The 72089-nt window shown below is 38.5% G+C and overlaps 3 protein-coding genes and 1 long non-coding RNA gene across 4 annotated transcripts; all 4 read right to left on the bottom strand.

Moving 5' to 3' along the window:
- Window positions 1–3091: 3091 nt before the first annotated feature.
- Window positions 3092–9340, bottom strand: LOC128473567 (olfactory receptor 1020-like). The gene is made up of 2 exons (XM_053455825.1): window positions 9313–9340; window positions 3092–4020 (listed from the first exon to the last, which is right to left on the bottom strand). The coding sequence occupies exons 1-2, from the start codon at window positions 9338–9340 to the stop codon at window positions 3092–3094; spliced, it is 957 nt and encodes a 318-aa protein (XP_053311800.1).
- Window positions 9341–15245: 5905 nt separating this feature from the next.
- LOC128473565 (E3 ubiquitin-protein ligase TRIM39-like) lies at window positions 15246–24978 on the bottom strand. The gene is made up of 7 exons (XM_053455823.1): window positions 24923–24978; window positions 20712–21133; window positions 19732–19827; window positions 18138–18368; window positions 17168–17199; window positions 15989–16059; window positions 15246–15894 (listed from the first exon to the last, which is right to left on the bottom strand). Exons 2-7 carry the CDS (start codon window positions 21129–21131, stop codon window positions 15374–15376), a joined length of 1371 nt encoding a protein of 456 aa, XP_053311798.1. The 5' UTR covers window positions 21132–21133; window positions 24923–24978; the 3' UTR covers window positions 15246–15373.
- Window positions 24979–26158: 1180 nt separating this feature from the next.
- GTF2H4 (general transcription factor IIH subunit 4) lies at window positions 26159–33246 on the bottom strand. Its single transcript, XM_053455824.1, has 13 exons — window positions 33114–33246; window positions 32448–32552; window positions 32086–32217; window positions 31397–31493; window positions 31071–31159; window positions 30187–30295; window positions 29789–29857; window positions 29465–29548; window positions 28657–28789; window positions 28264–28394; window positions 28022–28069; window positions 27803–27881; window positions 26159–27237 (listed from the first exon to the last, which is right to left on the bottom strand). The coding sequence occupies exons 1-13, from the start codon at window positions 33230–33232 to the stop codon at window positions 27065–27067; spliced, it is 1368 nt and encodes a 455-aa protein (XP_053311799.1). The 5' UTR covers window positions 33233–33246; the 3' UTR covers window positions 26159–27064.
- A 279-nt stretch (window positions 33247–33525) lies between these two features.
- Window positions 33526–34213, bottom strand: LOC128473569 (uncharacterized). The gene is made up of 2 exons (XR_008346287.1): window positions 34045–34213; window positions 33526–33622 (listed from the first exon to the last, which is right to left on the bottom strand). It is a non-coding gene; the product is annotated as an uncharacterized LOC128473569 (long non-coding RNA).
- Window positions 34214–72089: the final 37876 nt, after the last annotated feature.

Genomic DNA, 72089 nt, shown 5'->3' on the forward strand with positions numbered 1-72089 from the left:
GTAAATTGTCCAGAGGGGGAGAAGAAAAAGGACCCGCCATCCTGCCCAAAGAGACTTCCTTCGCCAACTTGTCCCTCACAACCTCTGGAAACTCCAAAACCGACTTCAAATTCCGATTACAACTTCGAAATTGCCGAACAGAAAAAGGAATGTAAAACCCGTAACGAAAACCGTCAAACAACAACTGCGCCGCATCACGATTACCGTAACGGCTTAGCCAGGGCAGCATCGCGTTTAACCTCACCGGGGTTAGCCCCAGAGGAAGCGGCCCCGGACCCGGAAGACGTAGTTCCCGATACTCCCCCAGATTTTCCCTTCTTGAAACACTTCGTGAAACTATGGGCACCCCCACAACCGGAACATTCATGCTTGAACTTGCAAGCAGACCCCCACTTACAATGGCTGTCGTTGAACAGCCAACAAAAACCTTTCCTATTGACGGCCGACGCGGAACTGTGCCCGCCCGCGCCGGCCCCCGACTGAAAGGGCTGCGCCTTCTGCGCCATCATAAGCTTCATCCATAATGGCAGGTCCATCTGGTCCCACCGCATACCTGGATTAGCCGACAACCGCTGCCTAAACTGCTCGTCGTATTTCCACCACGCCAGACCCCCATACGTCCTATACGCTTCCCAAATACCATCCAAGTAACAAAAAAGGGGAGAGCACAAATTAGGCGACTTCTCCCCAATAACACTAGCCAATATACAAAATGCCCTCAACCAGTTACCAAACGACTTAGGAATCTTCCTATAACGCTTTTTCTTTTCCTCCTCCTCCTTCTTAGCATCCTTCTTATCCTCCTCTTTCAAATCTATAAACTCCTCCAAAGGCAACAAAGAAAATATCTCCACAAAATCCCCCTTCCAAATCTTATCCTTAACCTCCTGCTTCAGATGAACCCCCAGGGGGCCGGCAAAAGAAACATAGGCATTCTGCCTAGCCGAATCAGGAATCCCACCTGTCAATTCTGCCCTCTCGACACTAACCGAAGAAGCCCCCGAGACCAAAGCCTCACCACTATCCACTCCTTCCACTGCTGGCACAACTACCGCACCGCCTGCTCCCACACCAGAGCCAACCGGAGACCACACCTGACCACAACCAGAACCCACCTGAGACCCCTTCTGCAGAGACCCCAACAAACCCTTCAAACCGTCTAACAATTTTCGTGTTTCAACCATAGTACTAGACTCACCACCGGAACCTCTGGCTGTAGCTCCAAGCCCCGAGGCTGCATCCTGGCCGCCGCCATCATGAGAATCTCTTGGCAAGGCCGCACTCCTATCACCCCCAGCCGCCGCAGAAGGACGTCGCTGAGGACCCGAGCCATGACCTCCGTCTGCACCACAAGACCTAGAAGGAGATAAAACACGAGGCACAGAAAAAGATTCCCCACGAACAAACGAACCACGCCGAACAGGAATCCGAGACCGAAAACCACTAACATCCCCAACCTCCCTCCCCGGACTCCTACTGGGAGACCTAGACCTATCACAAGCCCTACTTAAACCCCTACCTAAACCCCCCGACGAAGACAGCGCCTCAATACTATCCCTAAGAAAAGCAACATCCTGCACCTGACTCTCCAACCCCAAAGTGCAGCCACCACGGCCCACCTGCCTAGAACTAGCCTCCCCAACCGACAACCCAACATCCTGCGTCACACGCTGCGCCCGGCCCAACGAAGTGGCCGTAAAACCAGAGACGGCACCACGGGACCGCCCGAAGCCCGCTGCGAAACTCTCATCACCCCCAGTCAGCTGCTCAGCCGCAGAAACGGCACCTTCACCGCACCGAAGGCCCGCCGAAAACGCTCGGGGGCTGCCACTAACCCTCAACGCTGCAGAAGCCGCTCCCTCCTCCTCCGACGAACACGACGGAGAATTCCCGCCACTGCGCACCTCAGGGGCAGACGCACCGCCAACCACGCTGCCGCCTGTCTCACCCCCCGCTGACCTAACAGCACCCCTCGACCTCCCGGGGCCCGCCGCACTCGCTTCCGCATACCTGCCAACGTAGCCGCGACCCACACCAGCCATGTCGACCTCCAACCGCTGCTGTTCCGCCAGGGCCCGTTGAAAACCGCGGGGCGCCCGCGAAGTACCACTCCCACGAACACCAGCTCCGCTCCGGCCTCCAACACCCTCGTCGCGCCTGTCTCCCGAACGGCTCCGGACCCGACGTCCACCAGATGACAGCTCCGGACTCAGGCGCACCGGAGGCCGTGTGCGCCGCACAGGCCGACCCGACGAGGGAACCTCCACGGCGTCCAACACAGGTGCCAACTGCTCCCTCAGCCAACCGGTACCACGCTCCCTCGTAGCCATCCGAAGCCCCTCCAGAATCTCCTCAATTTCCCGCTCCATCTGAAAAATAAAGCAAAAGCCTCTCCGAACCAAATTGCTCAATACAGAACAACCAGGATTTGGATAAGCAGTTAAGTGACAGTTACAAAATGGTTGCCACTTATATACCCTCTTAATAACCCCACCCATAACAACTCTAAGCCAATTAAATTAAAATCCTTCCTTTTTGCACACCACCTAGCTCTGTCAAGGCCCACTCCGCCTAAGCTGCGCTGCTCCATGGGCTTCATGCCCACATATATGTTTCTGTTGCTTTATTGGGGAATGGTGAAGATATTCTACTGATATCTGCAATGATGCTATAGGCCTAAGCAGTCATGTAATGTTCATCACCCTTGCATATGTATGAAATACAGTATAAAATAATGTTTTATCATGCTGGGAATAATTCACAGTGGATATACAGCAAACAAGATTGGATTTCTGTCTTAATTGTAGATCTTCTAGTAGAAACAGTTTTAATGGAGCCTTACAAATTTTCATCTGCTGGCGTGGGATGTATTGCCCTTTATTAATTTTATCCTTTTGAGACATGCTGACATGGTCATGCTGACAAGTCAACAAGGCACAGGACAAAATATTTTTTTTAAAAACTACCACGTTGTGCATAATTTTTTTCTCACGTATCTATAAACAGCTATTTAACTTATCTTCAGTCCATGAACGTACAAATGAGCCTGTAAGTTTTAGCTAATATTTATTTCATATAATATACAATATATTTATTTACAACAATATTTTGCTTTAATTTTTTTCAAGGCTTGCGCTACTTCACTGTTTCTTAAACTATAGATGAGCGGGTTCAACATAGGAATAACGACACTATAGAATACGGATGCAACTCGATCCTGGCTCATGGTATAAGTAGAGGAAGGACGCAGGTACATGAAAAGGATGGCACCGTAGAATATATTGACGGCAACGATGTGAGATGCGCATGTGGAAAAGGCCTTCTTTCTCCCTTCTGATGAGCGTATCTTTAATATGGTGGATATAATGTAACTGTAGGAAACTATAATGGTGGTAAGTGAGCTTGTTTCAGCAAATCCTCCAAATATGAACATCAGAATTTCATTCATAGTTGTTTTAATACAAGACAACTTCAGGAGTGGAGGCACGTCACAGTAGAAATGGTCAATCTTGTTGGTTTTACAGAAAGGTAGACGAAAGGTACAGATTGTATGAAGCGTTGCATTGAGGTAGCCCAGGGTATATGCCCCTGCCAGCAGCTGTACACAGACCCTTTTCCTCATAATAATAGTATACAGCAAAGGGTTACAAATAGCTACGTAGCGATCATAGGCCATTATTCCTAACAAGAAGCATTCCGTGGTGACTGAGGCAGCAAAGAAAAACATTTGTAGTGCACACTCATTGTAACCGATGGTTTTTGATGTCGAGAGAAAATTCACCAATGTTTTTGGTGTTATAATTGTTGCGTAACACAGATCTAAAAAGGATAAATTATTGAGAAAAAAATACATGGGTGTATGCAGTCGCGAATCTGCTCGGACAGCTACTATAATTCCAATATTACCTACAAGAGTGACGATATAAAAAATAAAGAAAAGACAAAAAAGGAAAACCTGTAGTTTTGGGTTATCCGTAAGTCCCAGAAGAATAAATTCCTTGAAATGTGTGTTATTCCACCCTGCCATGTAATGTTCTCCTATGATACAAAGCAAATATTATTTTAACCTTTAACAATAAGCTATGAAATTCACAGAAAATGAATACTGTATATAAGTTTAAGATTGTATTTTATCATAGCTTCTTTGCTTGTGGATATTCATGTGCTTAATATCATTAGACTTATGAATGACCTTGTAAATTGAATTGTCTACCAACAGCTACTACCTACTTTATAGAGGATTTGGATAAAGTTTCTTATATAGTTCTGTTAAATAAGTATATGACATGTCAAATGAGAAACATATATTTTATAGAAATTGAGTTTAGATAACTATCATTGCTATGTGCACCTTTTGAAAATTATTAGACATTGGTGCTAGATGGCTCAAGGCATGGTGCCCCAACTTGACTTGGGCAAGTTAAAGCCTTAAAAGCAAGGCACCCCAAAGTTTAGAGAGAATAGACTGGTATTACAGAGCAAATTAGTCTCTTTATGTCAAAGGCTTACTGGAGCATATTTAAAGCCATGCCATCATTTAAAGAATGCTGAATTTCTTAAATGATTTGGTGAAAAGATTTCTGTGTTACTCTAAATGGTATATTTGAGGTTTCAAAAATATAAGGAAAATGGGAATGGAGAAAATGCAAAAAAACATTTTGTCGGCTTGTGAAAAACAATGAAGACTTGTCTTTAGAATATGTTGAAAGGCAAGGGATCGGAGGTTGAATGCAGCAGAAAATGAACACATAACTTGAAGAAGAGTTAAGTGAAAACATATATAGACTGGAACATATAGTATTTTTTGGTGGTATAACGTCCTTATTAGAAAATAAAGTCTAGAATATATTTGAAAATCTGTATATATATATATATATATATAAATCATATTCCTCCTTTAGTGGTATTTCTGGATGTTTTGGATCTGGATTATAATTTTAACACCTAACCTTGTATAAAAATAAAAAAATGTTGCATTTTACAGTAGTAAGTAGTAGCATAGAGGCCAAACAATCATCATTTAAGATCACTCAGAGTGGGACCTACATTAATCCATACTAAAGGGCAATAAATAAATCAAATGGTAATTTTGCACAATTGTACCCACAAGCACTCAAAGGGTGATTATCATGTACATGACTGGATGTTATGCTTGCAGGATCACTCACATTATTTGTCAGTTCTCTTCCAGAAGTGACAGGCTTCCACGTGGATTACCCAAGCATGTTTTATCTGTAGATATTTTAAAAGCAGCTGTTGCATCAATTAAATAATATTTTAAAATATTCTATGAAATAGAATGATGACTAAAATTAATTTTAATCAGCAAGAGGGCACTGACACTACCCGTCAGACTAAAAGTGTAAAAAGAATCCAGATACATGGGCAGTCATTTGTGTCTAATAAATGGATTCTTTTTGAGATAACAAATACAGACCGTGGCAGCTTTGTGGTACCTTAACTATATAAAAAACTATATAAAAAGATATACTTTCATATTTTAATACTGGTCTAAGGTGCCTCTTGTAGGTTCAAGTATAGACAGACAGTCCTTTGACTGATAACATTTCATAAGAGTTAATGTGAAAAGTGTAGCCTCAATAATGATGTACCTACCTGCAGAGTACTCATATGCAGCATAACAGAAGACCACTTTGATATGGGGTGTAGATATACCATCATCGTGGTCTTCTGGGGCATATTTCCCTAGGTGTCCAATACCTCCCTGTGCTACAAGAACAGCAACATCTATGTCGCTTGAGATTAATTTAATAGACCAATATAATTTCCTTATGTTTACACCATTACGCTGTGAAAAAAGTATTTGTCCCCTTCCCGTTTTCTTTTATTGTTGTTTACTTGTCACATTGAAATGTTTCAGATCATCCAACCAATTTTTGACAAAGACAAGGTGAGTAAACACAAACCATAAAGTGATCTTTTAATTTATTGAAGATTACATCAAAAACCTATTTCTGGTTGTGACACACTTGATGGCAATTACGGTAATCAAACTTCGCGACTGGCTATGAGTCTTTTACATCACCGTGGAGGAATTATGGCCCACCCTTTTTGGTAGAATTGTTCTAATTCAGCCATGTATTTTTGGAGCACAAATCAGATTGAATTAGGACTTTGACTAGGCCATTTGTAGCCATTGAGAGGTGGGCCTGCTTGTGTGCTTTGGATTATTGTCCTGCTGCATAACCCAACTTTGCTTGAGCTTTAGGTCACAGACTGATAGCCAGATGTTCTCCTTCAGTATTTTCTAGTAGAGCATAAATCATGGTTCCATCAATTATAGCATATCACTCAGACCCTCAAGCAGCAAAGCAGCCCCAGACCATCACACTACCACAGTGTTTGACTGTTTATATGATGTTCTTATTGTGGAATAGTGTGTTAGATTAATGCCAGATGCAATAGGACATATATCTTCCAAAAAGTTCCACTTTTAACTTCATTTCACAGAATATTATCCCAAAAGTTTTAGGGGTAATTTAGATGTTTTCTTTGGCAAATGTGAGACAAGCCTTTGTGTTCTTTGTTGGCAGTCATTTTTTCCCATGATTGGTGTTTTAGCATAGTCTCTTAGTAGATAATCTCTCTCAGCATGGATCGCTGAAGTCACAGAGCCTTAGAAATGGCTTTGTAACCCATTCTAGACTGATAGATGTCCATGACATCTTGTTTCTCATCTGTTCTTGAATTTCTTTAGATTGCGGCATCATGCACTGCCTTTCAGCCTACTTCACTTTGCTAAACAGGTTGTACTTAATTGATATTTAGAGTCAACATGGCTGACAGTAATCATGCCTGAGTGAGCCTAGTAAACTAAAAACCTATTATGAATAACATTTGGTTAACTGATTTATTTACTAACTAAGAGGGAATCAATTTTTCACATAGGGCCAGGTAGGAATGGAAAGCTTTTTTCCTTTTATACTTGAAACAATTTAAAAACTACATTTTGTGTTTACTCTGGTCATCTGATGATCTGAAACATTTATGGAAGTAATCGCGAAGGTGGTAAATACTTTTTCACAGCGCTGTACTTTTTACACTTTGTAAACTTTGTATTCCGTACTGTGTTTTTGTACAGTGGTCATGCCAGATATTCAGTCTTACAGAACAAGTTTCTGAAAATAACATTTTAATAAAGTCACTAATTAAGGTGATATTTAGTAACCCAAATTAAAAGTCTATCTAGTAACACAATCCCTAATCATTTAATAAATAATAGCAGAGTAGATTTGGGGTACTAGTGTACCGAATATTCAAATATTTCACCATTTCATTTATTCCTTTGATTTTCTCACCTGGATGTGAATCTGATGATCTATTAAACTGAGATAATATCCATATATATACACCGATCAGCCTTAACATTATGACCACCTGCTTAAGATTGTGTAGGTCCTGCTACAATATTTTTTTCTGCCAAAACAGCTCCGAGGCATGGACTCCACTAGACCTCTAATGGTTTGCTGTGGTATCTGGCACCAAAACGTTATCAACAGATCCTTTAATGTCCCTTAAGTTGCAAGGTGGGGCCCTCCATAGATCAGACCTGTTTGTCCAGTACATTCCACAGATGGTCGATTGGATTTAGATCTGGGAGTTTCGGAGGCCAAGTCAACGCCTTGAACAGGAGTCAGCATGGGCACCCTAAGTTGTCTGAGACTACACAGTTCCATATGCAACAAACTGAGATGCACTGTGTGTTCTGACACCTTTCTATCAGAACCAGCATTCTGAGCCACCCATAACCCTGTCACCAGTTCACCACTTTTCCTTCCTTGGACCACTTTTGATAGGTACTGACCACTGCAGACCGGGAACTCCCCACAAGAGCTACAGTTTTGGAGACAGGGCCGGCCCTACAATGGAGCCGACTGGGGCAATTGCCCCAGGCGGCACTTTTGAAGGGGCGGCACTTTGCCGCCCCAAGCGCTCTTTTTTTTTTTTTTTTTTTTAAAGCGGAGGAGAGAGAGAGAGGGGCGTCGAGTGGTTTTCGCTTACCCGCTCGGCGACCCCCTCTCTCTCTCTCCTCTGCAGCGAGCGTCCCTGTTCGTTGTCGGCTTGTAATGCAGAGCGCCGGAAGTGACGTCAATTTCCGGCGCTCAGCATTACAAGTCGGCACCGTGGCAGAGCAGGGAGACTCGCCGCAGGACTGTTTAAAGGTAAGTACCTTTAAACGGGGGGGGGGGGGTAGATAATGGCGTCGGCGAAGTTTAAAATGCCGCCCCCCCCGTCGTCGGGGGGGGGCATTTTAAACTTCGCCCCAGGCGGCATTAAGTCTTGGGCCGGCCCTGTTTGGAGATGCTCTTGACCGAGTCGTCTAGCCACAAGTTGGCTCTTATCAAAGTCAAGATTATAAGTGTTATTCACTTAGCCTGTCAGTGGTCGTAATGTTATGGCTGATTGGTGCGTCTATATATATATATATATTTGTATATGCCATTGGACTGACAGGTGCCACCACTGTCAATGCTAAACCTATTTACTATAAATGTAAATATATGTGGGTTTGTACCGTATAGATAACTATAGATAAGAAAATGTATAAGTGCCTAGACACTAAGGACCAATTCCTCTACCATACCTCCCAAGTGTCCCATTTTCCACACACTCAACTTAATGAAGAAAGTTGATGGAGCTTCCAAAGTGACTTTCAAATACTTTTATGTGGAACCATTAAGCAAATGGGTTTACGATGTCTTCATCTGTTTTGTAACATTTGTGAGTCACATTTTATCTGCAGATGCTTTTGTAAATATGCCTGCCTTAGATTTAATATAGTCATATGTCTATCCCACGCATGTTCAAATTCCCTTACAGATCTCTCTTTCACTCAAAATCCTGGCACCTCAACACACACCAAACAATACGCAAACACGTATTAATTAGTGGAAACTTTGTTTCAAGCTAAATCCCCATGGATTCTAGATAGTCATCAATCCTCAGGGATTAATTTTCTTAACTTCTTTCCTCATGCAACCTTTATTAAAAATAATCCTCCAAGACCTGTGTGTTAGCGTTGTATAGTTTTGAGATACTGTTCCCTAGAGAGTTCATTTATGTTTATTTAAACTCACATAAATTGGGTGCTAGGAAATTAATTTAAAATGATGATGAAATCAAATGTAAAATGTACACAGCAGTGAAATTGCATGGTTTTTATTTGAAGTAGAAAATGCATATGTAATCATCTCCCAAGGGGATAATTATATGGAGGCTGTGAATAACAATTGTTGATTTCCCGGGATAAACCCCTTTATCTAATAAGAGAAGGTAAGCTTGTCAAATCACTCTTATTGGTCCGGAGTGATCTGATCATCATTAGCACACTCCTGATTGGCTGCAAAGCTAAATGACAGCAACTAACTTGGACACAGCCATGATAAAGGGCATCTCTACCCGTTCTATAACTCCTTTACAGACCCCACCAATCCCACAATGGCAGGTGCAACCACTTACAGCACTCCACTACCTCCCGGGGATGTATATAACTGGTTAAAACTACTCATCTGAGTTCTCCCAGGGTATGTACATGGTTGTCCAGGGGGCGTGACCTTTCACAGTTGTCCAGCACCAACATGGTAACCACTAAACATCCTGCCCTTCCTCTAATTAAAGGTCAATTAATAACCTATATTAACCCACTCCTACACAGAATCAGTGCTTCCTGATTGTGGAGCTGCCAGTTGTTATACCTGTTTTGCTGCTATGCCTATTCTGTTATTGTATTCCTAATCTAGGGTTCCTGATCGCCATACCTGGCAACTTCTTAGCTCCGGCTACCCGGAGGGACGCGGCCAGAACTGCCTATTGACGTCAGCGGGCGCTCCCATTGACATCGGTGGCCAGTCCTGTTGACGCTGGTGGGCAGTCCCATTGACTTTGGGGATCACCGACATCACAGGAAACACCCCCATTTAAAGCAGAAATGGGCGGGGAGGGGGATGACCCGGAGGATTCAGGTGTTGACCTAGAGAACTGGAGCTTCACCCGGAAATCTCTGGGTCAAACCCAGAGAGTTCCCAGGTTTACTGATCGCTGCCTGAATTTTGACCACACTCCTGTTCTGTCAGCCCCGACCTAAGCATTCAACCCACTATGGTCCTGCCTTACCCTTATCTGTACCTGTTTATTTACTATTGGTACAGACCTGCCCCAACAACCTTCCCTAAAGCAAAGTCTCCAGAAATAAAAAATGTTGGAAGGCATGTTAACAGCTATATTCCTTGGTCTTACCCATTGCAATGAACGACTAAAGGAATTTGGCCTATGTGTTACCTAATATTTATACCCCAGTGAAACGGGAAGTCTTGGTTGAACGATTTCCCGTCCCTAGTCACCCAGGTGTACTAAGAAATGTAAAATATCAATGGGAATATACTTCAAATATAACTCATATGAGTTCATAGGGGTCCCAATAATTGTTGCACATATTTACACACATATTTAACAACCTTTTTTGCATAAACCTGTGTGGTGTTTGCAATTATTTGATATAAATAAGAGCAGAGTATTTTTGTGCATTTTTGAACAAAAGTGTGAAACAGTCAATTTTTTGCCTTCTTTGCTCATATTTACCAAGGGTGACAGCATTAGTGGAGGGCAATGCATTAAGTTGAACATCTGAACCCAAGATTTGCATTAGCAGAACTGCTAGATAAAAAAATGCATTTTTGCAAAACTGTTACAAAACAAAAAGGAAAGGTGGGTCCCAAACTATACTATCTAAATCCTTTTTTTTGTCAGTAGCTTCAACAGATGAATGAAATGTAAAAGCACAAAAGCGCAATTTAAACTCTTACTAAATAGCTCCGTCTAGTGACCAAAATGTTGAGAAAAATGAGTTTCATGATAAAAAAAAGTGCAAAAGTTTCCTATAAGGATCCTATAATCTGCAGGTAATGCCGCAGTGTGCCACTGAGTGGTATGTGCCTGATGTCTTTAACCAACCTACTCACTGGCTTCTTCAGGGACAAATAGTGGGAGTCTGGCTTAAAGCTCCAAGTAAAGATGTAATGATTAATTAATGGTCACACATCCACAGAAACTTCACTTTCTGGCGGGATGATGACTTGCTGGATAATATACCAAAAGTAAAAATATACATCTTTGCATGGGAGAGTGGATTTTATTTATATATTAGGACAAACATATTAAACTCGAATCGTCACATGTGAAAAGTGAAGATGCATTCATGCCCCAAGAGACCAAAGTTAAGCACTAGTGGTAAGTTGGCCATATCCCAAATTATATCTGTATCCTTGTTATCCCTCGCATCGTAAGTCAACTGGCTACACATCAGGGCGTCATCGGTAAGGATCTTATGAAGGATTACATAATACATTTAACAGAAGATACTCACTTAGCTTAATAATACTTCATGATGTAATTGTGAAAGATTTTAAGAATTTGCTGCCACTCTGCCCCCCGAGATATGCTGCCACTCTGCCCACCCCAGATATGCTGCCACTCTGCCCACCCCAGATATGCTGCCACTCTGCCCCCTCCAGATATGCTGCCACTCTGCCCACCCCAGATATGCCCCCCCCTTAGACTTACCAATGCAGACTCCCTGGTGTCTAGCGGGGCCGGCTGGGGACATCTGTGCTATACTCGTAGACAACTTCGGGCGGAAGTGCCGGCAGCGGAGATTGTTAAAGCACATCGAGCAGACGTACCGGCAGCGGAGGTAATTTACGCGCATCGCAGCAGCCAGTGAACGTCTGCGTGATGCGCTTAGACAATCTCCCGTGCCGGCACCCTGCCCCCCCCACCAGTGGAAAGTACTGGCAGGGGAAGCTGTCTCAGCGTATCGGAGAGTAGGATGCAGGTCCCCTACAGCGCTGCGGGGGATCTGTATCCTAACCCTGCTGCCTGCCCGGCACCCGGAACTGCATGTCCCGGGCGTTGGGCAAATCAGTGAGCATCATTGTAAAAAAATCTATATATATATAATATATTTGTCTGGCAACATGATTTATATAAAATTTTATAAAATAACAAATGGATACATTGATTAGAATACAAAAATATATTTAAAAAGGATGTTTTACAATATATGAACAGGAACAGCAACAATGATGAGGGCAATTTAATCATCTAGACATTAACCATCATATTGGTAAAATTATGTCACAAAATCAAATAGCAGTAAATATCAACCAAGTTGGCAGTGACTGAATTCTGAGAGTACGAAATAAGCCAGCATGAATTGCGTAAGTTTGATACAAAACCAAATAGCTGCATTACACAAAATATCGGAAAACACATTCCATGATGTTTACAACTGATGAATAGATACAGTTGCAAGAATAAAAGCTATTTAGTATTGAAAAAAATGGGTATAATTATAATTCATTAGTACTAGGGAAAAGCGTATATAATTCACAAATTCCAAAAGATTCCCTTTGGAGTAAAATTTTGGTTTCTGGTACCTTTCTTAGTCCGAAAAACAGGACTTTCATATTTCTGTGATGGTAAGTTTTTGGAAGTGTCAATGAGACCATTTAATGAATATCCTCTGAAAATCTTCTGTGAAAAGGATGGAAAGTTTTCCCCATATGTTGTAAACTGCAAACAGACATGAATAATAGTTTGATAATATACCGTATTTGCTCGATTATAAGACGAGGTTTTTTTCAGAGCAAATGCTCTGAAAAATACCCCTCGTCTTATAATCGAGGTCGTCTTCTAATTAGACCTCAAAAAAATGTCTGCTGGGGCCAGGCTGCTTACCGGTACTTTGGTCCCGAGCAGCGTCTCTTCTATTAGCAGCAGGAAGCTAGCAGAGTGTCACATAATTCTGCCTCCCCCTCCTTCCTCTGAGGGCAGGGCCAGAGAAGTTGCTCGCACAGCGGGCCCCTGCAGAAGTCTGCGAGTGGGAGATCTGCACTTCAGGTAAGGGGGTGGGGGTTTGAGCGTGTGTGTGTGTGTGTGTGATTAATGGAATGAATGAGTATTTAAATGTTTGTGAATGAGTGTGTGTGTGATAGCATGGATGTGTAAGGGGGGGAGGTGGTAGCATGGCATAGGGAAGCTGTACTCAAACTCCTTTCATCACCAGGTTCCAGCATGTACTGGCTGCCTTGGCTTGATAGGGAGTTTGATTGCTGTTAGCAGTTATATATATATATACCTCCAGAAATGCCTTTTAACCCCCTATATGCCACTCTGGCATATAGGGGGTTAAAAGGCATATCATGGGGCAGAGTGGCATATAGGAGGGCATAAGACATTTCTGGAGGCAGAGTGGCATATAGAGGGTTAAAAGGCACATCATGGGGCAGAGTGGCAAATAAAGGGGGATTAAGGCATTTCTGGGGGCAGAGTGGCAACCTTGGGGGCAGATGTGCATAACTGGGGGGGGGGCAGGTTGGCAAATAAAAGGAAATAAAAAAATATATATTTTTCTCAATCATAGCTTTTATTAAATATGCAAAAATTGTTTACATGAATTAATATTTACTAGTAAAACTTTTTTTCCTATAGGGTAGTCTTATATTCAGGCTTTTTGTTTTTTTTCCTAAATTAATATTTAGATTTTGGGGGGTCGTCTTATAATCAGGGTCGTCTTATAATCGAGCAAATATGGTAGTTTTTAGATATCTTTATGTGTCTTGGGGAGGTAAATTGTGACTACTGTGGGTTTTTTCAGTAAAGGAAATTTACCGTATATATTAATTTATAAAGCTTTTGTCTCCCCCCTTTGACCATTCGTGATACCCAAGAGCCAGTGGGAATTGTCAACTGAACACGATTGTCTTGCAAATACTTAAGACACAGGTGATAATCACAATCATTCATGATGGCAATATTCCTGCCCTTGTCAGATGGCTTTATAACTAACAATTTGTTAGATGATAGATCTTCCATAATATTTACTTGACATCAAGATAGATAAGATTTATCAGGTATACGAAAGCTTATATATACTGTATTTGCTCGATTATAAGACGAGGTTTTTTCCAGAGCAAATGCTCTGAAAAATACCCCTCGTCTTATAATCGGGGTCGTCTTCTAATCAGACCCCAAAAAAATGGCTGGGGCCATGCTGCTTACCGGTCGCGAGCAGCGTCTCTTCCGTTAGAAACAGGAGGACAGGAAGCTTGTAGCTTCCTCACAGAACTCTATCTCCCCCTCCCTCCTCTGGGGGCGGGGCCAGAGAAGTTGCTGGTACAGCCGGTCCCCTGCAGAAGTCTTCGAGTGAGAGATCTGCAGTTCAGGTAAGGGGGTGGGGGAGGGTTTTTGGGTAAGTATGTGTGATTAATGTGTGAAGTATGTGTGATTAATGGAATGAATGAGTATTTAAATGTTTGTGAATGTGTGTGTGTGTGATAGCATGGATGTGTAAGGGGGGTGGGGGTTGTAGCATGGCATAGGGAGGCTGTAATCCCACTACTATCATCCCCAGGTTCCAGCATGTACTGGCTGCCTTGGCTTGATAGGAGTGTGATTGCTGTTAGCAGCAATCACACTCCTATCAAGCCAAGGCAGCCAGTACATGCTGGGTTAAAAGGCATATCATGGGGCTGAGTGGCATATAGGGGGTTAAAATGCATTTCTGGACCTCCAGAAATGCATTTTAACCCCCTATATGCCACTCAGCCCCATGATATGCATATATACCTCCAGAAATGCATTTTAACCCCCTATATGCCACTCAGCCCCATGATATGCCTTTTAACCCCCTATATGCCAGAGTGGCATATAGGGGTATAAGGCATATCATGGGGCAGAGTGGCAAATAGGGGGGGTATAAAGCATTTCTGGGGGCAGAGTGGCATAACTGGGGGGGCAGGTTGGCAAATAAAAGGAAATTTAAAAAAATATATTTACATGAATTAATATTTACTGGTAAAACTTTTTTTCCTATAGGGTCGTCTTATATTCAGGCTTTTTGTTTTTTTCCTAAATTAATATTTTGATTTTGGGGGGTCGTCTTATAATCGGGGTCGTCTTATAATCGAGCAAATACGGTATATATATATATATATATATATATATATATATATCTAAGACAATGCATACATTTGATAGGAGCATTTGAAGGCAGCCCACCCAGTGCTTGCGACCATTACATTTAATAAGGCAGTGAATTAATAAAAACGGTGCTACAGCTAAACTAATCTTTACATCTGGAAACTCGTTTCCCACTTAAAAAAAATACATGTAAAACTGCGATGGGATCTTAAAAATCATTTTTGTCAAAAGCCGTTTCTAACCTACTAAGCTTTTCATATTTAGAGAATTGTAGGAAAGTTCGACTTTCAGGAATGTTTTGCATTCTATTACTCTCCTCGATAAATGGCACTAAAATGGTAGAAATATTTATTATTGCTTTCCTCAAAACTAGCTAGTCAAGTCGAACCTCTGTTCCCATAGCACCGACACAGAAAAACGGGAATAATTTGTCTGCTGACTGCACAGATGCAAATGTGTGAAGGAGCTCCATGGTGTCAGCGTTATAAAATGAAATATAATGTTCTTCACAATTCAAAAGTACACCAATCCTAACAGGGTGCTCTCTAGGATATAAGAGAATATCAGGGTTAGTGAACGCATAATAGCAGTCAGCATACATGCCAAGTAACCCAATTGCCCAAATGCCTCCATGAGGATCAATCTTAAAGAATCCTTTCCTGCACACAGACTGCTTTGCCACCCCAACACTCCAGTATATTCCGCCACCCACTTCTACTTCCCAGTAGCGTTTCCCAATTTTGTATCCCGTAATTCCCAGCACACAGGGTTTCGTATCAAATCTTTCAGGATATGGAATAACGTCCCTTGGGTACTCTTCATATCGGACCAATTTTCGATTTCCAGAAACAAAGAGATTTGGGTTCGCTGTTTTTTGGTCCAATGTCACAGAAACTAAAAGAGAATAAGAAAATAAATACAAAATAATTAAAACATTCCCAATATCATTCTGGAACGTTAAATTTCATGATATTCAATTAAAAATTACCTGTGTACATCTTTAAACGTTCCAAAGTAGAACTTACTGAGCAGTTCGTAAACTGGGGCTCATGAGAAGGCCTTGGAGGAAAGAAAAAACAAGATAAGTCATCAACCTTCTTATGTATATGAACAAAATATATCTAGACCAGTCATCTATAGAGAAAGAGTATAGATTGTGAAGTTATCCCTGGTAGAAAGCTTATCAGGGATAAGATAATGAAAGGAATAATAATGCAGATATTGTAAAAGGGAAGTTAAAAAACCTTTCCCCAACACACACACACACACACACACACATGTATATTGTACTTATTTTAATGTGTAAACACTATGACTTGGGTTTATTTAGTGTACAGAGCTGTAGAACCTAGGATTTGAGATAGCGATAGATCTTTCTTAATGAAAGAATGAATGTGCATTTATTTTTTAAAGAAGGTTGCGATACCCTCCTCCATGGGAAATATGTATATATAGTATGTTCTTATGTGCAAGCACAGTTACATTGGTTTATTATAAGGAAATGTAAAAATTAAGATTGGTGAAAAGTGACAGATCTGCTCAGGAGTGGAGAGTTTAAGAAAGGAAACACAAACAAATAAAATGAACGTGCACACCGTGTGTCTGTGTATGCAGGAATAATAAGCACATCATGCAAACAAGTTAACCTATGCAATATGTAACAAGGCGTTCCTAACGCATGTGTAAAGCACAACTCTTGAATGAACTTTGCTTTCTCGCTGAGGAGCATTTTATCACCTCCTCTAAGACTTTTTTGGCATTCTATGCCTTATTTTTTTTTATGTAAAGACTATTTAATATGCAGGAATTCGGGGATTCATTTGCTGTGGTTCCAAAAATCCTTTATTTGTACCCGCTAATCGTCATTTGAAGAATTAAAAGGCTGTAAAAATTATTCAGTCAAGGGTACGTCTTGTTGCTGGGACAACATTATGTGCTGTTGAGTTACAACTAGTATATAACGCCTCAATATGGATGTGAGACCTTAATATCTGGCCTATTTAAGAAATCTACCAAGCCTGGCATTGAGATTCGTATCTACTAATTAAGTAGAAAACGTGTGTGGCGGTATCCTAGCCTATCACAGATCATGGCTGAAAGTAACATTGTGGGAGAGGACCGCAGCTTTAACGAACAGGCATTCATACAAACGGTTTAACAAAATTACCTGCTTACTGTGCTTTTGAGCTCTTGTTTAGGCTGCAGTAGAAAGAAAACTTGTCAGAATGAAAAGCATTTGTATCAAGGGTGAAGCTATAACATATGTTTCCTGAAAAATAAAAATACAAATCCCGTACCTTAACCCTTCGAGTTCTAAGGGCTGATAGATCAGACCAATTTTCAAAGAGTCGCTGTTTGATTTATATGGCAACCCTATAAAAAGCTTTACCTGAGGAAACCTGTATATTATTGGCAGTTTATTGCACCATAACATAATGGAAAAACTCTCATTTACTTTCTTTATATATCAAACCAGTTAGTTAAATCATTTTCTTAAAATCCTCCACCTGCTTAGTAAATGTATCCAATATATGTTGGTGACCATACATGCAGAATGCACCCAAATCCAGTGTAGGCGAGAGAACACAACATACCCCAGGTTAAGCACAGAAAAGGGGTTCAATCCCACAATTATAGTAAAGAAACAAAGTACAGGCAGAGAAATATATATTCCTATAGGTACGCCAACCTCTCTACACTTCTAATGGGTCCTTGAAAAAAACTGAAATGGAAGCTGTTTTGATTTCCCCCATACAGTATTCTTTATTTGTGAGGCAGTTGTAGAGCCACATGTAACATCACAATCATTGACGTGTACATGTTTAATGGATCATGGATAAATCATTTACTTTCTCTGCAAGTGTTTGAAAAGCTGCTAAACGATCTACAAGCGATCTGCAGCACATCCTTTACTCTAGAGGAAGCCATTGCAAAGCTTTCCCCTTTAGTGGAAATGTTGCCTTATGTTTGTCACCCCACATAATATATGTAATGTATTAAGCGCTGCGTAAACTGTTGGCGCTATGTAAATAAAAGATGATAATAATAATAATGTTGCAGCTACAGTTGAACAAGCAAGACTTCCGCTGGGAGGGGAAAAGCATACGAAACATGATAAATCTAAACTCATTTCTCACCTGATGTTTCTGACAAGAGGGGGATAGTCCATTTTTTTCAATATCCGCAATGCTCTTCTGGAGAGCAGCAAGTTTCTCGTTAAATCTGGTAATGCTCTCATTTCTTCTTTGTATAATGGTTTTCTCCATCTTTTCCAGTCGGTCATTGAGGTCCCGCTCGTGGTCAGCCAGAAGTTGGCGTAGACACTCAAATTCAGAAGCTAACACTCTACGTTTCTGGCCAACTAAACACTGCAAAGAAGTAATAAAATGTTTGAACTCTGGATAGAACAGAGAATAAAGTAAACAAAAAAATGGACGGTAGTCACTAATTTGTTCCAATTACTTTGGTTTGTCTATTATAGAAGCATATGCTTAAAGGGACACCCAAGGAAACCCACTAACCAATCAATGCATAAGGAAGAACTTTGTAAGTACTTTCCTATGAGGTTCCACATTTTACTTCACTGATTAGCCGCTTGAGGCAGCCAATCTGTGACATGAAGATGCTCCCATGAAATAAATAGGAATGACTTTCACACACGCGCACGGGGGTCTCCTAGATTCCTTCCTCAAGGATTCACAGAACCCACCACAAACCTCAGCTCTCAGCAAGAAGATATATATATATATATAAGAATTAGAATTCTAAAAACTTTATTTATTAACATTTGAGAACAACTTTGCACTTTGTAATAAAGTTATCCCCCAGGAATAACACCAAATCAGGATGCCGAATGGGAACATCTTTCCCTTCGCTAATGTCAGCTTTTACCAAAAAGCACCTCTAACTTACATTTTGTGTTGAGAACATAAAACAACCTCCAACCCCTTAAAGGTGAAGTTCGATAAATGTTTTGTATTTTTTTTTACCTTGAGCATAAAAAAATCTTTTTGTTCCAGCAAGCCTCCTTTAAAAGAAAATCTGGTGGCTGCCATTGTTGTCACCCTGCTTAACCACCACACTAAGCTCATTCTTTATGGCAATGCCATAAGTCCCTTCCTACATAGACTTTCATAAGTCAGAGCGTCCGGCTATAAGCTATCGTATCGTTTATCGCAGGCAGTATGATAAGGAGTAAGGGTTTGTCTAGTAGATTGGGCAACAGACAACTGAGCATACAAATGGCTAATATGCAGCTGCAAATGACTTAGAACTCACTAGGACAACTAAAACTAGAAAACTCTAATAAAAAATAGTTAGAGTTCCCCTTTAAACAGATACAAATGTTTTGAAAATTCACCATTGCTAAGGGATGATATGACCTAAGCTTTCTATCACTCATTTATGGAATACTGATAGCAAACAAGGATTCACACATTTGATTGGAGGACTTACTCATGTCATTGATCTTTTTTTTGCTATAATAGAAATTAAAAACACCAAACATTCCAAAATTCCAGTAATTCAGTGATTAAAAATGGCCAACTGTTCATCTAGTCTTCTTAGAGCTGTTCCGCAAAAAAAAAAATAAAAAAAAAAAATCACAAAACAGACGCTATTTTTTCCTACTTTATAACAAGAGCTGGTTTACATTTTTAGAAAAAAAAGCTGTACAAAAAGTTATACAACATTTTTATTTGTTCTACAGATTAACCACGCGGAGTTTCAGACCTGAAGATTTTGGGATTTTTGCTGCTCATCAGATTTGCTTTGAACAATATTGTCCACCTCCCTTTTCAGTGACTGGAGTTTTTCTTTTAGATGGCCCTGAAAAATGAAAAAAAAAAACAAAAAAAAAACATCAATGCTTGTGTGTGTACATCAAGGCAAATTTTAAAAGGAAAATAGATGCATTATCGAAAGTAGACTTTAGAGATGCTATTTTATATTTTAAAAATAATAGAAATGTAAAAAGAGATTTAAATGAAATGCCTATTTATTGTACAACAAACCACTTTATATTAACCAACGCTTTAAAGAGAGCAACTAAAACAAAAAACAATAATGACATTTTTGGCATGAAGCCTAATTGGCGGAAACCCTGTTTACCGTTTTTGTTTACATTTTTGGTCAGCATCACAATCGCATATGATGCCTGTGTGGTCCCTTTAAATTTCCATTTTGCCCTATGGGGGCATTCATCATATTATCTGCATTTGCCCCTTTCTCCACCCTCACAGTTGCTGTGCAGAAATATGTTTGGCAGAACACATCTCCCCAAACGTTATATGCGGAGGGGAGCAGCTAATATATCATTTTCCCCATTTTTTTTTTATAATAATTCACAATAAAGTGCTATATACTTTAATATGCATTCTCTTTTATTAGGGCTGTCAGTGACATTAAACTGCCCCTTTAACTACTGGTAAACTAGTTATTTCATTGAGCAATTATATTTTACTAGCAAAGACCAATAATGTACTAAGATTCTATTAATTAACCATATATTTGGGCGTGAGGTTTATACCCCTTTTTTTTTTTTAATGTAACCATTCCAATGCTGGTGCGTACTTTGCAAACTGTTTTGTAATTAGCTAAAAATCAGGAAATAATAAAGTTATATGCATCCTAAATGTCAGTTAACATTTTGTCTCAATTTATTTTGGAAATTAACAGTTAACATGCTTTGGTTTCTGGTGGCCACTCGTTACCTTAAAGTCTCTTGTTGCTTCTTCCAGTGGAATGACGTTATGGGTTTTATGAAACACTGACTCCCGACACACCAAGCAGATTTCTTGATCATCGTCATGGCAGTAGAGCTTCACTGGCTCCTGATGCTTTTTGCATGTCTTTCCATAAACGTCATTGATTTTAGCCACAAGGAGACGGTTTGTAATTTCCACCATGTTCTCCACAAGACGGTTAGGTCGCAGAAATTTCCACTTAGAGGTCTTCCGGCACTGAGGACACGGGAAATTGCTGTGAATTCCTCTCCACGTGCGCACAATACAAGGCCGACAAAAGCTGTGCCCACACTCGATCGATACAGGTTCATTGAAGTTGTCGAGACAAATGGGACATGTCAGTTCTTCCTGCAGGTCTTTTATAGGATTGGGATCTGAGAAAGCCATTACTGGAAGAAAAGACAAATACCGTATTTGCTCGATTATAAGACGACCCCCCAAATCTTAATATTAATTTAGGAAAAAAAGAAAAAGCCTGAATATAAGACGGCCCTATAGGAAAAAAGTTTTACCAGTAAATGTTAATTCATTTAAACACTTTTTTTAATAAAAGGTATGCTTGAGAAAAATATTTTGGTTTTATTTCCTTCTATTTTCCAACCTGCCCCCCAGTTATGCACATCTGCCCCAGAAGTGCCTTATACCCCCTATATGCCACTGTGCCCCATGATATGCCTTTTAACCCTCTAAATGCCACAGTGCCCCATGATATGCCTTTTAACCCTATATGCCACTGTGCCCCATGATATGCCTTTTAACCCTATATGCCTTTTAACCCTATCTGGCACTTAGAGGGTTAAAAGGCATATTATGGGGAAGAGTGGCATATAGGGAGGTTTAAGGCATTTCAGGAGGCAGAGTGGCATTAAAGGGGTTAAAAGGCATTTCAAAGAGCACTCTGCCTCCGGAAATGCCTTACACCCCCCATTTAACACTCCCCCTCCCTCCTCCAAACTTACCGGTGCTTCTGAGTTGGGGGGGGGCGCATAACACAGGAGGGTCCAGGTCCCCTGCATCTGAGCTCCAGGTGCTTAGTCCGGGCAGCATGTAGAGCTCCACGCGAATCGCGTAGAGCTCTACACGCTGCCCGGACTAAGCACCGGGGACTCAGAAGCACCGGTAAGTTGGAGGGGGCATAACACAGGAGGATGCAGGTCCCCTGCATCCTCCTGTGTTATGCCCCCCTCCCCTCCAGCTTACCGGTGCTTCTGAGTCCCCAGTGCTTAGTCCGGGCAGCGTGTAGAGCTCTACGCGATTGTATCGTGTAGAGCTCTACGCGATTATATCGCGTAGAGCTCTACACGCAGCCCGGACTAAGCACCGGGGACTCAGATGCACCGGTAAGTTGGGTCGGGGGTTAACACAGGAGGATCCAGGTCCCCTGCATCTGGATCCCCAGTGCTTAGTCCGGGAAGCGTGTAGAGCTCTACACGCAGCCCGGACTAAGCACCGGGGACTCAGAAGCACCGGTAAGTGGGGGGGAGGGGGTTAACACAGGAGGATCCAGGTCCTCTGCATCGCTGCGGGGGATCTGGATCTTAGTCTCATAATCAGACCTATTTGAGGTCTGATTATAAGACGACCCTGATTATAAGACGAGGGGTATTTTTCAGAGCATTTGCTCTGGAAAAAACCTTGTCTTATAATCGAGCAAATACGGTAATTCTAAATTATTAAGAGCAAATGCCCATATAGTTGATAATCCAGCCCTCCATATCTGTCTAAAAACTGTAAACCCCCCCCCCCCGGCAGTTACAAAAGCGGCACCACAGTTACAAAGGCACCACGCAGCTATAACATGCATTAAAGTACATATTTGCCACATAAAAAAAAGAAAAATATTAGGTGCCTCTGTAATGCTTTAGGTGCCAGATTGTCTCCAGAAAGTCTCAGAAAGTATAAATATGACCTTGGAAATGGCAGGGAGTACAACACACAGATAACACAAACTGGGGGGAAAAACTAAAAGTTCTGAATCACCTACTAATAGCTGTTAACCCCTCTCTAACCCGCTCAGCAAGAGCTGCCAACCCATTATCCTTCCTTATTTGTTTTAACCGCATACTTGTAGTGTTGTTTGTTTAATACGAAAATCATGAAAACATCTTATTGTTACACGCAGAAGACTTACATTTCCAGTTGAGGGGAAACATACTATCTATATATTGTGGAGTGTCATCTATTGGGTGTCTGATTAATTAAAAAACTAAAGTAAAGTATATCAGCAGTTTTGCGATTAGGCTGATTCCTCTGGACCCATCTTTTCCAGGACACACATGCATGACATATATTGCCGAAGAGCGCATGTAAAGTGCTGAACTGCTGTACGATCGATGCATGGACAGGGAATCAATTACTCAATTACTGCCCGCGTCTCGCTTACATTGTTTTATCTGGCCACAGGTGAGCCTCTAGCATTGGGGGGGGGGAAGCATTATAAAGATACTGCATATATTTTGGGAAAATCCATATTAAGGATTATCTGAATATGACAATTCCTTCTTGGATTTCATAAAATAATAATAACGATAAGAAATAATTGTACACGTATTGTTTGCCTTTAAACACGTCTCGCAGTGTTTTGCACAAATGCGTATGTCGTGGAGAGGGCTATCGGGCGAGCCGTGATGTGGGAGTATGGGTGTACAAAGGGTTAAACGCCAACCAGACTTCCGGTGCGTTTGGTCACTTTCCACCACCAACCCCAACCAGTCACCCCAAAACTCCCAGTGTAAAACATGCTGCCGCCACCAAGAACTTTCAAACCGGGCGTCTTAGGTTACCCAGAAAACAATAAGACTGTGATACACACACAATCCTCTAAGATAACAATACAGTTACCCCATTAGTAACGTGATATATTAAAACCAAAGGCAATCTTCAAGGCTGAATTCGTTTAGAGAACAAAGACAGAACTGATTAAAAATATTTATTCTGAGTATACAATAAGTCACAGTGCTGTTACACAAAAACGCATATAAAAAGAGACATAAACATAAATAATACAGGCACATACACAGTGTAACATAAAAGGGAAGAAAAGGTATCATACCAGTTCTTGGAGCCTTGGCGTTGTCTCTGTCATGGTAAAACAGGCTCCCCCGTTACCAATTGCCCACCTTTTTATCCCCCCTCCCTCTCCAAGACCGCCCAAAAGTTATGCACCCATCATAATTTTGACATTATCATATGTCCCTTGATACCATGTCTCCACACCCCAGGGAGATGTAGCCTGGATGTCTGCCCCTTCACTCTTCCACAGGAATCCCTTCCCTTCAAAGGTGTCAATACCCACCATGGGGTAATCAAGTTTAATATTGGATTCTGGCTCCAAAGGGAAAGGTGTGAACAAATGTTAATGGCCTTAACCCCAGTCAAATCCCTTAACCCATTCGGTGCCAAGCCCAAGTTACTCATGCAGTGGCATGACAGCGTACATCAGATTCCACAGGCAATCTCTCCTTCCTCCCATATTCCTTTTCACAAGGAGCTCAGCCAGAAATTTTCTGGGTATGAGTGTATCACAGTGTCCTACAGCCTAAAATAATCACAATAATCCATATAGAAACTGCCCACAGCTGGCTTAGAAATTGTGCAAATATACATCATATTCTAAATGCTTTACTGATAGAGACACATCTCTGTTAAGTTCAGTGTTTTGTTTTGTTTTTAAATCAATGTTAAATCACACAAATATTTACTTATGTTTTATATATATATATACACACTCTGTATGGACAAAAGTATCGGGACACCTGACCATGACACCATCAGGGACTTTTGAGCTACAACAGCATCCACTTTTCTCGGAAGGCTTTCCAAAAGATTTTTATATACCGTATATCTGTGTAAGTGAATATATTATTTTCAACAGTATATAGCTGTTTACCAACAGATGGCCTCCACAAGGGTTAACTGTTTGCAGTTAGTTTCCCCACTGATAACTTTTATACCTAAAGAAAACGTTTGTTTTCCAAAACAAAACTTCAGGACAGCAGCACTGAGAGGACATGCCTCCAACAAAACTTCATGTATTTTTTTACTAGATCGTTTTCAGAACGCTGCAGCATTCATTCTGCCAATTATATACAATGTGTACAAACCGAAAGAAAAGATAGCGTTCATTTAACGCCATCCCCGTGACACAAATACACTGCGAACGGTATTAGACAACTTACTGTACTTAATACACTCCCTTCCACAGGCTACAGCTTGCACGAAACGGCCACCGCTATTCTTGCAAAGAAACAGGAAGTGAGGCTTTTTTTTCTCTTGTGTTTACAACAGCGTGCCTGGCAGTACTAAGCTACGGTGGCCACGGAAGGACAAGTTATTTTACTTCAGTCACTCTTAGTTTTAAGTCGTTTTGTAAAATAGCCAAATCTAATTGTTGCTCTTGTTTTCATATAGCTCTGTAGGGTATTGTTCAAAGTTACACATCATACATATATAGAATACATAAAGCATTCCTGCAGTCTCTTTATCACTTGTATTTCGTTGTGATTTGACACGCATGGTAGCTACAAAGAAGCTTTTTGGGACATTGATTGCAATATAACAACAACACCCCAGAATTTATGTTTTATCCATATGTGTCCTTAAATAAAGGGGACAGCTAATCATTGTATTCACTTATTTTTGTCATTCTCCTTTGTTGTTTCTCTTCCCAAGGACCTCAAAATATTTGAGCCTAAACTTCTTTTGTTGAAATATTCAAAATAAACACCATCCCAACAGGTTACTCCAGAAATATGCAATGACCTTTCCGCATTGTCCACGCTCTACGCTTTCCAGAGTTTCAATACACAATTAGTGGTAATGACTACATGGATTTGGACCATTGTGTATCATTTTCCTAACATAGATCTTCAATGGAAATAGACAAACACACAATAACTGGGCAGATAAGATACTTGGGGAGGGGGGAGAATAATAAATAAAAAAATAAATAAAAAAGCAAACACAAAAAAAAAGCATATTAGATAGTAATCAGCCCATGACTTCAAAATCAGAGTTTGCTAGTTCTTGATTAGAACACAAATTAGATGCTTCCTAAACACCCCAAACACTTTGTGGACACGCTGTCTACTTTATCAGGGAATTCTGCATGTTATGGTTATTAAAGATTGGTGTAAATGTGAGGATGCATAGGAGTTTATAGGCTTGACAGCTATTGTGTCCATGTAGATGGTGCCTGATACCCATTGTTACTTAAGGGATACTTTGTGAGCGATTACATTTATTAAGTTTGTTGCTTTTCTTAAAAGTGTTATGATTATCTGTTCTCTGAGAAAATTATAGATACGCACATTCCTAGCTCCTTCTATAGTAATAGATCTCCAGAACAAAAAAAGGCCTTCCACATTGTTCAATGTGATAAAAAACAAAGTTGGACACCAGCAATTTAATTTTTTTTTTTTTATTATTTACAAGTCCCTTACTTTTTTCTTACAAGCCATTACCAATACAAAAACCAGATATCATTTTACACTGAAAATGTTTTCACTGAACCGAAGGATACCATTTGAGAGGTACATTTGTAAATGACAGCCATTCTGGTTACTTTATAAAACTTCACTAAGGTGGGAGATGGCAGAAGAAACCCCTTTGCCAACTCCCACTTTAGTGAGTTGTGGTTTCAACGCCTTGAGTTCACAATGCATCATAAAATGACGAGCCTGGCAATTTTCTATACAAGAAATGCCATGCTGGTCCTGCATACTTCATATGGAGGTGACCAAAACCTGTATAGTTCCAAAAGCAGTTAAAGGAATTAAAACCAGAACTCTCCCCAGTTTAAATATGCATTATGTAGAGCCATCTAGTCTTCGAACAGAAGCTCAATAGCAGTGAATCATCAGTGTGATGTGAGGTCAATGAAACAGCAACTATACTGCAAAAACCTCCTTGTGTTAATAGGGACATCTTTACCATGGGATGGCGAAATATTTTTGTGTTGGGCACATACAGAGTTAGTGAGAGTAATCCTGTGTTTGTACAAAAAAACAGTTCACACGAGTGAACATAAAAATATATCTGTAGCAGCAAATCTGCTTTTAGTGAATCACTGCCCAGAATGATGCTGCCAGCCACAGTCCTCAATCTTCCATCATAAGTTGCACTAAACCAGGAAAGGTGGGTTGCGGATGACCTTCGCAGTGTCTGAACAACCAAAGCAGATGAGCATAGGGGTTCCATGACAATCTGGATTGTCCTTTTACACCAACATATTCTCAAAATTGTCCTGTCTCTTCTTTACACAGAACGAGAACCAAAACCTGTATAGTTCCGAAAGCAGTTAAAGGAATTAAAACCAGTCTTCAAGGGCTGTGTTTCTGACGTTTCCAGAAGCGTTTCACATCTGAATGGCCTCCTGGTGTCACTACCATTACACGTCGAGCGGGATTTTCAAACACAAGCACACCAAGGTCCCTTGCATAGTTTCTTAAAAGCTCAAAATCCACCTGTGACAGGAACTGGTTGTAGAGGACACCTGAGAGGACACAGATAATTAAAATGCTGCATAATGGAAGATATGGGAGAAGAACAGAGCTGGAAAAGCGTCAAAAATAAAAAATTCACAACCTTAATCCGTACTATTACAAGGTGTAAAAAGGTATCTACAATAACCGCTACAACACAATAGAACATCTTGAGGATTTTACATCAGCAGGGTGATCCTCATGTCAATAGATGGAAGATCAGTCTTGACCCTCCCCATTTACCTGGAGCCAGTAGCCACTGCAGCTTTAAGTACACTTTAATATATATGAAAATTAGCCAGGCTTTGCAGGGTCTTTGATGGTCCCTTCTGCTGGCTGATTGTACATACAGTGATCAGGAAAGGAGGGCTGAGGAGCTCTGCTTGCTGATCACTTTGTGATCAGATGCAGTAATACCATCATAACATCTGGCTCTAGAGAAATCCCAGAGGTTTATAAAGCTCTCAAAGAAATCTCTAGCCAGAAAAAAAGTGACAGTAACATGTATAATGTATAAAAAAAGTGGAGATTAACAATAAAAAAAATAATGTTCATTAGTTATGTGTGAAAGCTAACCTTCAGAGAAACGAAGACGATCTCTCTCCAGCTCCCAAAGACGAATCTGGTCAGTGATTGTTGGAGGTAGAACAGGAGTCTATAGGAAAGTACATCAAAGCAAATGAAAACAGTGTGTGTACCAAGTATGAAGATTGCAGCTGTTGTATTAGGTTGAAAGGAAACATCAAATATTGTACACAAAACACAACACATTCTGCTAAATAGCATTTACTTTACCTGGTTCAACATCACTCGGTGTGCTCTGGTCCGCAAAAAGTGGATGATCTGCAAATTTGCAAAATAAGTATTTTTGGCTGTTATGCATAAAGGCTAAAAAATGTGAGTTATGAATTATACAAGGCTGTTCAGTATACTCAACTAAACTTAAAAAATGTAATGGTAAACCCGAGAGTACAGAGTTATTAGATTTCTAAATGTTATTGTATATGATATTTAAGCCTCACCCGTTACATTTTTACCTGTTCTGCAGTGATTCCATTTCCAATTGCTTGTTGAACGCTCTCACGAGTGACCTGCGCTACAACCAGGTTGGGAAAACGATAGAGCATCTCAGAGAAAAGTGCAATGAGGGCAATTTGCAGCTCGGAATCTGTGGGCAAAGAATTTTAACATTACTTGACCTTCAATCATCCAAAACAGCATTTTAAGTGTATAGTGTATTGATTCTAGGGAGGAATTTGGCAGCATCAGCAGTTATTTGTTCCATGCGTATTATGACATACAGTATATATATCAATTACATCTGGAAAGCTTTTCAAAATGTAAAAATGCTTCTTATAGGTAACTCATGCTTGCCTTTTTTTAAATAAAATCATCTATTGTAAAACACGGTTGAAATACAGGTTACCAACCTGTGTACGCATAGATCCTGTAGTTTGTCTCCACAACAATAAAACCTTGCTTGTGGTTATCGACAGAAGCACCAGACACGCCAGACGCGAGGTTTATGGCCAACCGTGTGGGGTAGTATCGACGAGATTTTCTCTGTAATGAAGAGGTATTGTTTTGCTAATATTTCCCAAGAGTTAAACCCAAGACACAATATCATTGGACACTAAACAGTTCAAAGCCTCATCTTATATCAAAACAACACCAAAACTTGATACCAGTGGATCTTCTAGGTGTACAGATCAAATGAGTTGTTGAGAAGCATTCACACCCCTGTCCCCAACCATCAAAATGCATCTACTTTCAGTAAGGAATGTGAGGCAGTAACGATAAAAAGCCAAGGAAATTGGAATGCTGAAACTAAGTGACAGAGATTATAAATATCATCAGAATTCCTTAGGCTTTATTCAGTAAACAGAGCTTGTATTTCACAAGCAATTTAATGTTATGGATTATGAAGGCCCAACCCCAGTGAACTACTCCCAGACGAACAGCTTGTTTAGCGATATATAATATATTTAAAATGAACGCAAGCACTTGACTGCCACATGCATTATTCAGGACCAGCTTTACCCTTCTTACAGGAGAAGCTCACTGGTGCTAGCCCATCAAAACGTGAACTAATTCACTATTACTTCAGTTAAAAATGTCTACATGAACAAATATAAATGAAAACTGCAAGGTGCTGTTAGTGTGTTTAGGACATCATTTATTCAGGACTATAACTGGCACAACATAATGTTAACTTTTTAAAATAAAAAATGTACTCACTTTTCTTTGGAACACCAGACCAAACTCGCGTAGGTGCTGTAGGAACGTCAGCAAGGAATCACTCATGCCTTCAACAGAATAATCCTTTTACGTAATAACAAAAATGTTTGAATTTATAATCATGTTCCAAATAACACAAACATGTTTTATCTATTATAAACTTTACACATAATGTAATAAAAAAATGTCAATAAACACAAACTACCCTCCAAAAACTACCCATATTTTATTCTTACATATAAGATTCCGGGGTGAGAATTTTTCCCCTATATCTGCCCTTTACAATTAGACCCCTTAAACAAATTGGTGTTCAAATTAACTCACCTTTCCCAGTGTCGAGAAGCTTAACTGGAACATGAAGGATAGGATCTCCACTAAATTCATCCCACGTGACTAAGCAATGAGAGAATGCAGACAATGGTCAAAACATCACATTTCTCTTACACCAACCAAAATATACAATGAATATGGATTTATTTCCATTTAAAGTAAAGTAAGAATTTCATCTGGCGGTTAATTCACATTATTCTTATACACTCTCTTGCTTATGTACTGTTTCCAGGACTGCTACTCAAGAAGATGCAAAGCCTAGATTTATCTTTAAAAGTGTTTCTGTCTGAGCATAATTAAAATACAATATGAAAAACTACAGTAAAAATAGGAATAGGCATTGTTTTTAATACAATATTTAAATTTTATTAAAAAGTTCCGTCATGTCTCACCTCTGCCGATTTCAGATACTGAAGCATGAAATACCAGAGTTGCGAGGCTGTGTCTAAAAGCAAAAACTGGAAACCAGCAGATGAAATGCAAGGGGCTTCCCCAGACTCGCTAAAATATAACAAAGAGGGTACATAAACAGATGTGAATACATACAAAAAACGTGCTTTCTACAAAGTGGATCTCTCATTTCCCATAGATACAATGTTTTACAGTTCAATACACAAAAGACATTTGTAATTGTGTTTACAGATTACAATAAGCAATGCTGTATATACACAATATGTGCACCAAAGGCAAAGGTACCTTAAGCCCTTTGAAACAGAAGCTCTTTTGCCATATTGTTGTTTACCCACGATTCCCTCATGTTTAGTGTACCCACACAAATGATATATTATTTTGTCAAAGACAGATGGGGCTTTTTCTTACTACCCCATTTTGTAGGTTAACAAAGGGGTTAACTTTCTTTCTCAGAATTAAAAAGTAACTGATTTGTTGTTTTAAGGATGGGGTAAAGACAAGGGTGATGAATTGAGGACAGGAAAATTAGTAGATAACACTGGCTCTATCAAAGGCTGCCTCTGATCTTTGGTGACTTGTAAGCAAAATATCACCAAAAAAATATTAGTTAAAAATAGTAGTTGATAAATAAAGTGCAAGATGCAGGTAGCTTCAATAACAATCTATGTTTTCTAAAAAGCTTTAATAGCAACAGTTCACCTTTAATAAATCATACAGCAATTAGGAGATAGAAGTGCGAGATATGCTCATAACATGTGCAAAACAAAACCTATTGTGTACTCACAGAAGCTATGTAACACTAGATGAAACAATCACATTAAGCTACAAATATACTCATATACGCTAAGAGAAACTCACAAATTACCTTTTCATAAGACCAGCCTGAATAAGAAGTTGGGCCAGGTCCTGGCTAACAGCTGCACTTGGTGACCCAACCATGAAGTGCAAAATAACCTAGAACAAGGTACACAAATATCAGTGCAGAGAATGTACAATCAGGTCTAGCAACAGCAGATATATCCACTTAATAGGGTACACATACAAGAAATGTAATATATTCTTAAAGTGTGTTATACAGACAGCAGTTACAAAGTCAACTTATATTCTACCCAACAAAGCAGAAAAAATCCATATACCGTTAACATTTTATAGAAAATGAAGTACATTTTTAATTCACAATTTCATTTTTACCTCCCATCTTTCTTCTGCATACTTATCCAACGAAAGTACATCTTTGCCATGTTTATCGGGTCCAAGCAGACTACCGTCATCTGCCCAAGGTTTGCCTCTGAGAAATATAAAGTTTAAAAGACACCTTAACAGACGAAAGATCAAATTATTAAGGTGTAAAAAAACCCACTATGCTTAAACAAAAGACGTACTATTTTTTATTGCGCAATCACATTCTGCAGCTCTATACAATGGTTAGACAGGACATAAGAAGTAGTATATATATATATATATATATATATATATATATATATATATATATATATATATATAAAAATAACATAATTTGGTGAGAAGGACCCTGATCAAACGAGTTTACATCCTTACGACTCTGTTGTAAGTGACCACGGGGACGTTATAGTACGTCTGGTTTTTGGCACTTGCAGGTATATTCCCCAACTAGTACACTGAAGGTCAGGCTGGGGTATCCACTGTCAGCAGGAAGAGAAGAGACCCCAGCCTAACCTCTAGATCAACTTAATCTCAACACCAAGCTTCCCTGTTGTGTTTCTTTTTTTTTTGCTGGCTTCTCAGTGAGGAAAAAAACAACAACTTTTTTGTGATTAAACAATACAAAGTAGTGTTTGTTTTAAAGCACAACATTAAAAAAAGCATAAAAATTAGACAACGAGATGCTCTAGTATACTTACCCACCCAAAAGCGCTATCCTAAGATTTTCTCTGAAAATCGGATTTAGAATTAATCCCTGTAGACCACCAGGGAGTTGCTGTGTGTGCCACAAGCGCAGTCCAGTAAGAACTTGTGTGTTTTCCTCATGTTCCCTGATAAATTAAAAGAAAAAAAAGGAATGCCATTTTCAAATGTGCAAAATGGGTTTACTGGAGTGGACACTTTATGATGTCTTGTAAACACTCACATACATTGCTATAAATTACTATCATACATAAAATGGTAGTCAGCAAATTATAACAAGCAAAGTTTGTAACATGATCTGCAAAAACACGTACACTAATGTCTACTTTTACTTGTACAATAAAAAAAAATTACTTACTTGTAGTTCTCCTTTTTTACCCATAAAGCAACTGCTGCTTGTGGCAAAGGTTGTTCCAAAAACAGCATACGCATTACATAATTCTTAGCCAGGCCTGGGAGCTCCCTATAAAAAGAATCCAAAGATGTTTATTATTATGCCACTTTGTAATAATGTTACATACTCTGTTAGCACTGTGTAAATAGTGACTGAAAATCCAAACAAACCATTTACATTCATATACAAAACTAACATAAACACACATTAAGATGTATTGCTATTGAAGAAAGGGCGTTTGCTCTTGAAGCTTACAAATATATATATACACGCATAAACAAACTAAGGAGCAACTTAAACATCAATTCAGCTTGTATTCCTTTACATGTTTGCTTACAGGATGTGATTTCTAACAAGCACACACAAATAAATTATAATATTGACCATTACAACAGTACTGTTGGAACCGTTTCATTAAATGGAATATGTATAAACAAGGGTAATTGTAGTATTTGCATACTGTTAAGGGTAAAATGTACACTTCTAACATATATCCACATTAATTTATTATAAAGGCTGCCTGGTGCAATCAGCAACTTATGGATAATGTAAATTCTCAGAAGGAACAAAAGCTCATTAGGGATAGTCAAGGTTTCATAGAACTAGACTTTGTGCTGTAAATGTAAATACCTAAACACCGCCAAACAGGTTGCTGGATGATTGTACAGACGATCAAGGACTCCTGGACTAAGTTCTTGAAGGAACTCATGTAAATTCTTACACTTCAGCTGCACTCGCTGGAGCTTCATCCTCGACAGTATTGTTTTTTTCTTCTATATATATATATATATAAAAAAGTAACAATCCACATTACACACACACTGCAAACTGCACTAAAATGTGAATCTGTTCATAGAAGACAAACTTGTTGTGTTAATAGAATAAATCCTTACAATTCATAAGCCATTTCCTGAAGCCATAATATCAAGACGGCAATCCAACAAAAGAAAAGCACCACTATGACACACTTCTAGAAATGACCATCCTCATGATCTCATATACCAACCCATTAGGATTATGAATTATTATTTATAATACTCACTTAAACCTTGGAAAACAGTAAACTCCTCATCATGAACAGAAGTGCAGGGGTTCTCCTTGTTCAACTCCTACTGTACTTGTGTGACATGCTGTGGTGTCTGAAAGAAAAAAACATAGCTGCACATATATCATCTGCACCTGTGCAATGTATAGAGGTTATACAAACATATAATAATCATTCCTTCTGTGTGAGTTTAATAAAAAAAAAAAACAAAATCCAGCCCCATCAAGAGGACTTTCATTACTCTGCAGGCTCACTACTGGCAAGTCTAGGGGTAATGTATTCAGCATTAAATCTGCCCATACATGAGGGAGGAAGGAAGCGCCTCATAACACTACACATAATACACCCCAGTCATGCTTACACTAGTGGGAAAAATAACAGTAAATATTACAATATTTCAGATTACGCAATGCGAAAGAACAATGATTTTTTTTCACATACATTCAGAAACATTAGTCCAACCTACTCTAAGTAAAACAATTGACAGAAGAGGCCAAATTAAAGGAATCAACGCACGTTCACGTTGCAAAAGACGGGAGTCTAGGGACTCGTGATGACGTCGTACTCGGTAACGAACCCGGTGGCTTCTATTAATGTAACCGGTAGGCCTCCAGTCGCCACTCTTTACTCCCCTGCATATGCATTCACTCAGTGTTACAACCGGCTCCAAGTACTATCGCTTCACACAAGCACTACAAAACATCGCGAGAACACGGAAGTCCAGGCGGTGCGTCTCAAGCCTCGTTGTGACTGATGTGACGCATTGAACGTGAATGTTTAGCTTGCTTACCTGTGGTGTTCGTAGTGTGATACAAAGCGTATGCTAACGCGGTCTTATTGATATTGACATATTGAACCTTTCTCCCACCCGTAAATACTTGTGCTCTTGTTAGCTGTAATTCTTCTTCAAACGGGGCAATACGCTTGAGTATTTAAATCAGTAAAAGATGGGCAGAATGGTTCTTGTCAATAAGGAAAGTTGTTATATTGACAGAACAGACTTGTAGTGCCACCTTGTGGCCATAGTCATTAAATGCATGTATTCGAACATTTTCCGTAAGAGCACATGGGTAATTTGGTGGCTCTTTAATACATTGATCGCTTTAATGAGATGATCATTAATCATATGAAAGAGTGTTGTTTGTATTTTTTAGAAAAAAATTAATAGAAAGTAAAGTTAGAATGCAAATGAGTAATACTATTAGATTAAAAAATACCTCCAGTGATTCTGAGATGAGGAGTTGTTAGCGTAAGGTTATAGAAGAAGTAAAGGGGAGGTGATCGTATGGTTTCATGACAACAGCCAGAAGAATGCCTGGCACACAGAACATCACCAAGACCATGTCTAGCACACCAGCGTGCAACCAACAAAAGTGGAATCTTGGAGCATTGAAATGGGTCATAGTAACTACCTTAGTGCAATAAGAAATACACCAGGGGGTAACCGTAAAGAGATCCAAACTACCGGTAATATTACATACTAAATGTGTGTAATGTCTGTATAAAACTTAACTATAGAAGATCACAAATTCACTACACAAAAAAACCCAATATAACCTGAAAGGGCAACATATAAAGATAGGGAGATCCAAATAAAAAAGTTTTTTCCCTTTTAACTGATGAAGTCAGTACGTATACCACCGAGACGGGTCTAACACACTATAAATTATTTACTTTGGCTGAATATATATTTTTACAAGTTAGGCAGGGAGCTGGCGATTTATCTTTTATATGTAGTATTGAGTATTTAATATTTGTATTTTGAAATAGATCATACAAAGGATCCAGTCACAGTTAATAATATTTAAATACACTAAACTTGGCTTTTTCTGGACCATTTTTGTCCCGCTTTTAGTACATTCTGCATTTTGTATGCAAAACAGCATCTCTAAACATATTGTGCTGCACTACGTAATTAGTTTGAGTAATCAACCCTCAACATTGGAAAGAATGCACCCCTGTTCTAGGATGTTACATGATGTACTTGGAACACGAAGATTTGTTATTTTTACATACAGGATGTTAGTATTTTAATATGTGGCAATAGGTTGGGCATTTAACCTGTAGGGTGGGATAGTATATCAGGATCTGCGGTTAGGGGCACATGAATCTTCCATTAGGTGCAGATTTCAATACTTACCTGTTATCTCCCCACCAGTCCAGCAGTCTCACTATGTGATATAACAGGACTAGAAACACTGGTGGGTAGGTAAAGTACCCTAATTAATGGAAGATATTATTTTCTCTTAAAAATCTTCATTCCCACACGAGAGATCAAATTTTCTTTTTAAATGTTATCCTTTATAAGTAAGCCACCGGTGCCATCTGGTGATATTTACTGTCTACTGCATGCTTTCAAACTTTATTCTCTGAAATACAGAAATTGAGCTTTGCTAGTTAAAACAAATAACATTTAGCACGTGGGATGCTTTCCCCAAATGGTATTTTAATTTAAAAAAAAAAAAAATTCTGAGTACCTGATTTATACAATGATATAAATTGTTCTGATATTAGATATGATGATCTAACTCACTATGTTGCAGCATGAGATCACGGACACGAAGCACACTGAGGGCTATGTATAAAAAGTGTCAAATATGAAAGATTGTCTATGACTAGAGCAAGAAATGCCAATGGTTCAATCATCAGGACCATGCTTACTTGCTGCTATAATGATAAGACCACTTTTCAGAACCTGCACCAAGATCACTTTTTATACAACTCTTATTGATGTGAATATGATAATTTAAATGACAATTCAAATTTAAACTGATCTTCTGTTGCATTTTAGATGCTTTACAAGCATCCATCAATGGAATTTTTGATAGATTTGGTGTAAGAGGCACTGAAAAAGTAAGATAACAATAAGTCCCTATACCCACCCAAAAAAGTTAATCTTTTTTGTCCTGTAGACCAAAACCATAGTTTCATTCTGCATCTGATCATCTACACCTCTGCCATGTATACACTGTGTACTAACATCAGTATAGCTGTACATGCACCCTCAACGAGTATAATGAGAACAATCAGATATATTCCAACTATTTATTGATTAATATAGCCCCTTCATATTCCACAGTTCTGTACAAAGAGTAAATGAGACATAGCATGTAGTACATCACATAATTTGGATTTATACAAACAACAGGCAAGGAGGGCTCTGCTAAAATGATTCAAATCTATTGGGAGGTGGGGGTATATTAACCCATTGACCATTGCCTGGCAAATCATGAGGTTAAACAGGTTTTGAAAACGATCTAAGATAGTTTTCTTCTCCCAAATGGTGTTGCTGTAATGCCTCAATGTCGAGGCATTCAGTGATACCGGAGAGCGGTCAAAAGGACCATAGTGTGATAATTTGCCTCTCGTAAGATGGTACTGCATTCAACCATGCAAGACAATGGAGCCCAATTTACTAATCACAATCTGATTAGTAAAATAAATAACAATAAAGTAAAAAAATGCTAATAAAATATATATGAAAAGTCCCAAAATTAGCGCTATACCTTCACAAAAACCCGGCATGGAGAGAATAAACTCTCAGCTGGTATCCCTCTCGGTGAGCCAGGGACCCACATCTGGGCATACCCTGAATTACCTAAAACGAGAAAAACAACATGGGAGCCTCATCTCGGGCCGATGAACGGACAGTGATGAAACGGCATCGCCATTTTTTTGCTCACTTGTACCATCTTCAAAGCTGTCCCAAATAGGACATAGAGCAGAATGAATAGCAATATGCTACTTGTTATTTCTCAGGACAAATATTAGAATATATTTTTTCATTACATTTTGTAGATGAGTAAAATATTTTTCAAATAAGTCATTTATTTTATTAATGTTTTTCTTTATATAGTAAATTAGATGATATTATGAAAATAATGGCATCTAACGAAAGTCCTTCTTGTCCTGAAACTATATACCTTGTCTGGGTACACTAAACGAGGAAGGAAATTAGAGCTAAACACGAGCGCTGCAGAAATGTTAAAACAATGATTGTAATGCAGTGTACAAAAAAATAAGAAAACAGCTCTGTCCTTAAGCAGTTAAACAAGGGAAGAGAGTGCAAATGTAGAATTACTTCATTTCATTTATTATCCAGATTTTTATTTCTATTTTTCATGCTAACACTGGTATTTAAAATTTGCTTTCCTTTTTTTCCTATAAATATTGTATATCAAGCCAAGAGCCTAGTAGGACTAGATGAGCCTCCGTGAACGTGAAAGTATGGCATTCGTAAATATTAAGCTCATGCTTTTGGAGGCTTGTTGTAGACAATACTCCGACTTACGCTTTGTTTTCGAAGAACATTTCTCGTCATACCATTACAGAACATAAACAGCTGCCGTAATGGAGTTCATATCCTTTACATACAGTGGTATTCAAGGCTGCCCAAAGCTGAGAAGCCACACAAGATGGAACTTCCATGCATACAGATTTCACGATTCCCATGTGATTTTTAGCGTATGTTTTTAATAAAGTAACATCGTGCACCCATAAGGAATGTGCAATGAATACAGAATAATGTAAACTGGGTTTAAAATAAGAACAGTCGTTTCTTTATGCATTGCCATGTAAGTGAAAGTATATTGACTTATGTCAAGCTTAACAATCCACCAGAGGGACAAAGCTTTAATGAGCCGAATATACTTATGCTGTCATAAAATTAGAGCTTGAAAGAAATCTTGCTCTTTATAATATATGTTTAAATTCTCACGTGTTTAAAATGGTTACTTCTATTTGATTTGACAGTTTTTTTTGTTTGGGGTTGGTTAAGAATATTTTTAGGCACCCTATGAAAAAAAGGAACATTGCTAAATTATGGTTCCTTTATATCTTATATACGGGTGTGGCACAATTGATGAAGGGTTTTAAGTTACGGGTAACCCAAGTTTGTGTGTAGTGAGGGTAGTGGTTGCTGTTGTTGGAACCAGACTCAACCTCCCGAGTGTCCCTAAGAAGCTGCTGTTCTCCCGATGGACTAGAGTAAGGGTCTAGACAGGTCTGTGCAACTGATGACCCACATCATATTTCCTGTTCCATTTCTAGTGTTCATCTGCTACCCAGGGCTCTCCCTGTCTGGGGTGTGTGGCTTTGTATAGGGATGATGCTAGCACCAGACAGCCTTTAGTAGGAAGGAACTGGGAGGAAGAAGGAGTAAGTGGGTATGGAGTATTGAGAATGTGGTAGAGAGTAATCAAGGCCACAAAGCTCCCCTCCCCAGGAAAAGAAGACAGGGCTTCAACTGAAGGCTCCATGTCAAACCCAGAGAGTTCCCATGTACAAATGGATCCTATGGTGTATCCAGCAGCCTGGGAGCTACCGATTAGACAACAATGTTCTAGCCCGCTACTACTTTCTTGAAAACTGTTATTGAAAAGAGCTGTGTGCTGTTTAGCTTTGTTATTACATAAAAGAGTATTATGCTGTAAAAAGTTACTTAGGGCAAATCTAGAAATCCTTATACAGTGTTATTTAGTGTAAACACACCATGAAGATTATTAATCTAGTTGTTCCACGGTCATATTTTATTCACCTTGCAATATATTCTTTGTATTTCAGCGTCAAGAACATAGAATGAAGGTTTTCCATGCTTTGTGATTTTAAGTTACTTCCGAATCTTTGAAAATTCCAAGAAGGTTTTTTTTGTTAGCTTATTTTATTGAGATAATGGGCAAAATGGCTGGATTAGCATGAACACGTTTCCCTTTCTCCATTCATTCTGTAAGATTTGTTTACGGTGTATGTATGTCTGCAAGAGCAGCTGTATTTCAGGATCCTGATGGTGTGTAGGATGTTCCAAAGGGACTACTCATGAATCTGAAGGTCACCAAGGGTCAGTTCACTGAAAACCCACTGTGGGAAGCATTGCAGTGAACCAGGTATGCAATATGGGTCTTAAGAACATTTCTACAAGTGTTTAAGACATAACTGAAAATCATTCTATTGGATTTACAGCAAGTTTCAGACGAAGTGTTGAAGTAAATATTTTGGCTGGTGGCCCCTGCTAGAGAACTCTTTCCACTACACAGAACTTTGCAGCATTTTATTAGCTACATTGTAAAACTGCCATAAAATTACCTGCGGTGAGTAAGTGGGTGTAGTAAACATGAGTTCTTTCCTATGTTTCCTTTTTACACTATTTACACTATTATTTCTTCTCCCGGATGAACCCCACATACTCTTATCACCTTTATATCATAACTTTTTTTTAATTCATAGTGCATCACCACAGCCATTCCTCCCCGTCTTATCTTAAAAATCTACAGCGCTGACTCTCAGTGGGCCTGCCAAGATGACAGCCCAGTCTCTTAAGGGGCAGCCTAACAAGAATCAAAGTTAGATGAGTGTATTTCCACCCAAACCAAAAGGGCAGGAAGCAACAATCCCAGAGTTTCAAGAATACTTCAGTGAATGGTAAAAGTTGGGGAGAGTGGTAAGTAGGGATATCATCAACGGAACATTGTCCGCAAACAAAAGGATTCATTTACCCCAACTTTTTGCTCCACGTCTGTGTCCTATGCCCTTCCCTATATACTGCTTACTATTTAAATTATACTTTTCAATGCAATGTCTTTTGTACCACAAATAATCCACTTCTTGCTTAATGATTCTGAAAGGTTTAATGTCTCCATTGACTACCACTTTAACAGTTCTTTACAGGGGGCTTCTGTACAGACAAGGGTCATGTGTGCTGCCCTCTGCTCTATAACTTTTCTGCTTGTGGTATTGTGCACTGGCTGACTTTTAAAGGTATTTTTATTTAAAGTACTCTCTACCCAGACATTTCATAGACAATACCTCAGTAGGAGAAGAAAAGGGAGCCTTGTACAACCATGACAAGACGTGCAGCTTGTATAAATTTGTGAGTTTATTTGTAAAATTCACAATTTCTAAAAGTATGGCACACCTCCCAACATTTCACAAGGCCAAAGGGACTATTTTGGATCGGGAATTGTGGCTAGGCATATGGGTATGTGACTCATCTAAAATAATGTATTTTATAACCACAATTTATAAATCCCGCTGCTTGTATACACATTATTGTGACTTTTTCAGGCTACAGAACACTCATACCTAGCAAACCTTCTGAGTTTCCAGTAAAAGAAAAATGTAAGGGGATGAAAGGGGGCAGAGGGATATTCCTGAACACCTTGAATCCCTCTCTTTGCATGTACTGTGCGTCTATCTGCTACTTTGACTTCCCTGAACCAAATGAAAGGATGATTTATTTACCAGAGTGTGCCAGAAAGAATATGTTTCTCAGTTGAGGCTTATAAGTGGCCGTTTGGGCAGGAAAGTGGTGCAGCTGAAGCACTAGTCACCTAGGAACATCCTTTAGGTCTAACTTACAAATTTGTTTAAAGTGGAGTGTGTGTTTTAGTTCTGTTATTTGTTGTGATTATACACTTAGAAGAGATCTTGTTTTTAGATTGTATAATGCAATATAAATGCATTAGGAAACCACGTATTGTGTGACATGGTAGCAGTCCTTCTTGCTCCTTGGATCTGGAAAGTTATCACTGCCCATTACCTTTTATTCCCCCATTTTGTTAAGGTGCTGATTTTTGTTAATTGGTTCAGACAGCCTTTGTAAGGGCAGAATAAGGAGGCAGATAAATTAAGCACACAACTAAATCAGTTCAGCCACTTTTTCCCTTTGGTAAAGTGGACTTCCGAATCAGTTGTGCCGATTGAAAGTAAATCAACTCCCATATTGTGGAAAAGAACAGACTCCTCATTCAGAAAGACAGACATATTTGTAATGTACATTCATTACTTTTTGAGTAGCAATGATTATCAACATACCTGAGATATGGATTTTACCTTTTCTAGCCCTTAAGACACATGAATGTATATAGAGCCCGCCTTAAGTGTTCTGACGCTCTGTGCGGACTACTCCTCTGGTGCCCCCCATCCCACCACCTCTGCCCCTTCTTCCCGCTCTGCCGCGGTGCGCACTTCACAGCTGAGCGCCAGAATAATTCCGGCGCTCAACATGAAATGCCGGCACCGCGACGGAGTCACTGAGAGTGAGGGGCGCTGAGCGGTTGCTGAAAACTTCACGAGCGACCGCTCAGCGTCCCTGTCCGGGACTTAAATTAAAACACCGGGGTTTTTTTGTTTTAACTTTATTTAACATCCTCCGTGTTAAATAAAGTAAAAAAAAAACTTTATTTAACATGGAGGATGTTAAATAAAGTTTAAAAAAAAAAATAAAAACACGATGTTTTAATTTAAGTCCCGGGCAGGCACCCCTGTTGTCATGGCCGCACAGGTCGCACACCCCTAAGGCCGGCCCTGGATGTATACACCTAGAATTTTAGGTTCAATGTGCAACTGCAAATGACCATCACAAAACAGTCTGAATTATGTACCCTTCTAGAAGGATGACCCATATGGCCACAAACTCTGCCTTGAAATGATGAGGACTGATCTTTTCAAATTACTAAATGTACATTTTGTTGTAAAAATTAAACACTGTGTAGAAATCCATAAAATGTAATAGTTTTAATTTTAAGATGCATATTTTCAAAAACTCCCAGGCTTCCCATCATTCATTGAAACTTTGTTGTTTTTTTTTCTTCTTCAATGTTCATCTAATTATAATGGATTATTCAGGGAAAAGGCCCCACGACTAGGGTATGGAAAGTAGTTTTTTTTTTAAACAGAGAAAGACCCTCTTTTTCTTAACCATATTCTGTCCTGAATGGAATGTAATATTTTTTTTTCGTCTGAGTTATGTCACATCTGGTACAGTCTGCCAGCAACTCGGGCTAAAGGCTGCTCTTTGGTGGACTTGGATCCAACAGCTGAATAGGTGCCTTTGTTCATAGCCACCTTACCGAAGACTTGCCTTTTCATACCCCCACCTCCCGAGGGGGGTCGAGCGACTGAAATACCAAGACCGGGAAAGAAAAAAAAAGAAATAAGAGAATATATATTCACAGCAGCTGCAGTTAAGAAGACAAGAAACACAAACCTTTCTGTTACCTGAGAAAATACATACATCATTATATCTATTAGTTGTTATTGGTTAACGTATAAAGGGAAGAATTAACATTTTTAACGATTGGCAACATTTCAAATGGAACAAGGGTTGTAAAATGTCTGTATAATAATTGGGGTTGGGATAGCAAAGGTCAATATTGTTGACCTCCATGTAAAAGAAAAATCGGTTTATAATGCAATATAGAAAGTAGCTTTCTAAGGTAATTTTTTTTTTTCCAAGGGAAGTAGTATAATGATTCAATTCAATGTTGCTAATGAAAAGGGTATATAACCTGAGAATGGTAGCAGTTGTCGAATGGCAGCTAGAAAGCCAGCGGTTGCCTGGGATTATTATATACACACTGATAAAATTGTTTGCTTCCAGCATATTGGAAATAACTTTAGATAACAAAGCATCATTTTGTAACTAGGAAAAGAAAATACTTTGGACAGGAATTTTGGCAAGCTCCGGAAATACCGGTATAATTTACCAGAGTTCACAAATATTTGAGCCTCCTATTTACTGTCTTGATGTAATAAAACACAGAACGAGGGACCTGTAGTTGCTATTTTCCCAAGCTGATCCAAAGGAAATCATCCTAAAATACAGTACGGCAAACACATCTGTTTTAGCTATTAGACTGTTAATACATCCATTTATATGTAGATATACTATAAAACAAGAACAATCTGACCAGAGTTGTAAAATACCTATTAATAAACGTAAATATAGATGTATTACTGAAAGATATAAAAAGTGAATGATGACTACATAAGTGGTTTGTTAAAATGTATACGTGTTTTTACTTTATTAGAAAGTTTAAAATACCTGTGAAAATCATTTCTCTCAATTTTATTGTAATCCTTTTAAAAAATTAAAACTATTTTTTTTTAACTTAAAAAAAAAAACTATTCCCTAGATATATCTTTTAATATTTGTTCATCTTAAAACCATCTGAACTAAAACAAAATCTGGACTAATTTCCTAATTCTACCAAAACCTCAGAAGAGGATTTTTCCTCATTTCCACATTTTTTTTTAATGGCGTTGATTTCTTAATACGGTTCTCTGTTGTAGTCAGCATGGCATTTTACTTTTTAAGCTGATAAGTGTAATATGTCAAGTCCTTGTGAGAATGTAAAATGAAGGCTGACATCTGCCACTTGAGCAATAGCTTACTGCAAATTGCTAGGACCCTTCTGCAGCCCTTACTCCCATTTCTATGTACCTGCACTCTTTTGGATGTAAATGTATCTGTCTCTGAATGTGTCATTGGGAACATGTACAGTTGGTATTCATGTCTAGAGCGAAATCTCTCTCTCTCTCTATATATATATATCTATATATCTATAGAGAGTATTTTGAGTATATTTACTCAAAAACTTTGTGCATATATAAAGATAGAAGACCCAGGACCCCCGTCCACCCAATGGGCAGCAAGGTACTATGGTATACCAATGCGATTGGGCTTAAGGATGCAGATGTTTCCACTGACCTGACTATTTTTTACAAGGATAATTTGAAATAGATTAGAAAATGCAGGCATGGAAGTCAAGGTAGACTAAAAATAAAGCAAATGAGAGGTGGCCAATGGAAATACAAATAGCAGCTAGGGTACTAATAGGGCAAAAACCATTAGATGTTGGCAAAGTAAGAAACATGGCATCCATCAGTACACCAAATTAGAAGTCCCCGTATGGTCAGCAAGAGGCAATACACACTGCAGGAATCAAACAAGGAGATTAAATAGATTTGGGATAGGAAACAGGTAGATATAAAGTAGGTTGAAGCACTTTTAGCAGGAAAGCTAAGGCTAAGACTAGGTAAAGAAAGAGAGATAAAGAAAGCTAAAATGTACCAGTGTTTTTTTTATACTCAGTATAGATTCCCTAATGATATTAACAGATCACGATACCTAGATCACCTAGCACTGCCAACCCCTAAGTCTCTTGTGTGATTTAACAACAACAAAAGTGGAAATGGATAACAGTAAAGGTACCATTGGTTGACCTGTCTGTGTTATACTTACTGGAATGAGCAATAAAAACTTTTGTTTCAAAGCTTGACTCCACCAACACAACAATCTGCAGATACCTTTGGCCTGGACTCTTATTAGGTCCCAGAGGGTGCCGCATAGGGGTGAAATTTAAAGATACTTCCTCTCGCTGTTAGACACTTTTCATATAATACACATTACGTCATTGCGTGTAGCAGAACGCATTTGCAAACATTACACTACATAATAATTTTTTGCCTTGTTATATTTGTTTCACATTAAAAAAATATAAAAAAGATGAGAGAACCAGTGTAAGGAATATTGATTGTTGCGCATTTCACATGTAAAAGGCAAGAATAAATGAAAAAAGGTATTTTTTGTAATTGGAAATACCCTGCATAACATACTTTTCCCATATTCCCATATTAATTATAAGCACATTGAGGGCCACATGTATCTTCAATAGATATATGTATATAAACATGCAGTGGAGGAATGTCTTAAAAATGTGACCTACCCACATAAAGAGTATATAGTTTTACCTGAATGTTCCCTGACACACACATTATTTTGGTTTAACAATCTCCATGCGGGATGGTCAATATGGGTTAGATGATAATTTAGGAAGATGAAATGGGTAAATATTCTATTATGCAATCTAATATATTATAGCCAGACTAGAAAATAAAAAAACAAGGGGTATAATGGTATTATTGTAGGAGGTTACATAAATAAAGGGAGAAAAGAGGAATATTTTGTCCAGGAATTAACAGAGAATCCTACACTGAGATAACTGAAACCTAATTAGAAACATATGGGCATTTCCCAAAGACCATACATTCAGCTATAACTCAGAATTGAGCCTTTCTTTTCCACTGGGCTTTTATGATTATAAAACTAACCAGTTCCGGAAACAGGTAACATAAATCTCACCAGATCTGTATAACGGAAACACTCTTGTGTTGACTTTCTCAACCTTAATAATAATCATCTCAACCATCAGTGGCCTCCTTAGATATATGACTCTATCCTGTTCTGCCCTACCTTCTAGCGATGTAACAACAATAACCAAAAGTACTATAAACCTAACAATCTTTTAAACTTTCCTAAACAAAATCTTATACCATATGCAATAACACTGTTAAAACTCAGTATAAAGTAGTTCCATTAAGACCAAGAACAAGAATGGAACATTTTCCTTTTCACTATTTCATATACACTCACTGGCCACTTTATTAGGTACACCTTGCTAGTACCGGGTTGGCCCCCCTTTTTCCTTCAGAACTGCCTTCATTCTTCGTGGCATACTTTCTACAAGGTGCTAGTTAATGTTATTCATGATGTGAATCTCGCATTCTACCACATCCCAAAGGTACTCTATTGGCTTGCGATCTGGTGACTGTGGAGGCCATTGGAGTACAGTGAACTCATTGTCATGTTCAAGAAACCAGTTTGAGATGATATAAGCTTTGTGACATGGTGCATTATCCTGCTGAATGTAGCCATCAGAAGATGGGTACACTGTGGTCATAAAGGGATGGACATGGTCAGCAACAAAACTTAGGTAGGCTGTCGCGTTTAATTGATGCTCAATTGGTACTAAGGGGCCCAAGAAAATGCCCCCCACACCATAACACCACCACCAGCAGCCTAAACCGATGGATCCAGGCAACGTTCTTCCAGTCTTCCATTGTCCAATTGTGTTGAGCCTGTGTGAATTGTAGCCTCCTGTTCTTAGCTGACAGGAGCGGCACCCGGTGTGGTCTTCTGCTGCTGTAGCCCATCTGCTTCAAGGTTGTACATGTTTTGTGTTCAGAAATGGCATTCTGCATACCTTGGTTATAACAAGTGGTTATTTGAGTTACTGTTGCCTTTCTGTCGTCTTGACAGTCTGCCCATTCTCCTCTGACATTAACAAGGCATTTTCGTCCACACAACCTTGGGCGTAGGAACCGGGGAGGACGGGGGGACAGATCCCCCCCAGTAACTCATGTGTGGGGGACCGATAATGAAGAAATCCGCCCCAGGGCCGTAGGAACCCCCCCAATAGAAACGCCGCAAATGCGGCCGGCGAGACCTCAAGGTACGGCCCGCGTAAGATCGGCAGCCAGGGCAACCGATCTTACGCGGTCCGCACCTCGAGGACCTGCTACAACAAGAGCCCTGCTACTTACCTGTGGGAGGGTCTTCTGTACTGCACAGAGGAAGTGGAACCCAGCAGAGTTCACGTGACATCACTTCCTGCTTCCTCTGTGCAGTACCAGAGAACGCAGAGGGAGGCCGCACCCCCTGCTGAAGTCTGTGAGCGGCATCGAGGAGCTGCAGTGCAGGTAAGGGGGTGGGGAGAGTGTTTGAATCAATATGCGTGATTGAGGGAATGAATCTGTGAATGAATGAGTATATGAATGAATGAGTGTGTGTGTGATAGCATGGATGTGTAAGTGCTGGAACCTAGGCATGATGGGACTGTGATTGCTGTTAGCAATCACACTCCTATCATGCCAAATCAGCCAGTACATGCTGAAACCTAGCTAGCTGCCCCCTTGTGTATTGATGCTGCCAGCAATATGGGGTCTGCACATCACTTACAGCCACCCTGTACCAGCATGTACTGGCTGCCTGGGTATGATAGGAGTGTGATTGCTGTTAGCAATCACACTCCTATCATGCCAAGTCATATTGCTAATTTTTTTTGTCCAATTGTGGTGTGTTACCTACTTTTATTAAAAATTGTGAGTTATTATTATTATTTTTAAAGGTGGGGGGTCATTTTCGGTTTTGGCTAAGTGAACCGTGAATGTTTTGGTCCAGAATTTTCATTTTGGTCCATCCCTGAATTAAATAGAACTATTTCATTTTTAATTATCCTGAGTCCTGAATTTGTAGTCACAAAACTTTCTAGGCCCAGAAATCAGTGAGAGGAAAAGTAAAGGTTTTGTGTCATTTACTTTATTTTAATCTGCATATTTTATTAAACGCCATATTTTCTCACAGTGAAAAATGAGTGCGGCCCGCGCACATATACAATTCTGATGAAGTGGCCCACTGCAGAAAAAACTTGGACACCCCTGGGGTAGACAGTGAGAAGGGGGGTAGGGAGAGTGTAGCTAGTGAGAAGGATGGGTAGGGAGAGGGTAGCTGGTGAGAAGGGGGGGTAGAAAGAGTGTAGCTTGTGTGAAGGGGCGGTAGGGAGAGGGTAGCTAGTGAGAAGGGGGTGATAGGGAGAGGGTAGCTAGTGAGAAGGGAGGGTAGGGAGAGGGTAGCTAGTGAGAAGGGGGTAGGGAGAGGGTAGATAGTGTTAGAAGGGGGAGAGGGGGTAGATAGTGTGAGAGATGGGGAGAAAGTGGGGATCTGATGGGGGAAAATGCTGCCCCCCAAAAAAATTTTAGGGGTTCCTACGCCCATGCACACAACTGCCACTTACTGGATATTTTCTCTTTTTCGGACCATTCTCTGTAAACCCTAGAGATGGTTGTGCGTGAAAATTATATGACCCTGTAGTAGAAGCGTGGTTGGGGAACCTTGGCTTTGCTTGCCTCCTGGGCCAAAATGTGTCTGCCCTCCCCTGCAGTTAAGGGGGTACTTATAATTGATTCTACCTATAACCATGCAAAGCAACTTTTACTCCAGAAGTAGATGTACTGTAATAGTTAATATGGTGATAACAACAGGGTTGAAAACAGATTAATAATAAATGAAGGATTTGACAGGTTAACGGGGATGAGAGAACCCATCAGCAAATGGCCAACAAAAGAAGCTGCTTATAGGGTAACAGACACATAGCAGCAGATCAATCTAAGCAACGAGCCTGGGATATAATTATGTAAGAGGGTGACTTTAAGTTAAGACCACACACTTTGATGGTTAAACATTAGTGAAGGTGTAAATGTGGCATCTAAATAATTTCAAATATTCAGACTGTTAAGACAATCACGCTTATTTTGTTGTTAAAAAAAGGTATTTGCCTAATACAAAAACCTTTACAATAGATAAAACTTTAAATGATATTACATGACAACGAGTAATTAATGACTGACTGTTACACTGAACTATCGTATTACAGCATTTCTTAGGATAGTGGCGGCACCTACGGAGACAAAAAAGACAAAAGTGTTTTGGGAACATTATATTCACTGAACAGTGTTTGCATTCTCCTTATTTACTAATAAAGCTCAGGATGCTTCAGTAAACACACCTGGGCTAATCATAGGAACACAATGAACTGTCCTTAATACTGTGTAAAGGGCTTGGCTAAGGATAATACTGAACTCTCTTGAAAACTTGAACCCACAACTTTTAGGATGAAGACCACCAGGCACTCCAAAGACCCATTGATCCTACTAATCCATAGATGTGGAAATACATAGTGATATAATACAGGTCCTCCACCTGTTATTAGAATAAACTGGTGAACAGTTTCATATATTTTATAATGTCAGATTAGAGAACTCTGAGCCACCTTTAAACTATAAATATGGAAGGAATCTGTACTAGAGATAACAAGCATATATTATACAGTTAGGTAAATATTATTTTTTGGTTAGTGGAGAAATGAGGAGGAGCTCCTTTAAAATTCTATATTTGTTACCATTGTGGCGCTCTACCATGCACTTGATTCCGCAGATAGGCTGGATCTCCCATTACAAGTGAAATATATGATAATATACTTATTGCGGCAGGAAAAACGGAGAGACTAGATAGGCCCTTATCTGCCATCAAATTCTATGTTTCTATAATATCTCATCAAGAGAAGTGTATATGTTATTTCATATGTTACATTTTGCCTTAAAAAAAACCAGTTTCTTGTATTGAAACATTTGGTGCTTTTATGGCATTTCTTGCTCCGTTACCTTTGTAGGTTATTACATGACCAGTGTTCATAGAAAATGTATTTCCAAGAATTGTATAGAGCTGATTTACAGTGCAAGGCTCATAGACAATCAAAGAAAATGGGGGAGAAAAAGGTTAGGGTGCAGAAGCCCAGAATCTATTAGGGAAAGTGTGGGGCTTTGGAGATTAGGATAATCTACCTGCAATATACCTGGTAAACAGTGAAATGTGCACTTGGTGTATAAGATAAATAATGTGTGCATATGAGACTTATAGTGTATTAATGACGGGGGTTATGACGTATTTAAATCCACATATCTGTTCTGTTACAGCTACATGGGCTCTGCAACAGCCCTATTAGGGATTAGATAGACATTTCAGCAGGGAAAATATTTTTCTTTAAAATAATATATATATATATATATATTATATTTCTCTTTTTTATGTTTACACGTTGATTGACTATACAAAAGTTGCTTACTCATAACAACATATAAAGAGACTTTTTTTATTGCAATTTAGCTCAGTACAAGTATCTCATCTAATAAATATTTGAGACTAGAAGTCAGTCACAATTGAACTGCAAAGAACATTTTGTATTACTTATTTTACATTACTTATGTTTATATTCATGGATTCTCTAATATATAGGGGAAAAAAGACCAAGGCTAGTCACAGTCTAAAGTGGTTGAAGGGATTCTAAAACCTACAAAAGTTATGCTACAAAAATCCAGACGTAAACACACACAAACGCTTGGAATAGACATGAAGGAGCAAGCAAAGCAAACAATGTACCAATCCAAGGATGTGTATGGCTTCAAGTATGATAAAATATATTACAAAAAAATAAGCATTGCATAGAGGCGTTTAAGCAGAGCAAGGCTCTCTGTTACATCACACCCAGTGTTCTGTTTTTTCTTATAAAATGGATCTTACATGTTTCTTACATCCCGTTTGCCTTTTTTAAAAAATACCATTTCGCCTTAAATACAACTCTGCACTTCCATAAACTATATTCACTGCTGGCTCTGAGGAAAACAATCGTCATACCATGGGGACTGTTGTTTCCTGGGCTTTTGTGATTCAGAACCATGGTGATTCTATGAAAGGTAAATTATTAGTGAAAGTTGTTATGCATTTCGTAAAGTGACCCGTGTGACCATTCTATAGTCTAAATAGAAGTAGTGGTGGCATTGCTTATGTCACTCATCACACCGTCATTAGCCTTTGGGCTATTGCAGAGTACTTGAGTCGTAAAGACCACTGCAGAAGAATTGCTGATTGGCACTGGAGCTATTTGTGAAGTGTGGAAATGGACACCTGGGGACCAATAGGTTTTATTATATAATATAAAATATTAGCCAAAGTTTTGTCAGAAAAAAAGTTTTTTTGTGTTCAGTTATAGTTTGACCACTGATTAATAACTGGTCTCCTGATGTGCATGTCAATAAAATGTGTGATTAATGCATTTTAGGTCAGCGCCAGGTCTTCCTTTCTCTATTTCTGTGTCAACCTTTTGTTCCATGCAAAGTTCTGAGAACATTATCAGACTTCAAAAGTAACATTTCCTTTAATGTAAGAGGCCCAGTTTAGGAAGTCATTGGACTTCAGGGACACACAAGAGGAAATCAGTGAACGGGAAGATGCTAAAAAAATAGATGAACAGGCTTTACTGTGCATTACTTTTCTGTAATAATCTAAATTATGTGATGTCTTAACTAGACTGAAAATACATTTTGTCACATTTAATTTTAAAAGAAATGTTTAAACATTACAACAATTAGAGACACTGTGGTCTATAGTTGGAAACATTTTTGGAAGAATGTCAATATACTGAATCAATTGACCTTGTAGTTTTTCTTGTCCTGCTTCTCTCCAAGGTTTCATTTGTTCCTTTGTTGGGCAAAATGCCATTTCTCACTCCAACCTTATATTGTTTATAGGAAAATAACTTATACTAAGATGCAAAGGTGTCCATTGTAATGGAAAAAATATGTACCCGGTGTCTTGCAAAGCCTGGGACATTCTGAATGTCATAGGTAATTCATAAAGAGTATATATATCAGACACAGGTCTGGGGGCACATATTATGGGTTGAGAATAAATTTAAGAATGGAGCAGAAATTAAGATTACAATTCCTTTATGGAAATCGGAGAGATGCACTGTACTCTTTTGCAAATTCATGCCCATTGCAGATGGCTCAAGGTGAGGAAATGAGTGGTAACTCCCAGGACTGTCCTGATTTGGACGTGACAATACCAAATCTGGGGCTCTGTCCTGCAAAGTTGCAATCTGGTCCCATGGAGCAAAGACTGAGAGACACAACGTGTCTATCTGGCTCACGGTACTGAATGTGACATCACTCCCTGAGACAGCAGAATGAAAGGATCAGTGGATAATTGTGAAGGGAAGGTAAGAAGGAGAGGAGTCTGTCTACAGTAGGCAATAGTGGGAATTAAGGAAGACAGAGTGGGCATAATGGGGAGAGGGTGCATAGATTTCAAATGGAAATTGTCCTACATCATTACAACAGGTTTGTGAGTGGTGGAATAGGGAAAGATACGAGTAGGACACATCAGGGAGGAGTAACTCAGGAAAGCAAGGGAATTTAGGACATTAGGACAGTATTGAAACATAATATTGATGGTGGTCTAGGAGCAAATATATATTTTTTTATGTTTCATGCATTATGGAATGACGGAATGAAGGTTTAATTTTTAACTCAGTTACAATGTTTGTGGTTGCTTTTATTTTATTTCATTATGCTTTGTTAGGCCAAAGAAATGCACAGGACTTTCACAATCCACAAAAGGCTCACTTTGGCTCACTTTGTACAGGAGACATTTTCTTTGACTTCAGGATCCAGGTTAATATTCTTTACCAAGCTTGCAGGCCGTAACTAAACTTTGTCTATGTTGGACAAAATATGAGTTTGTTTCATGGAAAAAAAGGGCTTTGAGAGACAACATTTGATCATTTGAAAACTACAAATATTTAATGCAAATATTTTCACCAAATATATTAAACATCTAAAACGAAGAAAAATGGACTAGTTAGAAAAGTATCCACCAAACTAAGAGGTAACACTAGTGATGACACTGTGATTGTTATAATGCTGGTAAATTGTGTTTAAGTTATGGAATGACCAGATGAAGGTTTGATTTTCAACACTGTTACAATAAATACTTTCTGTATATCAGAAGAAGCTATCTTTGATTTAAAATTGCTTTCAAATAACACAGAGACACATAGCAATGTTTGTAGCTGCTTTTATTTAATTTCCGTGTGCTGTTATATTAGGACACAATTCACAAAAGCCTCACTCACTCCTGTACGGGAGACATTTTCTTTCCAGGATCAAGGTTAATATTCTTTACCAAACACGCAGCCCTTTAATAAATGTTGTCTATGTTGGACCAAATATGAGTTTGCTTCATCAAAAAAGGGCCTTGAGCAAATTTGGAAATTACAAATATTTAAAGAAAATATTGTCACCAAATAAATTTAACATCTAAAATGAAGCAAAATGAAAAGTGTCCACCAAACTAAGAAGTAAACACTATTGATGACGTTGTTATTGTTTTATCCACAGGAGCTAAGGCAGGTGCACAGTACCGAGGAACCCCGCAGGGTCACGTAATGCTCATTACCTGATGCAGTGGTAGTAGGGGGGCAGCAGCACAGCAGCTCTAATAGAGAGAGCGAGCTGCAATAAAGACAGGGCTCTACACGGTAAGGGAGGGGCTGGCAAGATGCACTGATAATGAAGGATGGAGTAAGAGTGTGTGTGTGTGTGTGCGTGTATATATGTATGTATGTCTTGTTGTGTTGGAGAATTATGTTTAAGAATATGTTAGTAGAGTTTGTGAGTGTGTTATTATATGGTGTAGAATGTGCGTTTACTGTGTGGTGTTAGCATAGGTGTGCTACGGTATGGCAGAAGAATGTTTGCATGTCTTGGCATACAATCTTAGCTTTTGTGTTAGTATACAGTGTAACCATGTTTGTGATTGTATGGTGTTGGCATGTGTGAGAGGATGATGTTAGAAAGTGTGTTTGTATGTCTTAATATATGGTGGTAGAGTGTGTTTTAGTGTTTAGTTTTAGCATGAGTGTGTGTCAGCATGTGTGTTGGTGTTATAGTGTAGTAATATGGTGCAGTGTTAGCATAATAGTGTGTATTAGTGTATGGTGCTATGGTGCTAGAGTGTCTGGTGAGCCTAGAGTTAGTGGTGCAATTGAGAAAAGGGAGATGGTGTGTGAATGTGTGTATAAATATACAGTGCTAGAGCGAGTGGGTGTTTGAGCAACTATCGAATGAAAACGAAATGACATTATTAGGTCATACACAAATAGCGTCCGGTGTATTAGCATTTTCTCCCCCATACACTTTGTTGCTATATCTGAGTATATCTGTGGGAATTTGTAACCATTCAGCCAAAAGAGCACTGTGAGGTCAGGCAATGATGTTGGACAAGAAGGCCTTTGTGTTCCAATTCATGCCAAAGGTGTTCAATGGGATTAAGGTCAGGGCTCTGTGCAGACCACTCAAGTTCCTCCACATAAAAGTCATCAAACCATGTACTTAAGGACCTTGCTTTGTGCACTGGCGCACAGCCATGCTGGAACAGGAAAGGGTGTTGCCCAAACTAATGCCACAGAGTTGGAAGCATATAATTGTCTTCACTAGATTTTATAGTAGGTGCAATGCATTCAGCTAGGTAGTGTTCTTTGCATCTACCAAAATCAGAATCATCCATGAAACTTCCAGAGAGAGTGGTGATTCCTCCCTCAGTAACATGTTTCCAATGCTCCTGAGTTCTGTGGTGGTATGATTTACACCACTTCATCCGACACTTGGCATTGCACAAAGTGATTACAGCTTTTGTTTTATGGGCTATGCGCTTCAGCACTCAGCGGCCCCTGTTTTGCGAGTGCGCATGGTGTACAATATCGAGGCTGAGCTGTTGTTACTCGTAGACATTTCCACTTCACAATAATAGCACTTACAAAAGACCCATTCTACTGACAATGTTTGAATATGGAGATGACATGCCCATGTGCTTGAGTTTATACACCCTTTAACAATGGGTGTTGCTTAAACACATAAACGTAATAAAATGTTCACATACTTTTGGTCCTACCAAATATTCTAAAGATATATTGAAGTAAGATGAATTTTGGTAAGTCTAATAATCTATGCATGTATGGCTACAATGTCAAAAGTCATTACAGGGGAAAATAAAAATTAACAAACAGGAAAATGAGAGAGGCTGAAGGAGATGGAAAATGGAATGGGACTGTGATAGTTAAAACCACGTGCGGGGTTAAAAGAATAAACATAACATGATTCTGATATTATTTTTCAATATATATCATTAATTATGGGAAACTTCCAGTAAAAATTACAGTAGACTTTTATGAGAAATGTATCCTAACAAATTCTTAATGCACCTGATCGAATCATACTACATCTTAATACATAAAATGCCAGATAGCGTTCGTATGGTTCAGCTAAAGTCTATGGAGGCATTGGCACTTGTATTCTCCAGGATAACTTGAATAAATATTCACACTAGGCAGAAGGAAAATGCTCTCCGACAGATTGGAGGGTAAAAGGAAGGAAGAACAACATATGGGGAATTACTCCATCATACTCTGAAAGGAGGCAAAACCATGGACACTTCTCAGAAGGTCATTGATTTAGACGAAGGAAATGAAAGCACCGAATCCTGTAAGATCTGGGAACGAATAGTAATTCTGGAAAAAGAGTAGACTCGGTGGGTAAACAAAACAGTCTTGTCTGCCAACAGCTTCTGTGCTTGTAATGTGTGCAAAAAAAAGCATGAATGATGTTTTGGTCCTAGTGAATCCATCATCAAAGTAATAAAAAGCAGAAAAGCAAAGCCCTTCAATTTTAGATGGGCACCAGAAAAAGTGGAATTTAAGCATAAAAACCACCTTTCACGTACAACATCCAAAACCGGCGTATGAACTATTTTGTAAAGGAGGGTTTGGTTAGTAAACACAGAGCTTTTTAAAACTCAGATCTTTAAACAGGGCAACATAGAAATGCAAAATCCTATGCTTTTTACAGACTAAAAGACTACTGTCTACTGAAAAAAGCACAGATCAAGACAGTTTGTCAGCAGGGCTGCCAGATTTCTGGTTTTAAGCTGAATAGTTCAGTATTTCATGTCCCGGACAAAATGCATATTATAACCTTTGGTGGCAACTATTTGTTATTAGATTAAGTCATAGGTGTTTAGCTTTGGGATGCAAAAATAACAATTACGGAAAAAATGTGAAACGAAAAGTACACCAACATGACTATAGAGTATACAGAGTATATTTCGGCTTAAAGCTATCCTGAATCTAAGGCAAGATCACATTCTATGTTGGTAATCTATATGGGGCCAGTAATGATTATGTGTAATAAGCAAACCCATTCTTCCCGAATGGTCCCTCCTTCTAGCCAAATGCCCCTGTCCTTCTATTCTCTCTTGATGTCCCTCTTTTTTGTAGGAGTTCATTATGTACAATGGCCACCAGCGGAATGCTCCAGGTGGTTACTTCACTTCAGAATTTATCTCTATAACCTCCACTATAAAATGAAGTCTCAGCACTGCCTACTCCTATCAGTAACTCCGGTGCGATGTTGTTTAGTGATTGCACACATGGGTTTAACATTTTGCACTAGAATTGCTCTTTTGTACACAGATCAAATGTCCTGGAGAATTTATTTGTTGCAATAAAGTCTTCTTTGATTCAATGTCTCAAAAATCATTCGATATACGTACTGCCTCCATTTATCTTTCCATTAGAATAATTGGTTGTAATGGGATTTACTATACAAACATGAATCTTGAATAATTGTATCTTGATTCCTGACATTATTAGAAATGACAGTGGCTGGTTGAAGAAGTTTTTGAAAATAAAGGATTTAATTAGTCTTGAAATTCACAAACGATGACCCTGCAGGGGTTGAAGGAAGAGATCCAAAGACTGGTTTACGGTGCTGTGGAGCTCATTTAACTCATTTAAAATTCAGTCCTCATAAGCCAGCCGGTCTTGATATATACCGATGTGTAAATATACCAAGAATGCTAGACTGTCCGCTCACAGGCATTGCCCCTTTATGATCAAATGTATTTTATATGTTACAAAACCAGATTCTAATGCTTTAATTTCATATAGAATATAATAATATTGTCAAAAAATATTAATTGGCTTGATGCCATGATTTAGTGTTTTTTTTTAAGTTGAAATTGTAAATGAAGGACCTGTTATTATTATTTATTGATTTATATGGCGTCATTATATTCCACAGCGCTGCATAATTTGACTTACAGAAAAAAGAAGTAAGGAGGGCCCTGCTCAAACCAGCTTACATATATATATATATATATACGGACAATAAAAAAGTATATTTATATAATTTTCTAGCACACAATGTTTTTAACAATTATTGTGATATAGCTGACATATTTCTAATCCTTGACTAAAATTCTTCAGTTTTTGCTTAGAGAGAAGGAAAGACTTGGTTACTAATGTTTGGATTTTTACACAGAAGTTTTTTTTTGTCCTAAAATTTGTTGGAAAAAAAAAGGAATTGCATATTGAGATATTGAATTCAATTTTAGCATAATTTTGCTGTGCGTAACAAAATGGAAAAAGTCCACCAAACCTGAAGAGGTACATTGATTGTCCGACTATTAGAACTAAAAAAGAAATAGTGTGCCTTTTTTCCAAAAAGAATTTGGGATTGAGTAAATAAAAGAGTGCATTCTTTTCATGAGGCTAACAAGAAAAGAATTTGGGATTAAATAGAACCCCAGGTCCCTCTAAAACGAAAGTTTTGGATGCCTGGCAAACACCATTACAAATTTGCTTTTCTCTTTGTGTGAAAGGGTAGTGAATGTCGTAAACGTGAGAAAACGGCAGCGTAAACATAATGTTGCAGATAAAATTAAACAGAATGCATTTCAGGAAAAGTGAGTGATGATAGCCGTAAATAGCTCAAAATGAATGTGTGGTAAACATTCTTACCTTCTGTCCATGGCTCTGAAATGAAGCTCTAAATCATACCATTCAGGAGGGTGCTATGTAGCCCTGTTGTATACTTCAGGGATGGAAAGTTCAAAATAATGTCACCCATTAAGACTGTTTAGTACTGCAGAAGCCAGACCCCACTGTTGTGCCTAGCATTGCTCAAAGGCACTTTTTTATTTACTTTTTATCTGAATTAATAGTTTTTGAAACCAATTTGATTTTGCGTAACTGTGTGGTATGAAAAACCTACGTTAACTCATACAGAAATGCCTGATGTCACCTAAAGTTGGCCTCCTAGCATCCAACAGAATGGATACTAAAACGATCTTGCGAATCCATGTGCTAAATTATGGAATGATGGCGAACATTTTCTCACTTAGACAATAGTTTTGGTTTGCTCATGCTTTCAAGGCTTATACATGAACATGACAAAATGCCCCTAGCATGATATTGATGTTCCATAATATGGAGAAAAAGGACTAGGTTGCAATATCTTGTCACATGAAACGCTGTAGTTTGTCTTGAATAATCTGTATTATTTTTGTCACAAATTACTGAAAACCCCATGTTCCCTGAGATCGCTGGCATGTTCCGTGTGTATTTATGGTAATAACCCATCAATTCATGCTTTTGTATCACATGAAAATGAAGAATTTCCTGAATAATTATGAATGAAGCCACATTTTACATGATTTGCTAAAAAATGGTTCAAGGATTCATTAGTTCTAGGAATGCTGCTTCTAATGTCCCATTTAGTTAGAAAAGTATTACATTCATAAGACAAGGAACTTTTAAGGCTAGGTCATAACTTTTTCTTTATTAGTCTACAGGATGCCAAGGCATAATTGGAGGTGTTAATCCACTAGTTTAGTTCTCTCTTACCACTCCCTTACATGGGCTACAGTGTGGATTCATCAGATAGAGAAATGTCAAACACAGGTTCTCTTCTTGGGTAAGACCTTGCTCAGCATGAGGAATCAATGACATAGAGGTGTATGCAGATAAAGGCACAGATTCAATGCTTTATTAACAGTAGACCACATTTTATCCAAAAATGAAAAAGCACATTTGAAAGCAAAATACCAATATCAAGATTTGTTCATTCACATTATAATTTGGTGTCTGGATGTCTGCCTGGAACGTCTCTCCTTAGGAGATTAGAATAGAAGAAGGCCGCTAATCCAATTCCCACTCCCTACCTCTCCATACTGACAGCCGGGCCCTCGTTACCTAATGTGTTGGTCTCAGTCCGGCTCTTGTCGTGTTCTCTGAATAAATGTATTATAAGAAGCGCGGCGGAAACGGTTGCCGCTTTATAAATAATAGTGTTTTTGTAATTGGGTATATTCACTAAATGTATGAAGGGCCAATGCTGGTAAGTTCCTTAAGCGAAAAGGACTGAGATGTCCTTGCATAATTTATAATTCAATAGGTGAAAATATTTATAAGAAATTATCGTGTTTTTGTCGACAGTAATTTTCATCTGTCTGGTATAAATTTGACACAGCCAATAAAAATTGAAAAAAACCCAAATGTATTAATTTACTCGTCTTAATACACTATACACTTGTATCTATCATTGGGATGAGAAATATTAGAAGCTGCACATCGCTTTTTGCAATGTCTATTTTTTTCAAATTTACACTTGGTTTCAATATAACAGATTTTAAAACTTCTTCACAAATGTATGTTGTGAAAAACAAGTGGTCTAGGCTAATCCACAAGGGTATTTCTCACCACTTTCATGAACCATTTCCAACACTCCTATGTGGCAAAAAATAATATGTATTTGCAACATTGCCTAGAATTTATTTAGCAGGATAGGTGCAACTGCTGGAAAAAAACCCAACAATTTATGTTCAATACTCTACAGCCCTGCTTTCCACACCATACCGGGAAGAAGAATGGGAAGGTAAAAAGAACCGTCTGTCACTTACTGCACATGTGATTCACTTTAATAGCCATCAAGTGATCAGAAATAACATGGACTAAAGTTGGTTAGTCTAGATCCAGGCAGCCATTAGGAGAATATATAAATGAAAAACTTTGTACTCGCTTGGCTTGATATTTAATGAAGTAAAGTTGTGCTAGAGGAACAAGTGAATACAGGTTGAATGCAGCTTAATGCGTTACGTGTCCGTGCTGACGCTTACTTTTAAGCTTACGTAGAAAACCTTGCATTAGTGAATGTAGAGTTTTCCATTTATTCATTCATTTACTTTGCTCAGTGTTATCTTGGAGGCACCTTTGAACTCTGCACCCCGCCGGACTCATCCAGGCTACGGGACAAACTTGTTGGCGCCCCCATCCAGACTGCAGCCAGACTCACTAGTCCACCAGCCAGCGCTTGTTTTGACAACTGACCTGTACGCTGATCACTCATCACAAAAGGGTCACTTCTTCAAAGTTGTCAAAGTTTATTTTCTGTGCATAGTATTGGTTATAGAATCTTAACAACTTGCAATAAACCAATCAACTAATTAAAACAATCTGTGAAACGTATTAGATGTTAGTAATTAGACACCCTGTCACATGCATAAAAATAAACACAGAGAATAGCGTCAATCACTCTTATTCAGAATGATCTCGCTACGGCTTCTCGTGACAGAAGATATGTAGCGCTTGTAATCAAGCACAAAAAATCCATTCTTTACAGTAACTAAATCATTAAGGTTCATCAAATAGGTACAAAGCTTTTACAGGACTGATAGTAATTAGGCCACATTCCTGAGAACGTAGTTTACATATTAGGGTTTTTGTCTTAATTCTTGGTGGTAAGTGCAGTGGAACTGATTGCGCTCTTCCTGCCCACAGTCTAATCTTCTTCCAAATAAACACTTCAAATGCTAATGTTGCAAGCAACAAACTAGAATAATATCCAGATAATAATAATCTGATCAAATTGTACGTTTTAAAGGTGAGCTGTTGCCCCTACAGCTTTTAACATAACACTAGTTTTGTAAAACAACCTACAGCTTGTGCTTTTTGTTTGTCAATCAGTGTTACGGTTTTAGAGCTGTTTCGTCCATTTGCCTAATTGAAGCGGAGACTGGCAGCAGTCTGTGACAAGGCTAGCATTATCTGATCAATGTGCTGTCATGAAGTTACTTCTCTTCACACAACCTCATAATGTCTGCCTGAATCAATCAACAATAAGCAAGTAAATAGACCAGAAATAGGTTAAAGGGTATCAGGAATCACACAGATCATGAGTACTTTCTGGGTTTGACCAGAGTCTCCAAGTAAACCTTGCTTCCCTGGGTCAGTTTCTTGTTTTTCTGGGCAAGGGAATGACATTTTCCATGCCTATCCCTGCCTACCTAAATGTTGATGATGAGATTTCTGTTCCTGGTCGTAGTGCAATATAGCCACGTAACGTGAAAATGGTTTAGGTATTTGAGCCGCAGACAACAAAATCTAGAATATAAAATATACATAGCAGAGCAAAGTCCAAATATAAAGAAGTTGAAGTCCATTAATAGTAGCTTAAAAAATGGGAAATCAAGTATTGCACCTTTGTAACAAAATGTACTCTGTAGACTTTAAATTGTTCTTACAATCCTACATCTTGGGTATGTGTAACTGACACTATAATCTATAATGAACTATCTAAAGATAACAATGCGGTCCACTTTAGCCATTTATCATATATAGGGAAAGAAAATCCAAGAGCAGATTTAATATTGAAGATATTCTATTAACTTTGTTAATTATATTTCACAGTTTGCACAGTACCAAGCACTAATTTGATATGGTGTCACACAGGGGTAGATCCAGAGCCTGACCTCAGTAGGGGCACTCACACTAACACACATCCAGACACTCGCACTAACACCATTGCTCCGTTGCTCCCCCTGGATCCGCCAATTGTGTGCAACAAGTGCATTTGTCTTATGATAACAAACCATTATACAGTAAAAAAAAAAACATTCAGGTTAGTAATGCAAACAATCTTCATAAGACACACAGTCTCCAACAACAAGCCTTCATTGGTCAGACACAGCCCGTGGCACCAAAGGGCACCGTCTAAAACACTTAGAAATCTCCTTCACTGCTGAGAGCTTCATAACTGTGAACCTTCCCAGTCATTCTGCTACATACATATAGAACACACTATTTTCTTACACTCTCCACATTTGGTGTCAAATGTGGCACAGTACCTCATGAGTCCTATATTAATTGTAGAGGGGAGAGACTCGATTGTGTTGTAGAATAATATGCATGAGGTGCCAGAAGATCATTTTTAATCATACCAATATTTAACATAACCCAACCCACTAGATATCCGCTCACCTTTGTGTATTCTCCTGGCTTGATGAAAACGAACTTAATTCATAGTGGGTGTTTGACCCAGTAAATCAACTCTATCAGAAACTTGTGGGAAGCCGTTTTAATAAAAAAAAGAGAAAAACTATACATGATTTGGAATTGGAGGTGTAATATGTGAAAGTACCACTTTACTCAGAGGAGAACAGCGACCCAGAAGTGCCAGTAGCAAAAGTTAACATATCCTCTAAAAAATCCAAGAATGTATTGTCTATATATAAATTATCCTTAATAGGGAACAGCAAAAATATATGGGGTTTCAAATGGGCTAACTTCATGAACTACCATCCTAATCCATGTATCTAAGACTGTCTTTGGAATTATACCTGTCCTAGGACATTTTTAAGTGTCTACAGGCAAAACAAGCATGCAAGTTGTACTCTTCTTCCAAACATGATCAATACTCCTGGTGCATTCCTAACATTCATGATGGCATTTAACTCTGAATACCAGGAGTGCTCAGACAAGAAGCAAAGTGTATTTACTTTATCTTTAGTTACTAAGGTGCAAACATCTAGTTGTGAATTGGGTTTTTGAACATTTCAGGCTTTTCTGTTTTATTCAATCATTAGAGATGTAACTCTGTTTCTGTAATTTCTCTGAACATCGCCCGGTAAACCTTGGGGTGAATTTGCTGGGACGTCCACTCCTGGGAAGATTGGCAACTGTCTTGAATATGTTCCACTTTTGAATAATCTTTCTCACTGCAGAATGATAGACTTTTTTTTGGAAATAGTCTTAAAACACTTCCTAGATTGATGTGCAGCAACAATTGCTTATCCAAGATGATTGCTGGTGTCTTTAATCCTTGGCATTGTGTTAAGACACACCTGAATGCTAAAGACCAGCAAACTGCTAAAACTTTGGCTTTTACAGAGGTGCTCACAGTTGCTGATGATAATTAATTAAGGGCATTTGATTAGTAGCACCTGTCTGCTACTTAGAATCTTAAATCCTATGTATGCACTAAGGATGTACTTTTTTACACATGGCTTCTCCTTGCTGGCATTATTTTTGACTAAGTCATGACACAGTGTAATATGTTCATCTGTGATTGTATTTACCTAAATTTTAGACCTGCTAAGGAACAGATGATTATGGTTATTATGTAACTAGAAAACGATATAATCCAAAGAGGGTGTACTTTTTTTTTTTTACACGGCTGTACATATTGTAACATATTATATTAGATGCCATTTATTTATCACATTGTTTGACATTCTACACTATTGGTTATATTTTGCCCATTGCATAAGCGCCCCCATTTCTTTCTATTCCCAATGCTTAGTCTTGAAAATTCACTTTAATGGAAAGGAAACATTCCTGTTATTATGAAAGATTATTTTTTTTCACCCAGCAGCCAATGTGAATTAAAAGTTTTTTATGCATGATTCTCCAGTTAACATGAGATATGTTGTTGCTGTTTACTTAAGTAAATGTGACGGGAGAGGTTCTGCCCCAGGCCTAAGCCAGTATATGCCACTTACTCTACCTAGTAGGAAATCAAAACCAAACTAATCCTTTGATGGAAAGATAAGCATTTTATAGTGTATAATCATTTTTGGTTTAATCAAGGTAAAAGGGAGCTATCCTAATATGAGTCTTAAAAATGTTTTAAGAGGTCTGTGTATAGGCTGCATTTTAAGATCTGAGTTTTCAACTTGGTCCACAATCTATTGTTACAATTTTGTACACACTAAAACGTTCTTATTTTTATAATTTGGGGATAATACATACAATCAGTATATAGTAGGTACATAAGAATTATTTTAAAAATGAATGAGGGAATTGTATGATTAGTCAGCACTAATGAAAATGTTTAAAATGTGTATTTTGTGAGACATGTCCTCAGATTAGAATTAAGATTGAAGGTTAAAGTTATGGTTTAATTTAGAGAAAGGTATCTTTGTATATGGTGCTTACAAATGAGAGGACAAGAGAGATTAATTTAACATAAGATTTGTAATTTAAGACAAATACATATACTGTAGCTTAGACATATACTGTAAATCCATTTTCACCTGTCAGCAAAAAAAACTTATTGAAAAAAATCTTAGACATCATTATATTAAGGAAAGCAACCTATTGAACGTGTATTTTTGAAATGCATCAAAGATACTACTTGTTTCTTAAATGAAACCTACATAGCGCGGAGCACGATTTTATAACTTGTTAAAATTCTGACTACACAGTAGTGACGAGATTGTGAATACCATCACACAGAAACACTGGATCAATTACTCCGAGCCAACATACACCCACCCTATTAATAACATTCCAAGACACATATTTTCAGACTCCTAGGAAAGGTTGACACACTTTATAGAAATTTTAACAGGCGGCTAAAGAGACCTGAACATTAAACAGAGAATCTATTCTGAGGAGATACTTTAACACAGTTATCTAATAGCAAAGAACGGGAATTGCTCATTGCTTGCTTTACAGAGTCATTCTGGTTCCAAGAAAAGTCTTCCTGGGATGTTTTGCTAACCATAAACCCATAAGGGTGCTAAACTGAATAGTAACTTTTGACAGTTGCCTTTTGATGCCTGCAGTGAAATAATTACTGGTATGTGATATGAAGACATGTCTCACAAAATAAACATTTTTGTTCATTCCCTCACTCATTTAAAAAATAATTCCCATGTACCTAGTATATACTGAATATATTATCCCAAAATTATAAAAATAAGAACATTACATTAAGATATGCAAATATATGCATAATACATCCAATCATTAATAGATGTTGTTGATTTTGTTCAATCAAATATTATATTTATAAATGTATCATCCATTAAAATGTTTTCAATTTACAAAGGATTTATTTACCGAAGGTTGAATTAACCTAGTTTGGAACTCTTGCTAGAGATAGTTGAACTAATATTGTTCCACATCAGGTGAAACAGACATAATAGATTGACACCACACATTTCTTTCAATACGTAATCCTTCTTCACTGGCATCCCCTGTAATGGTGACAAAATAAATACTTGAGATTCCTTTCCCCAGCTGGCCTGAGCTCTTTGCCAAATTCAGCAGTCATTTCGTTCAATGACAGCAGTAGGGTATCTACTTTTGGATTATATTTATAGAATGAATGTTTGGAAACTGTTAAGATATTGGACGTTGGTATGAAATCTCTATATGATAATAAGTCATTGGATCGTCTATGCATGGACCCAAAATGACATTTTCAGCCTTAAATTTGTTGAGGTAAATGTGTTGATATCATCACTAAATTAACAGTAAGATAAAGATTTAAAGAGAAAGAGAAGAGAAAAGTACAGAAAATAGGAGAGGAGGATGGGGGTGTGAAAGAGGCCCAGAAAATATACATTTTATGAACCTTATGCAGGAGAAAATGGGAGTTTGTTTAAAGGTAACAAAAAAACAAACACCTTAACACTATACTGTACCATTATACTGTACATAATACTGACAAAAAACATATTTTTATTTTTGATGGTACTTTTTTTTTTGACTGGCGCAGTAAACTCTAGAACCTTGAATAACAAAAATTGTTGTGTCCTTTTTTAAATCAATTGTTATTAATAATAAAAATTACATTTAAATCCTCAAAATGTCATCAGAAAAGGATTAGTGCACATAACCAGACCACCCTACTGTTTATAAGGCATTCCATCAACCCCATGACCAGAACAGTGTGTAAGAATAACCTTCCCACTGATAACATGTCTCCTCAGGAAAGAAGGAGTTATCTCCTGTCGGAAATGTGCTCATCTGATGTCCTGGTCAAAGTTAGTACAGCTGCTACTTTCACTAAAAAGTGGCCATTGTTGAGTTGGAGGTTTTCCTACAAGACGTCATGGAAACCATTCTGTTTGTTATTTTTAACCACCCCATCTTGGTGAGTTATGGTGTGCTTTTTGTGCACATCCTGCCATAAAGTATGACATTCATTCCAACTGAATCCAGGTGGATTTTTTTCACTATTACCCATGGAGTCCATATGGTAGATGACACAAATCTTATTCTACTTTCAGATAATCAATAAATATACATTCCTACTTAATTTTTGATTATAAGAACATTATTTTATGATCTAAAACATCGTTAAAATGGAAAAAGGCACATTCTTAAAGCGCACATCCGGCAAATGACTGGATGGCATCATTTGCCGGATGGCTAGTTTAGGCCTGCTTGTATATACAATGCAGTGAAAGTGAACTAGGTGATTAGATTTAACCAAAACCATAATATATACTTAATGTAAAAAATGATTAAACTTTTCTTAGTGTTAGAGGCATGGAGCAAGGTTACTTATTTTGTGTCACTCTTCAACAACCCATACAAAATCCAACAAAAAATAAGAAAATGTCTGCGCATAAATACACAAATATTTAAATATGTTCACAACAGGGTTTCACTTAATTCAGAGTGTACTTTTTAGAAACAAAAAAAGAAAATTCCAACAACAGTGTAAACTATGTTAACAATAGTACAAAAGTACAAAAATTGGGCCACTCATTTGGTTCTGAGCGAACATACATCACATGGGGAGAGGTCATCATCATCCCAAATCTCCAGAAGGCAGGGTACCAGCTTTAATGACTTCAACCTCAACAGCTTGAGCCTCAAATTCACAGTTGCAGCTTATATGCATACCAGAAAGAAAATTCCACTTCTTTTATTTTAAAAAATATCAGTAAAAAAAAAAAATATAAAATAGGCAAACTGCCAGATTGACGAATAACAATTATAGAAGCTCTGTGCCGATTGACCCATCAACTGCACACCTGCAAGTCAGTGTGGTGTCAGCATCGCATCGAATATTACATTATATCCAGCACGGCAGAGCAAGACCGCACTTCAGGCCTACAAGCAGGCAGACTGACAGACACAGCCAGGGACGGGGACCTAAGGTGATTAACACACACAAAGGCATGAATTGGGGCATCCTGAGGTAGGGTATAAAAGGGAATTTGCACGTGGTTCTCATTTGATCTATACAGGCAATGCAAGTATAAGCACAGCAAGCTTTCTTTGTAATTTTCACATTTCTCTTTTATTACATCATGACATCATGCTGGTTACCCCAAAAACTTATTCAATCGTCTATAAAACTGATTTTTTTTCTTTGGCCCATGAAAGTACAATATACAATGTGGTCCTCGTACTAAAAAGTGTAGAGACCCCTGTCTTAGAACAGAAGCCCTGAAAGCAACATTTAGTATGTCATGTTACACCATGTGCACAAATATTGTGAAATGCTGTTTCTTTTCAAAATGGGATTCTCTTGATTTTTAAAGTATTTTTTTTATTATTTTTGGAGTATTTTAAAGCTTCCCTAAGTTATCTGGCCCGATTGCTATGGGAATTGGGTATATTAACAGAGCCTACTAACATAGGAGAATTTAAATACCCAGGTAGATCACTGCTATCATAGTTGCTTAGGATCGCATGACTCAAAGCGTGTCAATTAAGTTGCGACATCCGCCTCCTATTTGAAAGATGATGTCAAAGGCTTTTGAACTCTCATCACACTTAGCTATCACTTACCAGCTATCTTTGATGTTAGCTTCACTTTCTATTACTTTCTTACATGTGTTAGGAGACTTTTACAAAATGATTATTGAGATGTTTACGAATACGCATAAATGTATCTAAGTAATATATACATTTACTTTCTACATTGGCTGTTATAATCATTACAGTGAAGTAGAAACAAGCTGCGGGACATATGCCCAACAGCAGTAAACGTAATCCCTCGAGGAGTCAGGATTTGTATGTAATCTGTAAACACACCTGTCCGCCAGTGGCGTGTGCTTTGCAGTTAGTAGTAATTTGCTCTGCATGGTATTGAGCGATGGTTTAGATAAGCTTTGCTGTCTTCATTGTCAGCCCCAACAGCATGCTTACAATATTTGGTAAATATCAAACATCTGCTCAAAATTTCTGGAAACTGAAATCCATTTTCACCGCTGCATAAAATCTGTCAGTGGAAGAAATCAAATCGACATCATCCCTAAAATAGAAAAAAATATGTTACTTTATGAAGCAGTTGAAGACATGTAATAAGGTGGGGACTGTAAAGTGTCACATCGCTGGATGAATTGGTAGGGCCTTGTGGACGTTTAGGGAATGAAAGCGTTTGAGGCTGGACAGGAAGAAGGGATCATTCCAAGTTGTTTTTGGAAGGGACACCATCTCCCACACCCACCCATGAAATAGACTCTTTGCTCCATTTAAATCAACCCACACTGATGTATACTTCTTCAAATGCAGAGCAGTTTTTTTGGCGTGCATGCAACCTTACAGTGTCTTATGGTAGAAAGTTTTACTATTGTACAGTAGACTTTTGTATCCAGATTATTTTGTTGTTTTCTTTTTTATGTTACTCATCGTAATTGGAAAATAGAAGGTATAATTTCCTTGTGCCCCATCACAATGCCCACGGTGAGTTTGGCCAAGTCTTGAAACAAGAGGAAAAATTTGACGGAACGAAAAAACATCCGTTGTGTTTAAAGGATTGCGGTTCAGTGTATAGGTCAAATTTGTGTTTCCATTATCATTAATATTCTGAAATAAACCACAGTGATTTCACAGGGAACTGAAAATGAAAAGATGGTCCTCCATAAAATCAGATGGTGAATACAGTAGTGGAGACTCATAAAGGTGTTCTTCAGTCTTTCTGTAACCATCAACTTAATGCATGAACCTCCAAGGGTCTGCACATATGGAAAATCATGCTAAAAGTGTACATCATCATTATTCTTAAATAGATTATAAAACAGGATAAACAGGATGAAAAAGGAAATCAACAGCTAATTTACTCAAACTTTTTGTCGGAAAATCAGGCACAACACATCTGAAAGCAATTTCCACCAGATTTATCAAATTAAAAACTAATTGTTTATATGGTCATTACATGATCTTTAAATGTGGTATTTTTTGTATGCAAAAATAATCCACAGTGATAAACGTCACGATGGCACACACACTAGAGAAGTGCATGTACCGAAAAAGAAATCCGGAGCACAAAATGTGAGTCTTAGACAGAAAGCCCATCAGCAGTAAAAATAAATGGATGCTGCAGTCGTAAATAATGTGTACAGATTAATTTTAGGATGTCAAAAAAGAGGGAAAAGCCACAAAACACCTTACATGTTTGACGTCCACAAATACATAATCATAGGGAGTCCAGATTTATTTAATATTTGAGCCTTTTTTTTGGTTTTAACTAAACCAAGGCTGTGGAGAGGGATGGAGAGAGCATGTATATGTATAAATGTGTATGGTGTTAGAGTGAGTGTCTAGAATAAGTGGTGCTAGAATAAGTGTGCCAGCATATGGTGTTAGCATGAGTATATAAGTAAGTATTTGCTGTCAGTATGTGTATGCATTAGTGAATAGTGTTAGCGTGAGTGTGTGCGTGTAAGCATATGGTGCTAGAGTGTCAGGGGTGATCTAAAGTTGCTATATAGTAGTTTATGACTTCAAATCTTTAGAATTAATGAAAAAAGTTGCTTGTTGTTTAAGTAGTGCTTTCAAAAAAGGAAATGCCTTCCAGGTGCAATTCTAAGCAAACTCCAACCAGTTTCGGTTCTTCTGGTGCTTCATTTCTCACAGCTGGTCGTTACTTAGGGACCAAGCTCCTGTCCTTAATCATGGTGCCTTGGCTCCCAAATGGCCTTCTATTTCTTACATTGCTGACTTACTCTCTGACTTATCTCTGGTTTGTGTTGTACCCATCAGTTTTCTGCTGTGCCATGTTTATCAGCCCTGTACTGATTTTCAGTAGCATGCATGCCTTGTTCCTACAAATACACTCCACGATACGGGTATTAGTTCACTGTCCCCAGGCTTAAGAAAATAACAACAGAAGAATGACTTATTATGACATATTGTCTGGCACTGGCATGTTACTGATCTGTAATGGCTCACTTTCTAGCATTTAGTCATGAAGGCATTATGAATACACAGTTTACTACACATTTGGCATTCAGTAACACATTTATATAAGGCTGTACTTTACTATCTCCAGCTATGCTGTCTGCAAGCTGTTCTCTAACATAAAATGATAAAAACAAAATATATTAATAAACTATGTTTCAAAGATTCTTACCGGATGAGAACAAAAATGTGTAATCATCACTTCAAATTCTTACTTCTTTGTAGACATTGCTAATTTAGGAACAAACATGCACTGTTTACTCATAGCTAACTGTGAATTAGCTCCTTAGATTAATGAGTGTTTAGTGTAAAACACAAGCTATCACATTTTGTTAGTTTTGTCACGATATAGTCTGTTATGAATACATTGATTTAGCCTTTACAGTTTTGTCCTTTGTGCAAATATAAAATAGTATGTGCCATTTTAAGAAGTATTTATGTTCTAGGTATCTTTCCCACTATAGCTACTTTCCTAGTTGTCTTATAATTCATGGTTAATTTTTAGCATTTTGTAATAAATGCATTAGAGTTGGGTGGTTCACAGGGTCTGCCCCGCTGTCCATTGTAGTTGCAGCATGTGGCCCTAGGCCTGACACACAGTAGAGGCTCCAACCCTGTCACAAGGACCTACCTTGAGATGGTCTTATCTTCCTCATACTGCCCTGATCATATGGCACAGGCCCTTCAGACATTGTGTCCTAAAGCTAGGCCTGCTCAGCCTAAGCCAGATAAACCTCTAGTGCTCATTTTCAAAAACGTTTAAAAGATCCTTCTCATAACAATGACCCCCCCCAAAAAAAACAATCATAAACATTGACTGTGTTCCTGAGGTAGCCTAATATCTTGCTAGGCTCAGAATGCCCATAAGAGGGTCACTCCAAACTAGCTCTCACCGAGGAAGCCATTGCAAAGGTTTACATTGACCCATTGGACGCTTTGCTTAGAATTAATTTTTATTCTCCTAAATATATTACAATACATTTTAAAATACACCTGAAATACCAATGTAGATTACTTAATTCAAGAATTATGTAAATGAAAGTTTCCGCATGTCTTCTGGAAAGAGTACAGTGAATAGATAGATGCATAGCCTACGTAGCTCAAGTATATGATTGGTATGTTTTCTATGCAAACAAACGGAAACAGGTTCGGAATTCATTGCTGGCTCATTTCAAGTCCTGGAACCATACTGTGAAGTGCACTGGATGGGGGAAGGAAGACTCTTTTCAATCACCCAACTGACAGGGCAAACAGAAAAAAGAAACACTGCATGAAGGTTTCATTTGGGGCCAATTAAATACACCTTTTCTTCACGGAATGTTTTGCTACCTCAAGCTGACAAGATTTACCGGCTGGCAATGTTAATTCTCTTTACTTTTTTCCTTTACATTTCCCAGTTAAACCCCTTTTCTTCAGGTCCACTAGCAATCAGCACTTCCTTAAAAGTTGCACATGCATATTGCTAGGCCAAGATAGAATATGGACTTAAAGTATTTTCGGTGTAGAGGTGTGATGTACTCACAGCTAAAAACGTATAGACTCTAAAATGTTTTCTCTAGCCACTTACAAATCTACATTAACGGCTATGTTTATACAATTTAATATGCCCCATGCTGATGACTTCCGTGTTTTAGTTCCTAGGTGTAGGAAGCCCATAAGTTTTATTTCACTTTCAAAAAAACCCAACCCATAAATATATTATATATCAGGTTCGGACATTCTGTTTTTGACACCACTACAGTTGTATGCAATTTGCATGGATTTCCTAACAGAACCAGAAATTAATGATATCTCTGTGATTAAATATTAATTAATGTACACTGTGTATATATTGAGTAGGTTGTTTGCAATAACATAGATTTCTCAATGGATCCTTTTTGCTTATATTCTGACGGAGTGCAGTCTCCTCCTGGAGGCACTGTGTCTGGAAAATCAAACTGCAGTGTACCAGCCCCCCCCATGCATTGGTTTAGGATATAGCTGCACCAACAGATGGCACCACAGGATCCTGGTATTAGAGGTGACCTCTTGAAAAAGGGTACGATACATCCAGTTATCAGATGAATCTAAGTTCTTCTGGTAAAAGGATTTCTGGCTCTTCACAGCTAGCTGAATCCATTCAATAACAGTGTTGACTGTTTGTATGTAAATACTTAATGATAATTATATGAGTTTTCATTTTAAAGGGTGAAGTAGGTGACCAATTATCTGCTAAAATGTTGTAAGTAGGCCATGCGGGGTTCACTCGCTTTTTGTCTTTTTTCCTTGTCACAATCTATTTATTGTTATTGTACATAAATAAAGAGTTGTAATAATTGAATGCTGCAGAACAGAAACAATAGTTCAACCGAATATAATTGAGTTCATACATCACAGATGAAACATATTACTAATGAATAAAGGTTCCAGCACCCGCGCTCATTGAGAATCTGGAAATCTTTGTACCGC

This window comes from Spea bombifrons, chromosome 2 (genome assembly GCF_027358695.1).
Source record: "Spea bombifrons isolate aSpeBom1 chromosome 2, aSpeBom1.2.pri, whole genome shotgun sequence".
Lineage (NCBI taxonomy): Eukaryota > Metazoa > Chordata > Amphibia > Anura > Pelobatidae > Spea > Spea bombifrons.

Bases quoted from the DNA above. Each gene is read 5' to 3' on its own strand.
- LOC128473567 (XM_053455825.1), bottom strand. From the start codon at position 9,340: ATGATCAGATCACTCCGGACCAATAAGA. The intron at 4,021-9,312 runs GTGATTTGACAA...ATTACATGGCAG, and splicing joins ATCACTCCGGACCAATAAGA to GGTGGAATAACACACATTTC.
- LOC128473565 (XM_053455823.1), bottom strand. From the start codon at position 21,131: ATGGCTTTCTCAGATCCCAATCCTATAAAAGACCTGCAGGAAGAACTG. The intron at 16,060-17,167 runs GTAATTTTGTTA...CTTTCCTCCAAG, and splicing joins CTCAAAAGCACAGTAAGCAG to GCCTTCTCATGAGCCCCAGT. The intron at 15,895-15,988 runs GTAATTTTTAAT...ATTCTCTTTTAG, and splicing joins ACGTTTAAAGATGTACACAG to TTTCTGTGACATTGGACCAA.
- GTF2H4 (XM_053455824.1), bottom strand. From the start codon at position 33,232: ATGAAGCTCCAGCGAGTGCAGCTGAAGTGTAAGAATTTACATGAGTTC. The intron at 29,858-30,186 runs GTGAGACATGAC...CTCATTGCTTAG, and splicing joins AGTATCTGAAATCGGCAGAG to TCACGTGGGATGAATTTAGT. The intron at 28,790-29,464 runs GTGAGTACATTT...TCTTCATTACAG, and splicing joins GTCTGGTGTTCCAAAGAAAA to AGAAAATCTCGTCGATACTA.